Raw genomic sequence first — 72,089 nt, forward strand, 5'->3', positions numbered from 1 at the left:
GTTGTCAATAGTTGTGAAAAAGAATGCATAAAACAGTGACGTCACTAATATTTATACATTAACTAATGACGTTATCTGCCGTGTTTAGAATAAAAAGAAATGAACTATTTCATTCAAATATTATTTAGATCTACGTACGCTATAACATTTTTACAATACAATTTTCCTCGGGCTAAACTTAAAAAAAAAAATTCTATTAGGATTTTAGATCTAGATATTCTAGATCTACGGAAAAACTACACTTACACAGATGTAGACCCTACCTAGATCTAGAATCTATTCAAATAATACATTTCTATACTAAAGTATTTCAGGCTTTAATTACTTTATTGAAATCTTTGTTTATCTATGCAATTTGCTAATCTCTATAATATATATAGCAAAGTTGTCGGGTGCCTTTCCCGGCGCCGCAGGCGCTTCAAATTTGGCAGGATCTTGCCTTGGGGCGACAGAACACGGGGGCCGGTTGGCCGAAAAGTCTGCGATGAGGGGGTCAAAACTGACCTAGACTGACCGGCGCCTTATATGAGCTATAAATCGAAAAAAAAATGTCCACGTAGGAACCTCTTCATAACTCCTGAGGTCGTAGACGGACCCTCGGGCGAATTAATGTTTTCGATAGCCTAAGCGAAGCTGGGCAGCATGCCTAGTCTTGTACATATTTCACAATGGTTGCGAGTTTGTGGCTAATCTATATCACTCATCTAGTCACTGCTTGTCAAAATTTCTCGTCTTTAAAATACAAAGTTAAAATATTTAAAAAATTCATCGACATCTGTCGCACAGTAGATCTAGTTTTTTTACTAAGTTAAGACTCAGTATGATTATTTAGCGAAAAATAAAACATTTTTGATGAGCATGATATTTCATAATGTTTTACATTATTTTTATTTGTTTTGTCCGATTTTTAAATTATTTGGCAAAACAGCTGACGCCAAATAACGCAAAATAAATAAGCAAATAAATAAATATCGTAATAAAATTTCTGATGTAAGCAGCAATTAAAAGAATGAAATATAAGCAAAAATTTAAAACATGTGGTTGTGTTTGGAAAGGGGGGGGGGGGCTTAAAGTGGAAAATAATTACATTAGTGATCTTGTGTTTTATTTGTTTTTACATTAAAATGAATGTAATAAAAACGCTATTTTAAATTCTAAAATTCGATGCGTAGCAGTAATACAAATGTAAAATGTATGAATATATATATATATATATATATATATATATATATATATATATATATATATATATATATATATATATAGGCCTATATATATATATATATGTATATGTATAATTATATACATAGGCCTATATATATATATATATACATATATATATATAGGCCTATATATATATATGAAGAGTTTATTTTCAAAATGCGATAAGCGCCTTTTTTGAAAAAAATGAGATAACTTGCCCATATTGCAAAGCTACTCAATTACTATTAGGAAAACTTAATTTTAATCTTCACGACGCAAAATGTTCATTTTATTTCTATTTTTGAAAAACAGTTTTAGCATATTGTACAATGGCTTTGTGTAGGAGAGAAGTGCGATTTTCTCAAAACCCAAATTTTGGATATATTGCATTTTGAAAATAAACTCTTCATATATATATATATATATATATATATATATATATATATATATATATATATATATATATATATATATATATATATATATATACATATATATATATATATATATATATATATATATATATATATATGTATATATACATAGGCCTATATATATATATATATGTATATGTATAATTATATACACAGGCCTATATATATATATATACATATATATATATAGGCCTATATATATATATATATATATATATATATACATATATATATATATATATATATATATATGTATATATATATATATATATATATATATATATATATATATATATATATATATATATATATATATATATATATATATATATATATATATATATATATATATATATATATATATATATACATATATATATATATATATATATATATATATATATATATATATATATATATATATATATATATGTATATATATAGGACAATTTTTTCATATGTTTGAAATTTTGTTTTTAAATCACCCCCACCACCATGATATAATCCTCCCTACCACTTCCAATTTTTTTGCACTATAAAAGTGTATTGACACAATAGCCTGACGTATTAGGCGACATTCGCTCAGATCGAAAGTGTTCACCAAACACTATGGTGGGCGTGAGTCAGTGGGTTAGCCAGGTGCGGATTAGCCGTGAGTGACGCGATCATCCGTCTGGTATAGAGCTGATTATGTATAACGCGTTTCGCAACGATGAGCTATGATGCGCAAGTGGGCTCAACTTTTTTGGTGACGTCAGTGATGACCACTCACACAAAATGTATATAAGGGTGGTCCGATGTGAGTTTCTATTCGTGCTACAGTCGGCCCAAGAGTAACAGCTCACTACACGTCAGGACAGGTTCTGTATATTCTCAAGTGTTATAGCAAATAGTATTATTATGTTATATATTTTAGCATTAATTTATTGTAGAGTATATTAAATATTTTAACAATTTAAAAAAAAATAGTAGAAAAGAAAATACTTATAAAAAGTATATTATCAATTATTTAAAAATATTTGAAATTTTACGATGTTGCAAATGCAATAGACATATATAATTTAATATTTTTTTCAAGTATTTTAAAACAATTTTGATTTTTCTTTACATTATTGTTTTAAAGAGCGAAAGATGGAATACTTAGAATGTACTAAACTTATTTTAAAAGGCGTTTTCATACAGTTTATATCAACATTATTACAAATAAACATTACATTTACTTACCAATCAGGAAAATGAATATGTCAAGTTTCCAATAAATTAATCTTAATTTGTTAAAAGTTTTTACGCAACATTATATTATTTTTTTACGCATCATTCATACACATTTATATTTAAAAAAAAACATAAAGCTATACCAAAAATAGCTTTCATTACCAATTAAATACAAAAATACCAAATAGTTTCTTAAAGTTTGACAGCAATTAGGTCTATAAGTTATTTATTTAGTTAATTTCAATGAAACAAATATTCATTTTCTTTTTCTTCAAATAATTAACATTTAAAAAAGTTCTTGATATAATCAGCAACCGAAATGGACACACACGACTTCAAAAGACGGGGCAGCCAGGTGATGGACTTTATCGCAGACTACATAGGCAACATCCGGTCCAGGAGAGTTCTCCCAGATGTCAAGAAAGGCTATTTAAGGAAACTGCTGCCTGACGCCGCCCCTGAAAATGGAGAGAAATGGGAATCCATCATGGCCGACTTTGAGAAGTCCATTATGCCAGGGGTCGGTACTTTTTTATAGTTAAATTTTGTTTTCATTTTTGAGTTTTCTTTATTCGATACATTTGTGGATTAAAATTTCGTTATATCACTATTGGATTTCAATTAAAAAAATATATATTCTTTTTAATAATACTTTTAATAAAAAGCGATATTTTGATTTCACCCACATGTTAAAATGTAAAATTCAACTTTTTAATATTGAAATGCGCTATTTAAATGAAATCAGGGGAAAATAATAGTTACTTAGAATCAATCTGAGTTAGTAAAAACGCAATAGCATTTGGTAATTCGAAAAAAAATTTGAAAGTGTATTTTTAATTAGTTTTAAAAAATCCAACTTTTAATTCAATTGAATAGCAAATAAATGTTTAAAAAAGTGTATACAACTTTTTACAAACCTATAAAATTGCGTTTACTACAAAACAAAAATCTGTCCTAAACGTATAGTCTAGATCTATACTAGTTGGGATAACTTTACGGCGTATGATTTGTATATATAGTGCTTGACAGTGCAATAAAAAAAGTAAATTTTTAGGTTATGACAAAAACAGTTGATTATTAAAGTTAGTTAAGGGCTAAGGGCTAAATTGTAATTAGGATAAATTCGCTTCTTGACGAGTCGAAAAGAGAATGAGGCAATAGACAAGATAATGACGTAGCGGTTGATTGAAAAGAAAGTGTTGAATTCAGTGGCGTAGCCAGGATCGTCTCAAGAGGGGGGATTCCAATTTTTACCCGGGGACAAACTTTCGATTTGCACCCCCCCTCAAACTTTCGATTAGCACCCCCCCCCCCTCAAACTTTCAATTTGCACCCCCCCTCATACTTTTAAAATATATACCGAGGGGTCTATGGGGGGGGTTATGACCCCCTAACCCCCCTGCCTACGCCACTGGTTGAATTGAGATTCGACGATAAAAAAATTATGAACATTTTAAATTTAACAAAGTGTAACTGCGTGTCTAATCTTCACTTTAAATTGAACTATGGAAAACAAGGTAATTTGTCTAAATGGTCACCGTCTTCCTTCACATGATGGTGTAAGTAAAATACAGGAGAGTGGTATACATTGCACTCAACAAGCATGCGCATCTCTAGATTTACTAGCTAACACTAAATTAGCCTGCAAGATTTTGTTTGAACATTTTTTTCCTTACTTCAGATTGTACACTGGCAGCACCCAAACTTCCACGCTTATCTGCCCCTGGGTTACTCTTTTACTTCTGTCTTAGCGGACACCTTGGCAGATGGTCTAGGCGTAGTGGCTTTCTCTTGGGTAAGGTGTAGTGTTTCTTTCAGACTTTTTTCTCAGGGAAAGGGGGCGGACACACTAGCAGATGGTCTAGATTGTGTGGCTTTCTCTTGGGTAAGGTGTAGTGTTTCTTTCAGACTTTTTTCTCCGGGGGGTAGGGGCACCCTGGCAGATGGTCTAGGCGTAGTGGCTTTCTCTTGGGTAAGGTGTAGTGTTTCTTTCAGACTTTTTTTCTCCGAGGGGGGCAGATGGTCTAGGCGTAGTGGCTTTCTCTTGGGTAAGGTGTAGTGTTTCTTTCAGACTTTTTTTCTCCGAGGGGGGGGGTGTAGATGGTCTAGGCGTAGTGGCTTTCTCTTGGGTAAGATGTAGTGTTTCTTTCAGACTTTTTTTCTCCGAGGGGGGGGTGCAGATGGTCTAGGCGTAGTGGCTTTCTCTTGGGTAAGGTGTAGTGTTTCTTTCAGACTTTTTTTCTCCGAGGGGGGCAGACGGTCTAGGCGTAGTGGCTTTCTCTTGGGTAAGGTGTAGTGTTTCTTTCAGACTTTTTTCTCAGGGGGGGGGGGGCAGATGGTCTAGGCGTAGTGGCTTTCTCTTGATTAAGGTGCAGTGTTTCTTTCAGACTTTTTTCTCAGGGGAAGGGGGCGGACACACTAGCAGATGGTCTAGATTGTGTGGCTTTCTCTTGGGTAAGGTGTAGTGTTTCTTTCAGACTTTTTTCTCCGGTGGGTGGGGGGGGGGAGTTGTGGCGGACACGCAGATGGTCTAGGCGTAGTGGCTTTCATTGGGTAAGGTGTAGTGTTTCTTTCAGACTTTTTTCTCCGTGGGGTAGGGGCATCCTGGTAGATGGTCTAGGCGTAGTGGCTTTCTCTTGGGTAATGTGGGAAAGCTGGAGGGTAAAAGTGATAATAATAGGTGTGTTGTGGGGGAGTAAGAGGGTTATGGGTGGGAATATTGGAGGGGTAGGGTGATAAAGTAGGAGGGTAATAGGGTAATAATAGGAGGGTGAGGATGATAAAATATATTGGTTGTAGTGTAGAAATATGCGGTAGTGAATGAAAATAGGAGGGTGATAATGTGGAAATAGGTGGGTGATTGTGGATAATTATGGAAAAAAATAATATAATCAAAAATACGTTTGAGTATTTTATTGTCTTCATAGTTCTTTTATGAAAAAAAAATTAATGTTTGAACATCACCATAGATATACTTTGTTAATTGTTCGTTTTATTGATCCTTTAGGCATCAAGTCCCGCCGCCGTTGAGTTGGAATTGTTATTAATGGATTGGGTCGGTAAGGAACCAATAGATTCACATGCTACATAATTTCTTGTATTACTTATTTGTATAGGTAAAATTATAAAGAAATAAATACAAGTATAATTAAACAAGCAGGTAAAATTAAAAATAAATAGGTAAAATTATTAAAAAATAAGTGAAAGTAGAAATATAAATAAAAACGAGTAAATAGTTTTAAATTGTTTGTACGATTCGAATAGGAAAAATGATTGGACTACCAGACCATTTTATGAATTCAAGCGGTCAAGGCGGTGGGTGTATACAGGTAATGTCTATTTTTTACATAAATTTTCATAGCTCGTCTTTAAAGAATACCAGCCTATAAATACAACGCGCTTCTACGGATGCCGCATCTCTATAAACATAATTATTTTACATAAATGTAGACTATTTGATACCTCTCCTATATAAATCTAACACCATTTATATATACTTTTTAGTATTACGCTTATATGCATATATCTTAAAGGTCCTTTTGAACAACTATTCATGGCCGTGGTGAAGTAGAGTTCATATGTTTCAGTGACCTCCAGATATGAGGTCAGCATTATGCCTTAACCTGAGTTAGGTACCCATCAAAGGTTGTTGAACTTAGCCTTGCTCTACGTACTTGAACCTGCTATTTGAACTCGAGACTTTCGGGTTAGCAGCTGTATCTTCAACCATCCGACTACCCGGTAACTTCAAATTTGTCTCAACATGTTTAACCAGTAATAAATACAAAACACTACCATTGTCCCCCCCCCTCCCCAGGGGTCGGCCAGTGAATGTGTGCTGGTCGCCCTACTGTCGGCCCGACACAGGACCATCCAGGGGCTCAAGTCAACCCACCCCCACATGGAGGACGGGGAGCTGTTGACTAAGTTGGTCGCCTACAGCTCTAAGCTGGTGAGTACTTGGTTTTTTGATAGATCTGGTGTAACAGTAGCTTGTTGTATGAATTACAAAACAGCTGGTGAGTACTTGGATTTTTAATAGATCTGGTGTAACAGTAGTTTGTTGTATTAATTACAACACAGAAAGCTGTTGAGTTGTTGGTTATTTTATAGATCTGATACAACATTATTTTGTGTATGAATTATACAACAGCTAGAGAGTACTTGGATTTTTATAGATATGGTATAACAATATATTGGTGTATAAATTACAATACAGCTGTTAAGTACTGTGTTTTTAATAGATCTGGTATAACACAATCTTGTTGTATGAATTACAAAACAGTTGTGAGTTGTTGGTTTTTTTATGGATGTGGTATAACAATATCTTGTTGTATGAATTACACAACCGAAAACTGTTTAGTACTTGGTTTACTTGGTGAGTGCTGGTATAGCAGTATGTCATAGTGGGAATTTCAATAAAATAACATAAGTAAGAGCAATTTATCAATTCTATGGAAAAGTTTTCATAACATAACATATAAGAATACGTTTAATACACAACTAGTAAGCATGGTTTTGAATTTTTGTAAAATTTATATTTTTATCTGAAATAAAAGAATTCGCGGTGATTGAAATTGATCTATTTTGGGTTATATAAAGTAAACACAGAGAATGAAACTTATGATGAAAATACGAAGCTTGTAGCGTTATGTTTTCCTATTCGTGCCAAATGCAAACGGGCTTTAATGAAGTAGAGTTCGTTCTTGATTTGAAAGAGGCTATGGAAGCAAATCCAAAAAGAAAAGCAGGCTGAAATCGGAACCAATCGCCTATATTGCGCATAACTAGTTGACACGAATTACTTAATTGTGTTGGAGGGAATCCTTTCCAACACTTGAATTAAGTACGAAGAATAGAGGTAGATTGCATCTGTTTCAACGACCTCAGCATGCAAGGGGATAGTATAGTCCGCATTATGCCTATAGTTTCCTTAACATGATTCAGGTACCCATGATAACTAGGTGGACTCAAAACTGTCTTAGAGACTTGAGCCCGGGATCCGAACTCAGAACTTTTCAGTTAATATTCTTGAGTTCTATCATCTAACCACGCCATCACATGACTAGTTTACACCGGAAACTTTTATTGTTTTAGGCTCACTCAAGCGTGGAGAAGGCGGGGCTAATCGGGCTGGTCAAGCTGAGACAACTGGAGCATGACGAAAACTACTCACTGCGTGGTGACGTGTTGGAGGAAGCCATGCAGGTCGGTATAAACAAAATCTTAATTTAGGTCCCACCAAAGTTCAATATCGGCTTGAATTAAAGATTATTTACCTTATTAATGAACTTTTATTATATTGTTTCCTTTGTAACAGTTGTTTACATCTTTAACCAACCTTTATTTCATTTCATGCGTAAACAGAGTTTACATTACAAACCAACCTTTATTATATACTTTCCTGTGCGAAAGTTCTTTACATTAATAACCATCCCTTATTATATAATTTCATGTATGGTGTTAGTAAGCCATTGGCCATGCCCTTCTAAAGTTTTATTTCAGCTTGAATTAAAACCAGATTACAATATTAACAAGCCTTCCCATTCACCGATCAGACTAACATGTGAAAACATTTCTTAACGAACCTGACGGGCCGTGACGCAAGTGAAGTAGAGTTCACATATTCCTGTGACGTAGGCATATGAAGAGATAGTGTGGTCAGCACTATCTCAAGCCGCCTTTACTTTATTAACCTAACGTGAGTTAGGTACCCATCAGAGTTGGGTGGACGCTCTACTGATTTAAACCCGGATTCGAACTAGAAACTTTCAGGTTAGCTGTCTTGCGCTCTCCTGCTCGGCCACGCAGTCCAATAGACTTACATGTACACTTATTTTATTCTTAGAATTCAGTGTATGTCCAATAAAAAAAACTATATTTCTAAAATATGTTCACTAAAGCTCTAAATTAATATATATATATATATTTTTTTTTTTAAATTTGTATAGGAAGATATAAAACGTGGGCTGGTGCCATTTTTTGTAAGTTTTTTTTTTTACAACACCATTTTATTTTTAATTACAACTTTGTCTACTCTTAGAAATTTTTATGTACTTAAGAAAAATTAGCATAAACACGATGAATGCAATATTGTCGAACATGGTAAGGGAGATAAGCAGTTTATTTTGTTGCTATGATAAAGAACATGAAAGTTAAGGCATGTTCTCATCCCGGATTTGTTGCAGGTCTGCGCCTCACTGGGGACAACAACCTGCTGCTCGTTCGACAACCTGCAGGAGGTGGGGGAGGTGTGCACCAGACGGGGCGTATACCTGCACGTAGACGCGGCGTACGCAGGGGGAGCTTTTGTTTGTCCGGAGTTCCAGCACTTTCTGAATGGGGTGGAGGTGAGACCATCGTTGTGCGAGTTTACTAGATGTAATACTTGTTGTGTTGAGTAATGGTGACACATTTGTTGTGTTTATTTGTCGTGACATAGAAATAGATTTGGGGGTGATGACACAGTATCTAAGTTTAGTGGTGGTGACACAGAAAATGGGTTTAGTTGTGGTGATACAGAAAATGGGTTAAGTAGTGGTGATACAGAAAATGGGTTTAGTGGTGGTGACACAGAAAATGGGTTTAGTGATTGTGACATAAAAATGGGTTTACAGGTGGTGACACAGATAATGGGTTTAGTGGTGGTGACACAGACCTAGTGTTGATAGATGGATTGTCTCACGTGTTTACCTACGCTGTTCTATTTTTAATTTTTAAAGAATGTCGACTCGTTCAGTATGAATCCATACAAGCTACTTCAGGTCAATGTGGACGGCTCTATGATGTGGTAAGGTCATGTAGCTAGCTAACGTTTATGTATTAGTTTCATACTACCATCGTGAAAATATTATTTTTTTATGATTTGCTTAGAAGTAATAAGTATAACTATTTTGTTGGGTTAAAATATTGTTTTTCATGACTTGCCTAGTCAATATTTATTACGCGTTTTTTTTCCTAATCTGAAAGTAAAACATTATATTTTCAAATTTAACAGTTTTTGTTATGAGAAAAAAATTAAAAATTTATCATGGTAAAGAACGTTAAGAACTAATATTCTAATTGAACAGTTTTTGTTATAAAAAAGTTTTACAGTCCTTCGGGGTAAATAATGCTAAAACACTATATTTTCTGATTTAAAAATGTGTTTGTTATGAGAATTTAAAAAAAAAAATCCTACAGGGTAAAGAATGCTAAGACACTCACCAGCTCGTTGACCGTTGACCCCTTGTACCTGAGAACCAAGCATGAAGACGAGGATCTGGACATCAGGGTAAGACAATTGTTCATGTGCCAACAGAAAACTGATCTATTAACAAATTGTTTTCACACATTGATGGTCTATGGCAGGGGTCTCCAAACTACGGCCCGCGATGTCCTCCAGAGTTTCTTCCAGGCATCTCTTCGGGGGGGCGAAGCCCCCCCGAAAATTTTTTACCGCCCCCCCGAACGAAATGAAATTTATATAATTTATATAGAAAATATATACTTTTAACAGTGTCCGCCCCCCCGAAGAAAGTTTACCGCCCCCCCGAAGATTTCAAGTGCCCCCCCGGAGAAAAAAGTCTGGAAGAAACACTGATGTCCTCTCAACCGGCCCGCGGAGATCTTTTTGTTAACGGAAAAAAAACGTTTGTTGGTGATGGCTGAGAAACTTTGCCCAGAAAAATCATAGACATGCCAGGAAGAAACTGGCCCCCGAACTGAAATTTGATAGTTAATGCGGCCCTCGGACTGAAAAGTTTGGAGACCCCTGGTCTATGGTAATTGTTTGTGTCATGAGCCTCTAATGTGAAAGAATGAATGATATGTCGAATTGAAACGAGAAACGTTATCATAGTATAGACTGAGTGTCTGGCTATAGAGAGACTGTTGGTTTGATGAGTCGATTAAAATTCGGCAGTTTTAAAAAAAATCTTTGATAAAATGTTTCTCTCACTTAGCACTGGGGGATCCCGTTGTCGCGGAGATTTCGAGCACTGAAGGTTTGGTTTGTTATAAGGACGTACGGGTTAAAGGGTCTACAGGCCAGGATTAGAGAGGTATGTAGTGAGGAGCTTCATTGGTGTGGACGTTATTGATTATTTAAACAATCTTGGTGGTCTGTATGTTATGAGAGATGTCTGTATGCCTTTTTTTTATAGTTTTTATGGGGGAATTGAAGACATGGATAGGGGGTTAAGTTGGTACATATTAGACTGCTAATTGTTTTATGCCATTAGAATCTATCTTGATAATGAACTGGCTAGGATTAGATAATTGAACTCAGGCGTTATTGATAGTAAAAACAAAGTCATGGTTATCTGTATGAGATGGCTGTATGCCTATGTGGTTTTAATGGGGGAATTTAAGTCATGGATATGGGGTTAACCAAGTACCTAACATTAGAGTGATAATTGCTGTGCCGTATTATAATCTATCTTAATAATGAACTTGCAACGATTAGATAATTGAACATAGCTAATGTTGCGTTCGACAGACAACGGAAGTGGTTGTGAATTAAATACAGAGGTTTTCGAACAAGTCTTTGAGATGTAAACATTAATGTAGAAAAATGTGGTGTGTTAGATTTATGGGTTCGGGATATGCATGAAATTTTCACACAATTTATAAAAGGCGATGATTAATGAAGATGTTTATATTTTAAATAAAGTGTTAGCAAGTAAAAGATAGGCAAAGATTTAGCGATATGAAGCTAAATCATCCCACGTATAATATATCACATCATGACTGTATTGTCCCTCTATTTCCAGCACGTACGTCTGGGGAAATTCTTTGAAAGTAAAGTACTAGCAGACGACAGGTTTGAAGTTGTTGCCCAGGTGACGCTCGGTCTTGTTTGCTTCCGTCTTCGGGTGAGTACATCCGCTAAACCACTCTTGTCACATACATGTGATGTATTCTATTTAAAATATTAATAAAGCTTTACATTAAAAGGTTAATATAAGTTATTTAAAAGATGTAAAATTATGTATTAAATGAAGGGACGGCGTGGCCTAGCGGTAGCGAGCTAGACCTCTAAACTACTCTTTAAAATACATGTGTGTATTATATTTAAACTATTTTAAAGCCTTATTTAAAATATTTAAGACTATTATATTTTGGGACGGCGTGGCTCAGCGATAAACCGATAAACCGAAGGTCTCGAGTTCAAATCCGGGGTAGGGTCAATAGAATTCCTTGCGACAATCCAGCTGTAATAGGTACCTAAATTACTTTAGGGTAAAACAAAGGCGGTTGGGGCAAAGTACTGACCACCCCCAAGAGGCGTAACGACCCTTCCCGGCGCCCGGGGACAAGCTTTCATTTTGGCGCCCTCTTTGGAAGTAAATTTTGAATTTGCACCCCCCCCCCCACCTCAAACTTTCGATTTGCACCCCCACTCAAACTATTTATAATGCAAAAATGAAGCTAAAATGACATTTTAATTTGTTTTTATAACCCATTTTGGTGCCCCCTAAGGTCGGCGCCCGGGGACATATGTGCCCCCCTGCCCCATGTGTCCTTAGCGCGCACGGGAAAAAGATGATGATGATGATTTATTAAATAATAAAGAGTCTAGTTTTTAAAAAAGTCACTTTATATTGATGTGTGGTTAATTTATTGCCTCTGTTCACCAGAACACCAACGAACTAAACGAGAGACTGATGGAGAGGGTCAACAAAAGTGGGATGGTGCACATGGTGCCTGGTATGCTCAACGACAAGTACATTCTACGGTAACTCAGCTCAGTTACTTACATAGCTCTTACATTGTAATCACATCAACGGTTACATTACCTCAACTTACATAGCTCTTACATTGTAATCATCTCAACTGTTACATTACCTCAACTTACATAACTCTTACATTGTAATCACATCAACTGTTACATTACCTCAACTTACATAGCTCTTGCATTGTAATCACATCAACTGTTACTTAATCTCAAGCTCATATGAATTTAATTTAATATCTTCTTCCACAAGCAAGCCATTCTTTATATGATCTTATTTTTTCAATTACTACTTTACATACTTTCTATAATTTCCCGATGCCCTATAGACCTACTCTTATCGAGAGCTTATAGGAACACATCCTGCGTATCCCAAAACGTTACTGTTTAAAGTCAAACATTTTCTTTAAACTAAGCTTAAGTAGGGATGGTGTGGCATAGCCGATGAGCACTAGACTGCTAACAAAAATGTCTCGAGTTCGAATCCGGGTTCAATTTAGTAGGACGCCCCTGAATCCATTCATTTCGAATGGTTACCTAGCTCACTTTAGGAAAAGTAAAGGCGGCTGTGTGTAGTGCTGACCACACTATCTCTTAAAATGCCCAAAGAAAAAATAAGACGAGCAATACCTCAATTATCCTATTGTGCGTTACATTAAAAATTGGAACTACATACTAATACGTACAAATTGGAAAATGAAAATACAAATAAATTAACGGACACTGTCCAGACTTGCCGTGTATACACCTCGTACAAACTACATACTACTACCATAACTAACTTAACATTTGAACATTTTCCAGACTTTCGGTATGTATACCCCGTACAAACTACATACTATTGCGATAACTTAACAATTGAACACTGTCCAGACTTGCCGTGTGTACACCCCGTACAAACTACATACTACTGCGATAACTAACTCAACAATTGAACAATGTCCAGACTTGCCGTGTGTACACCCCGTACAACAGAAGACGACATCTCGTTTGCCTGGGATGTGATCCGGTCAACAGCTGGGGAACTTTTGAAGAAGAGACCACGACTGGACAGCACTCAACGTAGCGGCTCATTGCTGGAAACTGTTTCTGTTTATGGTATAACGCTTTAATTATATTACGATTACTTACATCACGATTATAACGCTACCATAGGACTTGAATTAGTTCTGTTTACTCCCTGTGGAGAACAGTATGGTTCTGTGAAAGCGAAATATAATAATATATTGTTGTATATTGTGAAAATGAAATATTGTGTATTATCTAGATCGGTAGTTTTAATTTTTTTTTCCCCTCTTGTTCAATTCAACGATGACGTCATCAGCGCTGTAAATGGACGAGACAACACAAAAACGAGCCAACTATACGTAAAATAACAAGAAATTGGAAAAAAAATTCCTAAGTACCAGAGGAAGAACTGACTTACGATCAAAACAGAGGTATTGAGATCGAATCGATCAAGCACAGTAACAAATAACTTTACATCAGACGGATTAATTTAAAAATATTTTTTATTAATCATGCGTAGATCAAATACAAAATTATTTATGCCAAAGATGTTTTCGATTATATATTATTTCCTAGCTCTTTATTTCCCATTGCTTTTATTAAAAAAAAGAGGATATACATTTTTAAAAAAAAAAATTCTTAGTGAATTTTAAAGTATGCTGTTCTAAAATAATGTTTTCAATATTTGTGATATTTTCTGATTCTGTATGCACTAAACTTTTACAAACTAATTCGTTTCAACACATGTGATTATGAATATATATATATATATATATATATATATATATATATATATATATATATATATATATATATATATATATATATATATATATATATATGGTTTCAACATGTTTTAGTTAGTTATATCTAATATCAGTGTCTCTAACTTAGTTGGCATTGTCTTTTAAAATTTGTAATAAAGTTTTAAGAAAAAAAATCGTCTTATTTTTATCGGTTGTTTGAAAATATCATTTACTCGAATTTGGATACATTTTAAGTTTGAGAATCCTGCTATTACGACACAGAAGTATTAGAAAACAATACACAATAGCTGTAGCAATAGCACACATGTACATTTGTAAGCTGCATTTCCATTACTGCACTCTGATTATATTTTACCCCAAGTGAAAAAAGCGCGACGTATAATAAAATGTTGTTATTAAAGTAATTTTGAACACTTCATTCAATTTAGTTGTATTACATTGCTTAGTTTATATTAATTTACCCAAGTAAATATACTTTCATGTCGCCAGTTATTTACGTTCTTAAATTACACAGGCGTATGTAAGTGATTACACCAATTTTGTTTAAAAAAATAAACAAGTACCTGGTTTAATTATACACATGATAGCACATGCTTGAAAGTATTTTTATTAGAAAAGATTTTCCATAGAAGAATAGTGACAGAAGAAAGTGTGATTTACAAGTCGGAGTATATCATTTTGTATTTACAAGTAGGTGTATATCACATTACACTGAACAAATAAAATATTTTGTAGAATTGGAAAAGGAAAATTATTTTTAAGATGACACATTGAAGTGCGTCACGTAGAAATTTTCCAAATGTAACGCCATCATACTTACGTTTCAACAACATGAGTTTGGACAAGTCTCTCTTTAGTAAAGTCAGGTTTTAAGTTAAAAGATATGATGCACACCATTACGACACCCTACATATAGTGGATTTAGTAAGCTGTTAGTTTAACTTAAAAAAATGGGTTAATGACTTTAAGTTGTGATAATTCCGTCAATACGATTAAAATTTTATGTTAGAAAATGCAAAATATATATATATATATATATATATATATATATATATATATATATATATATATATATATATATATATATATATATATATATATATATATATATATATATATATATATATATATATATATATATTATAAATACAGATAATACAAAGTCACGATTACAATATAAAAAAATAAAGGTTATTCCATTTATTAGAATATAAACTGAAATAAAAATAAAATAATTGTCCTGTTCAATGTATATTAACTACATAATCATAGCTATACAAACGTAATTCATTACATTATGATTTAAAATTTTGCATATGTTAAGCGTATCTAAATTTCATTTCACTGAACGTGGCGGTCGTCCCGTTCCATGAGAAGAAGCTCGATCCCCACACGCCGTTTAGATGAGTGTTGCAGCATTTGTAATACCACCACGCTCCCTGGCAATAGACAGCGCAGTTATCGGAGTACATGTCATTATCCGCGTCAAAAGTTGTAAACTTCATGGTTGTGAATATATCCAGACCGTCCAAAGCATCACCGGTGTAGCCTTCAGCTTGTAGCCTGTAGCCGCCAGCCTCGTTTGATACACTAAATATGGAATACTTAGCGTAGCGATTCACTCCATCTAATATCATATCAACACGGAGTTCCGTTTTGTTTTTTGACGTCATACGGTAAATATTTTCATTCCCCAGGTAAAAATTACCGGAAGCGAAATCACCGAATCCGGTTTTGTATTCCGCCCAGTTGCGGTAAAAATTCACAGTTCCGGAGACTCGTCTCTGGAAAATGATCCACCCTCCACCTTCCGTGACTGTGTCACACATGACCTGAAGTCCAGAGTTCAAGGTCACCAAAGCTCGAGGGGTGATACTGTTGGTCACGTGACAAGAATCTTGACGGCTGGCTGAATTAACCAGAATAAAATATTTTCAATACATTTTCGTGACAAATACCAGAGGCGTAGCGACCCCTCCCTGCGCCCGGGGGCAAACTTTCAATTTGGCACCCCCCCATATTTTTTTAATATTAAAAATTCAAAATAGCAGCTAAAATAAGCTTATTTTGGCACCCTTAGGGTCGGCGCCCGGGGACATATGTGCCCCCTGCCCCCCCCCCCCTCCCTTCGGTCGCTACGCTTCTGACAAATACTCTCCCAGTAAAATCTAAAATACAATTTTTACTTTCTTAAAGTTATTTCAATTAGATGTGTTATTACAATGGTACCATACACGGTATGAATTTTTTTCTAAACGTTCTTAACTGTAATGTGTATATCACAATTAAGTGTTAGGTGTCAACATTTTATACGCCATTTATTCAGTTGACTCGGATTACAGCCTGTTTCATTTTTTTTTGCTGTCTTTACTTTCCTTTATTAAACTTTGTTCAATCTAATCATAGGATGCATTCATTTAGTTAGCTTAATTTCTTTTTATGTTATTTTGATCTATTTTGACGGCACGCCACCCCTCAAACAAAATAGAATTTATAAAGATAATAATTAATTTATCAGTATCCAGCCCCTTCCCCCTGGAAAATTTAGTCCGCCCTCCCCACCCCTCCCTTGAGTTTCAAGTTCCCCCTAACCCACACCCTCCCCCGGAGAAAAAAAATCTAAAAATTACACATAGAAAGATACAATCTTGTAATCAGAGAGAAAAACAAAAGTACATAACATAGATAAAAAATATTATACTCAGTGGCGTAGCTAGGTCGGGTGTCACCCGTTGCGGCCAGCACCCCCAACCCCGCCACGCGACGCCCATGATTATACTGAATATATCACCTGTACAAAACATTAGGTCAGTCTCAGAGATGGAACCATCAGACAGTACCGTGATGCTTCTGTTTGAGTTACAGAACTTCCCGCTGGAGAAAATCTTTCCCTGAACTTTTTGTTGCGCATTATTCTTCGAGACTAACCAGGAACCTAGTACACGAAAGTTGAAATAGTGAGTGCATAGTTTTTTTACTTTTGTAGAGAAGGTATTGTAATCGTGCAAACAATCGAAATTTTCACAAATCTCTACGTTTCACACCTAAGTCAAAAATACTTAGTTTTGCAATTTTATCTGTGTGTCTGTGTGTGTTTGTGAACACTATAACTTGAGAACCGTTTCAGTTATGTTGACAATATTTCATATTTAAGTATTATAAAATATGTCTAAATTAGATATGTAAGTAGCTTTTTACATATTAATCAAAGTTTCCTTAATAAAGCATCACTTATACGCTCTTTTATACACAAATAGTTTATGTTTATTAGCTTTTAAATTACTTTTTTACTTTCTCGTATATATGAAGTATATAGAAAGTCTTGTAATCGTGCACAAAAACCAAATAGAGATTTTTACAAATCTCGACGTTTTACACCTCACTGATACGGAAAAACATAATTTTGCAATATTGTCCGTATTTCTGTGTGTCTCTGTGTGTGTGTGTATGTCTGTGTGTAAACACGATAACTTGAGTACCGTTACAGCTAGGTTGATGAAATTTCATATATAAGTATCTTATCAAAATCGGAGATCCGTATCAACTTTTGAGCGATTTCCTTTTTTTTTTTTTTAATTTTTCTACTTTGAATTTTTCAAAAGCCTATAACTTAAGTACTATTTCAGATAGATAAATGAAATTTCATATGTAAGTAAAAGATCTAATTCTCTAACTTGTGTCACATTTTGAGTAATTTCCGTTGACCAGAAGTACTAATTTACGCTATTTACGATTTCTCAAAAAACGCATGTAATTTTATAAAGAACTAATAATGTTGCGCACTGTTATGCACATCTTTATTTGGCGTTCACTTGGTGTGCATTTCTTTTTTCTACGAGATTTTATTCTATTTTAAAAAGTTTAAGTATTTAAAATGGGTTAAAAATCATGTCTATATCCCGAGTTGCCATCCCCCGTAGTGTTATATTAGAATATCCGAGAAAGTTTAGGGGAGATCACTCCCGGTTTATTTTCTACGCGATTCTATTATATTAAAACAAATTTAATACCACAGTACATTTAGGGGGGAGCCCTCTCGCTTTATTTATGTAGCGATCTATTTAGATGAAAATGTCACGTGTATTCGATTGATTATAAATTTATTAATAATTTATTAAAAGCAATTGCAATGATATACAAATATATTTTTTACACACTGCAAGCACACACTTGTATTTGAAACTTCTTTCATTTTTTTTTCTTTGCGAAAAATGCAGCGAAATTAGCATTCACAAACTAAAAAAACGGGAACTAACCTAAGCTACAGTGTCTTGTGGTTGTGTTGTAGATGTAGCTGTAGCAAATTTTCTTGGAACTTGAACAACGTGAGGCGCAGGACAAAAGGCTGACTTGTTCAAAATCTATATTTAGGGACAGCGTGGTCACGTTTCCGTTATCAACAGCTTTATACGACGTTTGTTTTACACTTACAGCAAACTGAACTGTTGGAAAAATTAGATATTATTTATAAGGATATATATATATATATATATATATATATATATATATATATATATATATATATATATATATATATATATATATATATATATATATATATATATACAAAAATATATATGCAAAACTTAAGTCTTTAGTCATTGTTGTTTCTTAAACGATTAAAAAAACACATAATACTTATGTATATATACGTCGAAATTTAAGGTATTATATATGCGATGTATGTAATTTTATATATATATATATATATATATATATATATATATATATATATATATATATATATATATATATATATATATATACATACATATATATATATATATATATATATATATATATATATATATATATATATATATATATATATATATATATATATATATATATATATATATATATATATATTATCATACAATTAAATTTTGTAATGCAAACCAGGATAATTATGGCACCTCTAACATTAGGTAATGACAACCCGATTAATTATAACACATCTAACCTTGGGTGATGAACCACAGTGTAGTTATAACACATCTGGCCGACATAGTGAAGTAGAAATGTGACGTCAGACGGTATCTATTCAGACGTCAATATTGCACATACTCTTGTTTTAGTTGCAAACAAATTGTTTAAAAATATGTATCTTTATTGAAAATAGATTTTAATTGAAACATTTATTAATTACGCAGAAACTAAAATAAAACTTTGATAAATATATTTTCACTTTTTAAAAAAAAAAGATTATTTGATGATATATTATATTATAAGAGGTATTTAGTAATAACATGAAAATAATTTTTAAACAAGCATTAATTTATTTTTATTAAAAAATCAACATTGGATGTAAAACATCTAAGATTAGATACATATTCATCGATCGAATTTATCTTGAGAGATGCAATTTCTGACAATGTCGATTTGACACTAAGGTTAACACGCATTGAAAAATACACATCCATTGAATTCCTTATTATAAGATTTCAAATAAGCCTCATTAAGTTTCGAAATGATATGTATGATTTAAGTAATTAAGTTGCAGTTAAAAGTAAATTAATATAGATTTTTTCATTATCATTTGTAACCGTAAACCACAACAAATCTCATCAGCATAATTTGAGTCCAAATTTATGAGTTGGTAAATGATATTAAAATTTGGCTATGTTCCTAAATGTGCACGAATCATGTTTTAGAGAATAATTCAAAATAAACAATTATTAGAACTTTTATTGAAAAATTGCTGTTTACAAAACGATATTTAATATTAAATTTCTTAGTCGATTTTACATTGCTCATACTTTAAGCTACACTTTGAAGTTTAAGATAAATGTTTTTTTATTGTACGTTTAACAGTATATTAATTCATTTCTTAAAATCGCTATTTACAAACTATTCACAAATTTTGAATCAAAAAGCTGTTTTACGTTTAGATATGTAACATTTAACAATTGAGTTTGTTTCCTCTCCTAACCACCAGCTACTAAAGTCCTTGGCGACAACTTCACAAGCTGGCACGGGAAGTGAAGATTCCTGGAGATTTCTCCAGCACTTTAGAGTTTGAAGACCCGCCGCCTTCAACAAACTGATACGAGTGTGTTTTAAGTATTTCTAGTAAGAGTGCACCGATCAGACTTGTAAACATTATAAAAATGTAAATCAATAGTATAGAAAAACTGGCATCTTTTCAAGATTATAGTACCTTTTTACATATTCCAATAATATCCTGTTTGATAAAGTGGGACCCGATTAGGGATTATTTCACGTGTAGTGGGACCCGATTAGGGATTATTTCACATGTAGTGGGACCCGATTAGGGATTATTTCACGTGTAGTGGGACCCGATTAGGGATTATTTCACGTGTAGTGGGACCCGATTAGGAATTATTTCACGTGTAGTGGGACCCGATTAGGGATTATTTCGCGTGTAGTGGGACCCAATTAGGGATTATTTCAGGTGTAGGGGGTCCCGAGTAGAGGGGGTCCTAGATCACGAGGGTCACGAGTTCAAACCAAGTCAGGAAGAGCCTGCGAAGAGAATATAACCGATTATTATAAAGATTATTTCCAGGTGGAAGATAAAAAAAGTAAAGTTCCCTTTTCAAACCTGACGATCTACGGGGCAAGTGAAGTAGAGTTCAGTTGTTTCCGTGACCTCGGAATATGAAGAGATAGTGTGGTCATCACTATGCTCAGCCACCTTTACTTTCCCTAACTTGAGTTAGGTACCCATCAGAGTTGGGTGGACTCAGGGACGGTCTACTGACTTGAACCCGGATTCGAACTCGAGACTTACCGCTAGACCACTCCGTCCCATAGTACACAGCCATAATTGACAACCATAATACACATGTATATCACTCATCCCTAATACACAGACATAATGCACAACCATTTTAGGCTACACAGCGACAACACAAATCCATAATACACAACCATAGTACACAGCCATAATACAGTTATTAGGTGGAAGATCCTAAGTGGAAATTATCCTACATTTAGAGGGTCGCGAAAAGAGATTATTCCAAATCAGGAGAGTAACGAGATTAATTCTAGTCAGGAGGATCCTGCGTGAGATTATTACAAATTAAGATAATAACGAGTAGAGATTATTTCCTTGTAGGATGACGCTGTGTGAGGTTATTCCAGATTAAGAGATTAATGAGTAGAGATTATCCCCAGTCAGGTAAGCAACGTGAAGAGAATATCGCTTGGCGTGTTAAAGTCGAGATTACACCAGATTATCTGGTCTCTGCTTAGGTTATCCCAGATCAATTTAGGCGATGTGTTGATCAAAGTGATCATTGTAACCCAGTTCAGATAGGCATTAGACTAATTGAAAATTTAAAAATATTTTTTTTTGTATTCGATATAAAACAATTTAAAATCAGTAATCTGTAAAATGTAGAGCATTATCCCCATCCTAACTACCACTGATAATAAAAAAATGCAATTTTGTGTTATCGTAAATAGTATGCTTAAAAATATTTCATGTTAAATATGTTATTGTATATATAATATGAATAAAAATATCGAAATAAACCTAGCACAGAAAAAAACGTGTATATTCTAATAATATGTAGTAATATGAATAATTAGGAACGTTCATCTTAGGAACTAAATACACATGCAACATAAAATTAATATATTAAAATATGATATCTGTTAAATTATGTCACTTTGTTATATCACTTAGCTATTTTACATGTTGTTACTTTGTTATATGACTGATTTCTGTTACATTATATCACTTTGTTATATAACTAAGTTCTGTTACATTTTGTCACATTGTTATATGAATTAGTTCTGTTACTTGATGTACATTATGTCATTTGATACATGACTTAGCTCTGTTACATTATGCCACTTTGTTATATGACTTAGCTCTGTTAGATTTTGTCGAATTGTTATATGACTTAGTTTTGTTACATTTTGCCACTTTGTTATATGACTTAGTTCTGTTACATTATGCCACTTTGTTATATGACTTAGTTTTGTTACATTTTGCCACTTTGTTATATGACTTAGCACTGTTACATTTTGTCAATTTGTTATATGACTTAGCTCTGTTACATTTTGTCCTTTGTTATATGACTTAGCTCTGTAACATTTTGTCCTTTGTTGTATGACTTAGTTCTGTTACATTTTGTCCTTTGTTATATGAATTAGCACTGTTACATTTTATCACATTGCTTTGACACACATAATGTCTTTTTTTTTCTTTCGGCAAGTAAACACATTTTTTACCTGTACATGTTAAATGTTTTTTCCATTCATAATTCAAAATGTTTTCTTAGGCCATGTCTAAGCCGAACTTAGTTCGATCAACGGATCAATAAACCAGCCAGATGGGATCAACTCACTGAGTCAGTTTTGGGAAGTGCAAGTGACAATGGATGCCAGCACTTTGGCGTGGTCGAGTCGGTAAACCTCATGGTTGCTAAACCGAAAAGTCTCGAGTTCGAACCCTCGGGCAGATGAGGCTCGTTAGCTGGGGTCAGCCACTCTTCTAGGAGAGACAACTCCAAAATCAAACAACTGCTGCCTTGTAGCTTGTTCTTGGTTGGACAAAGGCTATGGAAGCAAATTCAAAAAGAAAAGCAGGCTGAAATCGGAGTCAATGGCCTCAATGGCGCATAAGAACCAGTTGACACGTAACGCTTAATTGTGTTGGAGGCGTGGTAGAGTCGGCAAAAAGATCACGGTTGATAAATTCGAAAAAAATGTCTCGAGTTCAAACCCACTGACAGATAAATCTCGATTCCCTTCAACACTTAAGAACGAAGAAGAAGAAGAAGAGATAACTAAAAGTTTACATAAGGGTAACGTAGAAATTGTTTTGAATTGTAAGGGTGACAGGTGATCCCAAGATAAATGATTTCAGATTCAAAGACACATGAACCCAAAGATAAAATAATAATGACAAAGGACAGAAATATTAACAACAAATGAACCCAAGGACAAATATATTAAAGACAAATAAACTCAAGAACAACCATATTAATGAAAAATAAACACAAGGACAAAAATATTAATGACATATGAACCCAAGGATAAATATATTAAAGTCAAAATAACGCAAGGACGAAACATATTAAGGACAAATCAACTCAAGAACAAAATATACCAGGACAAATAAACTCAAAGACACATGACCTCAATGACATAATATCTCATAATAAAATATTTAAGTCAAAGGAACTCAAAGACAAATACCTTAAACACAAACGTACAACATAATAAAAGTTTGCCATCTATTTTCATGAAAAGATCAAGATGGTTATGATGACCTACCTTTAGTCTTGGTGGTTTTATCTCCATATCTGAAAAAGTGCCAAATTTATCTTATTAAAACCAAACAAATATTTCTAGATGATGTTGAATAGTACGTAACATAAAAGTGCAAACATTTTATTTAAAAAAAAACAAAGCATTAAAATAAAACCTTTTGTACAAAAAAAAGAAAGACAACATTTAGTGATACCCTTCCCTTATTATATCTTTTTTTGTCTGAGTCTCGTTATTATTGAAAGGAACGAAAAGACAAACATGTTTTGTCCATTATTGTTTGTTTTCTAAACTTCAACATTAGTAAAGAAAAACCACATCATGTGTCACAAAGTGCCAAACAAATACACAATTTGCAGAACAGGAAGATCTTGATAAGCTTTAGAAGCGCTTATGTAAGATACGCAAGTTTGATGTGAATTAGTTATGGAGTTTTGAAAGATTTTGTCGTGCATCTTTTGTTAAACGATGTTAAGTGGTCTTGTTATGATATAATCTTGTGCTCTTTTCTGCTTTTCCCTTCATGTGGTTTCAATATTTTAGTGTTGTATGTCTGTGTGCGATCATGCGTTGACTAGGTCTGATCTGGACTAGTGTCCGCAACAAGCTATTGCACAGAAACTACGCAGCGGAACATGAAATGTGTTTTACACGTCCAGAAAGTAAAATCTATATTTTGTTCTGGGAAAAAAAATAAGTACACATTGTATCTGTGATGGAGTAAATGTTGTTATGTATCCGCCTTAAACTTTTTACTTTCTCGTACACTAAGTAAAGAGGAAATATTGTAATCGTACAAAAAATCGACATCGATATTTTCACAAATCTCGGCGTTTTACACCTCCCTGAGTCGGAAAAACATAGTTTTGAAATGTTACCCGTATGTCTATGTGTGTGTGTGTATGTGTGTGTGTATGTGTATGTGTGTGTGTGTGAACACGACAACTTGAGTACCGTTAAAGCTAGGTTGATGAACTTTTTAGTAATTTCCGATGACCGGAAATGGAACTTATTCTACTAAAAGTTTTTTAAAAGCCTATAACTTGAGTACTGTTTCAGATAGATGAACGAAATTTCACATATAAGTAAAAGATCAATTCTTCTGTCTTTTATCAAATTATGAGTAATTTCTGTTGACCGGAAGTAGTTATTTACGCTGTTTCCAATTTCTCAAAAAACTCATTTGAATTTATAAAGTACTAATAATATTCCGCACTATTATACACATGTTGTCTGCCGGTCATTTGGTGCGCAATTCTTTTTTTCTAAGAGAATCTATTCTTTTTAAAAAGTTCAAGTAATTAAAAATGGATTAAAAAACATGTCTATATCCTGAGTTACCATTCCTTTTAATGTTATATAAGAATATTCGAGAAAGTTTAGGGGAGATCACTCCCGGTTTATTAAATATACATTCGAAACAGCGAAGTATAGAAGGCATTGAGGTTATTGACGTTGTTAGGCAGCCACGGATTGGTTGCTTGGGAGCTGCCTTTGTCGAGCGTTGGTTGATACGGCTGGCTGAAATAATTGTGGAGTTGCGGTTTTAGGATATGCCAACTTTACTTTTACAAGGAAACTTTCAACTAACATTTTAACAGCTTAAATGTCATTTTAAGACTTACTTTAGGTAAAACTTTCAACTTTTAAAGATTCGGTGTTGGATTAATTTAAATACTTTTTTTTATTGTAAATAAACTTTTAATATTTGATGTGAGTTAGTTTTTATCATTTTAGCATTTATTTTAGGTTCACTTTCAAATGTTAACATTTATTGTGGGTTAAATTATAACATTTAACACTTAATTAGGCAAAGGTTAGTTGTTTTATCATCGTAACAAGGTAAATGGTTGTTTTTGTTTTAATGTTAAAAATGTTTTTTATTATTATTAAACATCAACCTTATAATTATTGAGATTTAATTAAAATCAATTATATATTTTAGTCACCATAGAAAGTAAAGGTCCAATTTAATCTTCTATTCTTTTTAAACTAAAACTGAATGCAGAATATATGTTTATGTGGGTGACAACAAATCGTATCACATACTAGTGACAGGCAGGCATATGTGCTGTGTATGTAAGCTAAGAGTATTCATTTTGTTTTGTTGCAAGTTCTTTTTTTCTTCTAAGCTTATAAAAAATGTTTTTCCGTTGTTAAGTGTTTACTAAGATTTTCTCTGAGATGAACATCTTTTGTACATTTGGTTGAATTACACGGAAGAGAGCCCAGTTTGTTAAGAAATGTATTTAAAAAACAGTTTTCAATAGGAGGGAATGGATTATTAGTACATTTTCTTTTTTTCAAATTGTTTTTCTGGGGTGGACGTAATCCGCGCAGAGGGGTGAGGGGTGGGGAAGATACCGGAAAGAAATTCTATTTTTAACGATATGTACCACAGTACGATGCATAGCTACAAAATGATTGCTTTGCATGAAAAAAAATTCCTTCCAGAAACGAAGGCCAACATTCTGCTCAAATAATAGTATTCCTGTTGAAATAACTACACAAATCAAAGCCAGACCTAATATAGTGGTTGAAAATGATAAAGACCATCAAGGTAATTAAGTTTTACTGATTTGATTAAAAGGCCGATACATAATTATTAACGTGTAAATAATTATATTCGTTAATTTAAAAGACTGAATCTAAATTGTTCAATACCTACTCTAACATAAATATATATCTATTCAAACAAGGTTTCGCCAGATTTCTCACCCAATGGAGGCAAATACGAAGCAGAATCTGATGACCACTTCGATGAGGAGATGACGTCATTCAGCCATGGTATCAGGGGAGTGTTCTCAAAGTATGCCGAGACCGCCTCCATGAATGGCGTCAACATGATCAATGCTGCCAGCAGTTTGACGGTTAAACTTGTTTGGGGTCTGTTGCTAGCTGCGACCTTTGGCGTCATGACCTTTCACCTTTATATGTAAGTCTGTTCTAAACAATTAAAAAGGTTATAGAGATTTATATGTAGCTTTGATAATTTACCGATATAAGTCCGTTGTTTACTTGTTTAATTGTATCCATTTATTTGAGTGTATGTCTATTATATAGATAATGTTTTTTACCAGGCTTATCGACAAGTATTACTTATATAAGACCAATACAAAGGTGGAGCTTGGCTTCAGTGAGCTGCCGTTTCCTGCAGTCACAATCTGTAATGTCAACATCATGAGACTCTCACAGGTAGGTTTATAATGATATCATGAGACTCTCACAGGTAGGTTTATAATGTCATCATGAGGCTCTCACAGGTAGGTTTATACTAAAATTCTGAGGTAGGTTTATAATGACATCATGAGGCTCTCACAGGTAGGTTTATAATGACACCATGAGGCTCTCACAGGTAGGTTTATAATGACACCATGAGGCTCTCACAGGTAGGTTTATAATGACACCATGAGACTCTCGCAGGTAGGTTTATAATAACATCATGAGGCTTGCACAGGTAGGTTTATAATAACATCATGAGGCTCTCACAGGTAGGTTTATAATTACATCATGAGGCTCTCACAGGTAGGTTTATAATGACATCATAAGGCTCTCACAGGTAGGTTTATAATGACATCATGAGGCTCTCACAGGTAGGTTTATAACAACATCATAAGGCTCTCACAGGTAGGTTTATAACAACATCATAAGGCTCTCACAGGTAGGTTTATAATGACATCATGAGGCTCTCACAGGTAGGTTTATAATGACATCATGAGGCTCTCACAGGTAGGTTTATAATGACATCATGAGGCTCTCACAGGTAGGTTTATAATGACATCATAAGGCTCTCACAGGTAGGTTTATAATGACATCATGAGGCTCTCACAGGTAGGTTTATAACAACATCATAAGGCTCTCACAGGTAGGTTTATAACAACATCATAAGGCTCTCACAGGTAGGTTTATAATGACATCATGAGGCTCTCACAGGTAGGTTTATAATGACATCATGAGGCTTTCACAGGTAGGTTTATAATGACATCATGAGGCTCTCACAGGTAGGTTTATAATGACATCATGAGGCTCTCACAGGTAGGTTTATAATGACATCATGAGGCTCTCACAGGTAGGTTTATAATAACATCATGAGGCTCTCACAGTTAGGTTTATAATGACATAATGAGGCTCTCACAGGTAGTTTATAATGACATCATGAGGCTCTCACAGGTAGGTTTATAATGACATCATGAGGCTCTCACAGGTAGGTTTATAATAACATCATGAGGCTCTCACAGGTAGGTTTATAATAACATCATGAGGCTCTCACAGTTAGGTTTATTATGACATCATGAGGCTCTCACAGGTAGGTTTATAATAACATCATGAGGCTCTCACAGGTAGGTTTATAATCACATCATGAGGCTCTAATAGATATGTTTAGAATAACGCACCACGACGATCCTCATTATAATATCCGTTTATTACAATTGGTGTTAATTGAAAAAGTCAAATAAAGGTGTTTGTATACTCTACATATTGATATTAATCTCATGTTCGCCAGCAAAAGTTCGCCAACCAGAAGATTCGAGATATAATTGGCAACGCGTCGTTTGACCAATTGCTGGCGAAAGAAAATGCCAAGCTGGCGAGTAAAGATGGAGGCGGTAACGGAGGCTCGACTGATGGGTGAGGTCTATACCGTACAGAAAAGCAACGAAACGAAATATTAAGATTCAAGTCTTAAATTTTATACCACCTGCAAAGCATACCTTTAAAACACACAGACACAGGGACACGCACACAGACAACTGACACACAGACTTACAAATACACACATACACTCACATACACAAGTACACACACTCACAAACACCACACACACCACACATATTCTCGCTCGCACACGCTCACAAAAATATACATATATATATATATATATATATATATATATATATATATATATATATATATATATATATATATATATATATATATATATATATATATATAAATATATATATATATATAATTTTTTTTATTTTGGGTACAGATTGGGAACTAATACGGCTTATACAGGCTCTGAATATGACGAGTATGATACGGTAAACCTTTTAAAATGTAGCTCTTAAACTTCACTATATAGCAACAAGTAACACGTTTACAAAATCAGGTGTAACAGAAATATCGATAATCAATGCTCATAATATTTGACTAATATGCAAACATTTTAGTTTATTTAATTTGCACACCAGCCAGTTTTTTCGGTACAACTGTTTTTTGTTATATGTTTAATATTAGATTATATCAGTAGCAATGTTTTGTTTTTGCTCGAAGAGTTAGCACTAGATTTTAGCGGGACTTCTTCTTCTTCTTCATTCTTAATGGGGCTATGTTTTCTTGTTCAAAATTTAAGCATAGTTAGTTCTTATTAAAAAAAATGTTCCAAATTTAAATAATAGATCATATGAGTACCAATGTTTCTTTGTTCAATTTGTTTACTCTTCAAAATTTAAGCACAGGTAGATTAAAAAAAATAATTTTCTAACGTCAAGTACTAGATTACAGCGGTACTACTGTTTTTGGCATAGGTAAAATAACAATATGTCTCCAGTGTTTCTTCCAGACTTTTTTCTCCGGGGGGGGGGGGGGGAGGGGGGGGGCACTCGATATTTTCGGGGGTGGGGGTGGGCGGTCCACATTTTTCGGAGGGGGGCTGGACACTAGTAAAAGTATACGTTTTCTATATTATATATATATATATCGTTCGGGGGTGGAGGGGGCGGTAGACATTTTTCGAGGGAGGGGGGGGGGTGTGCAGAGCAACCACCCCCACCCCCCTCCCACCCCCGAAGAGATGCCTGGAAGAAACTCTGGATGTATCCATACATTTGTGTAAAATCAAGTACTATGTTTTAGTGGTATAAGTTTTTTTGAATTAACATCTTCAAATTTTCCGTTGTAAATTAAACTATTCTATCATTAATTTATTTATTTTAAAAAAATAGGACTAGATTAATGTTATTTAGTTTATATTTTGACATTTCTAATTATTGCGTAAGAGTAGTCAATATAAAGTAAAACAAACAGTGATTGTTATTTTTTTTAACACGTATTTCTTAACTCAGCTTCGCGTTTGTGGATGGATTTGTTTGTTGTTAAAATTGACATCGAAAATTAGCCCACTTCTGATTGCTCTACAGATCTGAAATTTGGCATGCAGGCTACTTTCGCCTAACAATTTCAGATGCAATCATAAAAACTAGCAATTAGAGACCGTAATTAGCTTAATTTAATTACGCCCTAAGGACCATAAAATTGAGGACATGATTTCTAAAGATACCGACAAGACTGAAGGCCTATTGACACAGTTACTTCGGCCCCAATCGATGTGAGCGCGCTGGCCGTGATCGTATAGTGGTTAGTACTTCGCGTTGTGGCCGCGATAACCCAGGTTCGAATCCTGGTCGCTCAAGATTTTTAGTCCGTGTATTTATAAACACTTAGTCAAGTCATACTTAATCAAGTCATTGGATAAAGTAGAAAATAAACTATATAAAAAACTTTTTTTAAAAAAACCACGTTTTTCATGTGTAGCAACGGACTAAAAAGGAGAAAATAAAATACTTAAAAAAAACTTTTTAAAAAACCACGTTTTTCTTGTGGACTAAAAAGTAGAAAATAACTATTTACATACATTTGATAAAAAAAACGTGGGTCGGGCAGATGGGTCGGGAAATTTGATGGTGAACGTACCCACGTTTTTTGTCATCAAATGTATGTAAATAGTTATTTTCTACTTTTTAGTCCACAAGAAAAACGTGGTTTTTTTAAGTTTTTTAAAGTATTTTATTACTTGTTGAGTTATAATTATGAAAATTTGTAAATATTACTTGTTTTCAATCGAAGGCGGAGTTTAATGGCACATGGGAAGCCATTGCAAATCCTACAGAAACATCAGCGAATGTTGAAAGTTTCATTACTGAGCTCAGCTATTTAAACAGGTTAGTGATAACATTCAAACCGTAGATTAGAGAAACTAAACAGTTTATTGATATCAACGTAACCGTCTTTTAGAGAAAATAAACTGGTTAGAAATATCAGCCAAATAATGATTTAAAGTAACCTGAATAGGCTAGTTTTATCAGTTAAACTAAGTTTTACAGTCGGCTGTTACTATTTCACAATATATAACAAGTTAGCCAGTTCAAAGGTAAGAATTCAAAATCATGTTTTTACTTTCTCGTATATATATATATATATATATATATATATATATATATATATATATATATATATATATATATACGAAGTATAGAGAAAGTCTTGTAATCTTTTATTATCCAGGTATGTCACTACAGAAAGGGGTTATGGAGAATTGAAACTTCTAGGGGAGATAAACAGCTTTTAAAATAATTACTAGACTACCCGTTATCTAGTTAGCTAACTGTGGGTTTCGGGGGTCATCCATAAATGACATCACGTCTGTCACCAATCATCACAAAATAACCAGACCCCACATTCAAAAAGACTTTTTTTATCCTTTAAAAACACACTATCCCTTGATATACTGACGTCACAGGTGACCTTTAAAAAGTTCTATTTAATTTTAATGACACCGACTTCAAAATTTAGCCTTTATTCTCCAAAGCAAATTTTAAAATGCTTTTCTGGCATATCTGGCCCTGGACACCTATAGCATGTTTATATAACGTCGAAAACCCGCCATGTTACTCGTGGTAAACATGGCTTAAAAATAGTCGGAAGTCAAGCATCCGGTCCGGACGCCATTGTTGTTAGCAACCGACCACGCCTCCAATAAAGTCTAGATTTCATAACATGTTCTCCCTTCGATAGCTGATCTGTAGATCTAGAGAAATTTATCGTAAACCTAAATGACAAAGACAGTTGAAAATTGATATAAATGTTGAAACGTAATAAATACAGCAAACGGACGTATTGTTAAAGTTATAGCCGACAGAAAATTAGCTTGAGAACGCGTTAAACATTGGAATGGGAACATAATCTTCTTCGATAGTCGCCGCCATTTTATTGTACTAAAAAGTAAACAAAAAAATGTGACGTTACTGTTCCGTCAAGTTTTTCTAATCTTTTAAAATTAATGTGGTTAATCTATCTATGAATAAATCAATAAATTAATTAACGTCTTTAAATAAATTTGTGAATAACAGTCTGTCTGAAAAGAAAATTGTTTTCTACCTACATACTATTTTACAGCTCTCCACATAGCGCCGTTTCTCTCCAGTATTCAATCAGACAAACAAAAAAACAAACAAAAAAGTAATAATATTCAAATATGTAAACAAACTTCAGTTTTCGTAGTATATAGATAGATGTACACAATGTAATATTAATTTTCCTTTTTCGTCACGTAAGGGAGGGATGGGGGGGGGGTGGGGGGGGGGGAGGGTGGGGGTGGGGATGGGGGGGGGGGTGGTGGGGGGGGGGGGGGTTGGTGGTATTAACGTGCATTGAGGGGGGGGGGGGAATCGGGGAATCAGTGGCAAACTGATTGAGACAGCTCCGCCCTAATGAGTTGTCTCAAAAAAAATAAAATAAATAAAACAGAAATCTATACATATTTGTTATATTTAACGTCCAATTCGACCAATCAAATTGTCAGTTTTAAACCACTTATGTCCTGCTTGACCACAGATCAACACGGACACAGCTGGGGCATCAGATCGACACGTTTTTGTTGGAGTGTTCTTTTAATGTGAGAACCTGTGAGCGCAAGTAGGTTGTCGGTTGGTGGGTAGTGGTGTGTGGTAGGGGAATGTAGCTGTCGGTTAGTAGTTGTGTGTGGATGTTGATGTAGCTATTTGTTGGTAGTTGTGTGTGGATGTTGATTGAGCTGTTAGTTGGTAATTGTGTGTGGATGTTGATGTAGCTACTGTTTGGTAGTTGTGTGGGGAAGAAGGACGTAGCTGTTTGTGGGTAGTTGTATGAGAATGTTGATGTACCTATTGGTTGTCATATGGTGGTTGTGTGTTCATGTAGATGTAGCTCTTGTTTTGTTAGTTGTGTGGGGATGTTGATGTAGCTGTTGATTAGTTGTGCTTTATGGATGTTGATATAACTATTGGATGGTAGTTGTGCGGGGAGGGTAATGTAGCTAATTGTGGGTAGTTGTGTGTGGATGATGGTGTTGTCATATATATTACAGGGACTGTAATGAGTTATTCTGCATTAAGATTTTATCCAACAGACACCTCGTGTAATTAAGCTTATATGAAACAAATGATGTACAATAAAAAAAATCCTTTACAACAATGAAAATTGACTTGTAATTTTTTCCAGAAATGTTACACAGTTCTACTCTGAAAGTTTCGGCAACTGTTACACCATACAGAGTGACCTGTTTGTATATAAGTTGACTGGGCCAGGGGGAGGTAAGCTGCTAGAGTTTCCTGTTGTTTACGACAAATGTACTTACAGTTTGTATCTGTGTTTGTAGATCGGTGCCAAAGCTACAACTGCATTTAAATTTTAGCAAAAGTTTTTATTTTTGTTCAATCTAAATTAAAAAAGACTTAATTAATCTGTAATAAGTCAACGGATCGTAAACAGGCTAGGTTCAAATATTTAATTAAGTTGCACACTTCTAAGCTGATTTAGCTGTGTATGGTTGGAACTGGTTTTATTTTTATTGTTGTGATGTTATTATATTTTGTGAGCTATGTTATTTATTGTGTGTAGAATTGCTGATGTTTTATTAAATGGGGTGTTGGGAATGGTATAATATTGTGTGGTATTTCTTTTTTTTTTGGTGCAGATTTGCTGATGTTTTATTAAATCATGTGTTGGGGATGGTTGTGTGGTATTTCTTTTTTATTTTCTCGTATATACGAAGTATAGAGAAAGTATTGTAATCGTGCACAAAAATCGCTTGAAATTTTAACAATTTTCACCGTATTACATCTCAGTCCTTCATCACATCCGAAGTATAGAGGACTTATTTTAATCGGGCAAAAATTATCAATCCAGATTTATCAAAATTAAGAGGTTTTATGCGTAATCCAGTCTGAAAAACTGGGCTTTGCAATTCTGTCCGTATGTCTGTGTGTCTGTCTGTGTGTGTGTGTGTGTGTCCGTGTGTAAACACGATAACTTGAGTACCGTTACAGCTAGGTTGATGAAATTTCATATAAAAGTATTTTATCAAAATCGTAGATCCGTATTAACTTTTGAGCGATTTCCGTTAACCGGAAGTGGTACATTTTCTACTTTGAATTTTTCAAAAGCCTATAACGAGTACTATTTCAGATAGATAAATGAAATTTCACTTGTAAGTATAAGATCTGTTAAATTTTGAGTAATTTCCGTTGACCGGAAGTAGTAATTTACGCTACTTCCGATTTACTTTAAAACTAATGTAAATTTTTAAAGTACTAATAATATTGCGCACTATTATGCACTTTTTTAATTTGGCGTTCACTTGGTGTGCAATTCTTTTGTCTACGAGATTTTATTCTATTTTTAAAACTTTAAGTATTTAAAATGGATAAAAAATCATGTCTATAGCCCGAGTTCCCATTCCCTGTTGTTTTATATAAGAAAATTCTAGAAAGTTTAGGGGAGATCACTCCCGGTTTATTTTGTGTAGGTTTGGTGATGTTTATTAAATGATATGTTGGGGATGGTTGTGTGGTATTTCTTTTTTTGTAGGTTTGCTGATGTTTTATTAAATTATATGTTGGGAATGGTTTGATTTTATGTGGTATTTCTTTTTACTTTCTCGAATATACGAAGTATAGAGAAAGTCTTGTAATCGTGCAAAAAAAAAAAATCGAGATTTTTGCAAATCTCGACGTTTTACATCTCACTGATACGGAAAAACATAATTTTGCAATCTTGTCCGTATGTCTGTGTGTCTGTGTGTGTGTATGTGTGTGTGTGTGTGTCCGTGTGTAAACACGATAACTTGAGTACCGTTACAGCTAGGTTGATGAAATTTCATATATAAGTATCTTATCAAAATCGTAGATCCGTATCAACTTTTGAGCGATTTCCTATAACCGGAAGTGGTACTTTTTCTACTTTGAATTTTTCAAAAGCCTATAACTTGAGTACTATTTCAGATAGATAAATGAAATTTGATACGTAAGTAAAAGATCTAATTCTCTACCTTCTTTCAAATTTTCAGTAATTTCGTTGACCGGAAGTACTTATTTACGCTATTTCCGATTTCTCAAAAAAAAAACGCTTGTAAATTTATAAAGTACTAATAATAATATTGCGCACTATTATGCACATCTTTTTTTAGCGTTCACTTGGTGTGCATTTCTTTTTTCTACGAGATTATATTCTATTTTTAAAAAATTGAGTAATTAAAATGGATTAAAAATCATGTCTAGAAGTCTATATCCCGAGTTGCCATCCCCCGTAGTGTTATATTAGAATATTCGAGAAAGTTTAGGGGAGATCACTCCCGGTTTATTTTGTGTAAGTTTGGTGATGTTTTATTAAATCTTGTGTTGGGAATGGTTGTGTGGTATTTCTTTTTTTGTGTAGGTTTGGTGATATTTTATTAAATGATATGTTGGGGATGGTTGTGTGGTATTTCTTTTTTTTTTGTAGGTTTGCTGATGTTTTATTAAATTATGTGTTGGGGATGGTTTGATTTTGTGTGGTATTTCTTTTTTTTTGTGTGTAGGTTTGGTGATGTTTTATTAAATCTTGTGTTGGGAATGGTTGTGTGGTATTTCTTTTTTTTGTGTAGGTTTGGTGATGTTTTATTAAATTATGTGTTGGGGATGGTTTGATTTTGTGTGGTATTTCTTCTTTTTGTGTGTAGGTTTGGTGATGTTTTATTAAATCTTGCGTAGGGTTGGAGCTGGTTCTATTTCTAGAGACAGACGATTACATACCAGGTATCACCAGTGGTGAGGGAGCGCAGGTGGTGATACACGAACAGGACACAGTCCCCTTTCCTTATGAAGCAGGTATAGCCGTCGGATCAGGGGAGCAAACGCTAATTGCACTACAACAGGTAGTCTACACTAGTTACATCGGTAACAAGTTCACGTTACTATAGGTTAATACATATGTTAGATATGCTAATTTTAAAGCCCTGAGTTCGAACTGATGAGAATCGTCAGATAGGAACAGCAACCCATCTAGGAGAGAAAACTCGGAAATAAAAAAAAGTTGAGCCCCTTAGGCGATATGATTACTAACTCTGGTTTTCTTTCGGCATCTCCGAGATGTGCTGATTCCAAGTTATACAGGTAACGTCCTGTCTCTTGGGTCCATCAGCTCTGTGAGAGAGCGGGCCTGATATATGAGCAACATCTGTAAGAGAGGGGGCCTGATATATAAGCAACATCTGGCTGTCTGAGAGAGGGGGCCTGATATTTGAGCAACATCTGTCTCCGTGAGAGAGGGGGCCTGATATATGAGCAACATCTGGCTGTCTGAGAGAGGGGGCCTGATATATGAGCAACATCTGGCTCTGTGAGAGAGCGGGCCTGATATATGAGCAACATCTGTAAGAGAGGGGGCCTGATATATGAGCAACATCTGGCTGTCTGAGAGAGGGGGCCTGATATATGAGCAACATCTGGCTGTCTGAGAGAGGGGGCCTGATATATGAGCAACATCTGGCTGTCTGAGAGAGGGGGCCTGATATTTGAGCAACATCTGTCTCCGTGAGAGAGGGGGCCTGATATATGAGCAACATCTGGGGCACAAGGATTCTGCTTGATTTTCCAATGCGAAATCACCTATATGGAGCCATATTATTACATTGTTAACAAACGGACAAACTATTAATCATGAAACTTTCCGGGAAGAGACGTCACGCCTTTTTTGACGATTTTTTTCTAAAATTCGATTTCTAACATTGCTTTTTCATAATGTAAAATGTGAAGTCGCACCATCTGAACCCCCCCCCCCCCCTCCCCCTCATCACACACCGTCACAAAATTACGGACCCCCTCCCCCCTACGAGTGTGACGTCATTTATGGACGACCCCTTAGATGACCTCGGTTTTTAAGGGAGGGGGATCTGACCCCCGGAGATATGTTTCTTAAAATGTAACGCTTTTGATATCAAATGTAGTTACTAAACATTCTACTGATCTTCTTCATCTACAGGTGTCTATTGAACGTCTTGGCCTACCTTATAGTAAATGCAATCAAGATACTGAGTTTAAGGAAAAATACAACGTCAAATATACTAGAAATGTAAGGGAACTCAATATTCGTGTTATAATGTCATGGTTATACAATGATTAAAAAAGTATGAATTATAAAATACATTCACATAGAAAAAAATCTGGAGAATCATTTGTTTTACGTGATCCTGATTAATATTGCAGAAACTTTGTTTTATTCTAGTAAAGGGAGATATCTCTACATTTACTTAACAATTATAAAATTATGAAAATAATCTTTTTTTAGCGCAGAAAAAAAAATTAGCTGGCGACTGAATACTATGTCAATAGGTAATTAATTTGTGAATAGAAAAGCAAATCCCTTATGGAATAACAAGGATTATATAAGATAGATAAGCCAACATGCGGCTAAAAATAGATTCCTTTTTGTTCTAGTTGTGCCAGAAGATCTGCCTGGAGAACAAGGTCAGGGACTTTTGTAAATGCTACGTCAGTACCAACATACAGGTGAACGAAATCATGCAGGTTCCAGCTCACCTGACTCCATGCTCAAATACAACAGGTAAGGTCGATTATGATGGTGCCACATATATCACACACTCACCAATACAACAGGTAAGGTCGATTATGATGGTGCCACTTATATCACACACTCACCAATACAACAGGTAAGGTCGATTATGATGGGGCTTCATATATCGCTCACTCACAATACAACAGGTAAGGTCGATTATGATGGGGCTTCATATATCACACACTCACCAATACAACAGGTAAGGTCGATTATGATGGGGCTTCATATATCACACACTCACCAATACAACAGGTAAGGTCGATTATGATGGGGCTTCATATATCACTCACTCACCAATACAACAGGTAAGGTCGATTATGATGGGGCTTCATATATCACACACTCACCAATACAACAGGTAAGGTCGATTATGATGGGGCTTCATATATCACTCACTCACCAATACAACAGGTAAGGTCGATTATGATGGGGCTTCATATATCACACACTCACCAATACAACAGGTAAGGTCGATTATGATGGTGCTTCATATATCACTCACTCACCAATACAACAGGTAAGGTCGATTATGATGGTGCTTCATATATCACTCACTCACCAATACAACAGGTAAGGTCGATTATGATGGTGCTTCATATATCACACACTCACCAATACAACAGGTAAGGTCGATTATGATGGGGCTTCATATATCACTCACTCACCAATACAACAGGTAAGGTCGATTATGATGGGGCTTCATATATCACACACTCACCAATACAACAGGTAAGGTCGATTATGATGGTGCTTCATATATCACTCACTCACCAATACAACAGGTAAGGTCGATTATGATGGTGCTTCATATATCACTCACTCACCAATACAACAGGTAATGTCGATTATGATAGGGCTTCATATATCACTCACTCACCAATACAACAGGTAAGGTCGATTATGATGGTGCTTCATATATCACTCACTCACCAATGCAACAGGTAAGGTCGATTATGATGGTGCCACATATATCACTCACTCACCAATACGACATGTAGAGTTAACTACTTGATGCGGTTTTGATGCATCTGTATGTAAGAATGTAAACTCTACAAACAGAGCAAAAATTATACCCTATTAATCCATAGAAATCATTAACGTTTTAGTCTTAGTTTGTGACAATCAAAGGTATCATGACGTTTGTCACAACTAGATGAATTATTAATGATCTTTTCGTATACGCAGTACAGAGGAAATATTGTAATCATGTAAAACACTCGAAATCGAAATTTTCACAAATCTCTACGTATTCAACCTCGCTGAGTAGCAAAAACAGTTTTGCTATTTTGTCCGTATGTCTCTGTGTATCTATGTATGTATGTATGTGTGTAAGTCTGTGAACACGTTAACTCGAGCAGGATACCGTTCCAGTTAGGTTGATGAAATCGTATATAAATGTGTTATATAAAATTTGTAGTTTTGTCTCAAAATTTCAGCGATTTCCAAAAACGGAAGTGGAACTTATTGACTTTTTTGTTTTTCAAAAGCCTAGAACTTGAGTACTATTTCAGATAAATAAAAGAAATTTCAGATATAAGTAAAATATTTAATTCTCTGCGTCGTTTCGAATTTTGAGTAATTTCCGTTGACAGGAATTAGTTATTAACGCTTTTTAATATTTCTCAATAAACAAATATGAATTTATAAAGTACTAATAATATTCCACACTGTAATACATATAATTTTACCGTTCACTTGGTGCGCAATTCTTTTTTCTAAGAGATTCTATTCTATTTAAAAAGTTTCAGTAATTAAAAATTGATTTAAAATCATATCTATATCCCGAGTTGCCATCCATTTATTATTCAGAGTTGGTGTGTGTTGCAAAACTGAACTCAGAAATTTCAAATGACGTCACCGCCTGTGACTGCCCAAGTCCCTGTAGGTGAGATACTTTCTTTGCCTTAAAATTTACTTTGTTGAAATTCAGAGTAAATCACACTTAACCACTTTGCACTTGTTAAGTTTCAGGATAAATCACACTTAACTACACTGCACTTATTAAATTTCAGGATAAATCACACTTAACTACAAAACACTTGTTAAGTTTCAGGATAAATCATACTTAACTACATTGCACTTTACGTTTTTAGTTTATTTTATTTAAGTAATAACATTTTGTTTTCATTTAAAGTGAAAAGGACTACAAGAAAAGCTTGTCATCTAGGTTTTGGCCGAATATGGACACCACAGTAAGTTTACACCTTTCATATTTGATTATTCCCCCCCCCCCCCGGGGACATTTGGAGGGACTAGCCAAGGACAGAGACGCATGGAAAGCTCTTGTCAGCGGCCTATATCTCAAAAGGAACGACAGGCAAACCTAACCTAACCTATTGTCCCATTGGCACAATTAAGCCACCGCAATGAGATTACATATTTCGTTATTGTTAATTTTAAAAGTGAATGTTAAGATTGTAAATACAATTTCTAGTAACACACAATATTATTCATTTCAATATTTCACAATGAATGTTACATTTTTAAGACAATAAATGATTCCGCAGAATTGATTTCATGCACGTTAAGACAATCCTAGTGTGTGATTTATCATTTCAGGAATTCTTGATCGACTCGCTGTGTACTAGGAATTATTATTCCGGTTGTTCATCGCTAAAGAGGCCCAACGAGTCACTAAACCAGTACGCAACAAAAGTATTTTTTACACTCTATTTTCACTTTGCTGTTCACATAATGGATATTGAATCATTGCATTTAAATTTTTCATAATCGTCGAATTTAAAAATGGTATTACTTTTTTTGTTACATAGACAAAAAAGTTTGCCTTAAGTTAAGTTTGATCAGTTATAAAAAGCGAACATTTTAAAAACATTGGCCGTGTAATCAGTGTGTTAATAAGTTAGCAATATGTGGAACTAAAAAACATGAGAGTCAGTAATTCTGTCTACTTGAGTGTTGGATATGTTCATGAGTGGACTGGACCGCAGGTCTACTGGGAAAAATACCAGTGGGCCCCCATAAAAAAAAAACACTTTGTGGGACAAAATATAAATGGGCAATGAAAAAATTCAATCTGGGATGAGTGGGGTCCCTGGGTTGGGTGGGGTCCCTGTGTTGGGTGGGGGTCTCTTGGTTGAGTGGGGTCCCTGTGTTTGGTGGGTTTCCGATGTTAGGTGGTGTCCCTGGGTTGGGTGGGGTCCCTGGGTTGTGTGGGGGTCCCTGGGTTGGGTGGGGTCCCTGGGTTGTGTGGGGGTCCCTGGGTTGGGTGGGGTCCCTGGGTTGTGTGGGGGTCCCTGGGTTGGGTGGGGTCCCTGGGTTGGGTGGGGGTCCCTGGGTTGGGTGGGGTCCCTGGGTTGGGTGGGGTCCCTGGGTTGGGTGGGGTCCCTGGGTTGGGTGGGGTCCCTGGGTTGGGTGGGGTCCCTGGGTCGTGTAGAGTTCTTTGGGTTGGGTGGGGTCCCTGTGTCTTGTGAAGTCCCTGTGTTGTGTAGAAGTCTTTGGTTTGGGTGGAGTCCCTTGGGTGGGTGGGGATCCCTTTAAAAATATCCCTGCCTCTTCAACACAGCCTCCCCCTGGGTTAGTTGACATTGTGAGATATATTAACAAGATAGACTGAATAGTCTGAGTAAAGTCACAACCTTCGAGATATATTTTTTAATGTTTTCTACACACAACGCGCAGGTATGATTTCCTGAAGCTCAACATCTACTTTGAAGATTTGAATTACCAGACAATATCTGAAGAACCTGACTACGAGGTAATAATTCTCTTATGATTTATGGTCAGTGTTAGTGTTAAAATAGAGTAATACATTGAAGAAAAAAAAATTAATACATTTATTGCACTTAATATCGGTTGTCTAGCTAGAGTAGTTGATAATAAATTCATTATAGCAAAAAGACAATACATGTATGTTATTTAAACGTATCATGGAGTCGGGGAATTCGGGTCGGTAAAGCTCAAAGCTGCTTAAGTCTCGAGTTCGAACTTCCGCGAAGATGAGACTCCAAAATCAAAAAACTGCTGCATTGTAAGCAGAATTAGATAGGATATCTTACAAGGGCACTCTATATAAACACATTACAATCTTTTTATTTTGTCTACACTTTAAAAAATTAGCTTTTCACTACTTACTTTTATTTAAAGACTAATTGAAGAAATCAATTAGTTTATTTATAATGTAATTATAATTACATTAATTTTATTTTTTTAAATAATACGTTTGAATACAATTGTCAGTATTGCATCATGAATAAAGTTCTTATAAACTTGTTTCAATATCAGGTGATCCAGCTTTTGTCTGATGTTGGGGGCACCATCGGCCTGTGGATCGGGTTGTCTCTCCTGAGCTTGTGTGAGATAGCACATCTCATCATTGATATCTGCGTGTTCCTGATCACCTACGTGTCCAGAAAAAAGTAGATATCTCAAGGGATGCAGTTTAAAGTTTGAAATGATGAAACTTTAAAAACGAACCATTATTTTTAAAGACTTATTTTAATGTTATTTACTTATAGCACTATGGGGGGGGGGGGTAACAGTTACACATGTATTCTTTACTATATGTACTATTTCTTTAAGCAAAAATATATTATGATCAGTGGCCTAGCTAAGGTAGGTCGGGCGGGGCGGCCGCCTCGAGCGCCAACCCTGATGGCACAAAAATGGGGTAGAAAAGAAACAATTAAACCTTTAAGCTGAGGTATTGAATTATAAACAGTCAAAGTGTGGCACCAAAGCAAAATCTAGCGACTATTTAAAAGCGCCACAAACCTTTTCAACTGGAGGGAGGTTTTTTTAAACTCTTATGAATAAATATAATGTAAATGGGAGGGGGCACATAATTAAAAGTTCGTCCCGGGCGCCGGAATGGGTTGCTGTGCCTATGATTTTGATAAACCAATAAACACAAACAAAGCGAGCTAACATTCACTGTTAGACTTGATATAATAAACCCAACTTTTCTTTACAACTGAGATATGTATGAAGTTGTTAATAGGGGTTTTATTGCATGAAAAAATCAAGAGTAAAATATTTTTAAAAATGGCATATTGTGAATACGATCAGTAGTTGCAAACAATGCATGGAATATTGCTGATATTTTATGTCACTGTATTTCGATACTATGTTGTAGTTAAATATATTACATAAATATAGGAACTATTAGAATTTATTCCTTAAAGTCGAAAGTGAATCTAATCAATATATATAGGCTATGCATTATCTATAACAAAGGTATTTTTTGTACGTTAACTAGGTTTTCACCTTTGATTTTACAGTAAAACATTAAGAATGGGATTCGGAATAAAATATAATTATCCCGAAAGTATTTATGATATCAGGAAAGTATAAATTATTCGCATTTTTTAAAGTAAGAATTAGGGAAAGCTTGAAAGATTAGTTGCTTGTTTTTTAAATTAAAAAAAAAGTTGGTTCTTTATTGAACAAAGGCTATGGAAGCAAATCCAAAAAGAAAAGTAGGCTTAAAACGGAGTCAACGGTTTATACGGTGTATAGCAAGTTGGTACGTAATACTTAATTGTGTTGGAGGGAATACCTTCCAACACTAGCATTAAGAACGAAGAAAAATATTTTTTAATATAAGTAATAATCTAATATTGCTTATCAAATAATTATACGACATGAGCCTGCATTAACGAATGGTCATATTTATAATTTTTATTGCTATTAATCGCTTAAACAGGTTATTATTTATTTTTATTATTGGGAACCAATACCATTTTTTTTTAAAGAAACTTTCTTAATAATTGTGCATAAAAATCACATACTTTTCTGAATTTCTTTAAATTTAATTTATAAAGTGATGTATTTTCCAATTTTTATCACGTGATTAAAAAGTATTTGAGATATTTCAAGTTGTAACAAATAAAGTGAATAAAATAAACAAAGCTGTCCCGTAATATTTATTCAAATTTTTGGTACCTAATCTGGGTTCGATCGAACCTCATGGGCTCGGTGAATCCGTCTTAGGGGTTTTGCGGAGGTCAAGATACACATCCTACTCATGATTTACGATAGGCTTTTGTCAGTGCGGCGAAACTATTAAGAAGGTTTCGGTGAATGCACATTAGGATGGTGGGGTTCGGTACATTCAAAAAGTTAAGAACCACTGATTTAGATCTAACCCTGTGCTAATGCGAATGGACCACATGCGTCAACTATGAAAAACGTTTTACCAGGCTATCACTACATAAATAAAATTGGTTTCTTTGGTCGCCAACTAAGAATAAAAATGTGGTCCCCTATACCATCGATGAAAGGGACGGCGTAGTTGACTGATAACCAACTTTGGATCCGGTGCTTAAGTCTTTAGGACGTCCTTGAGTCCGCCCAGCTCTGATGGGTACCTGAGTCACGTCACTGAAGGCAAGGCGGTTAGGCATACGATTGATTACACTATGCTTTCTTATGCTGAAGCCTCCAAACCATGTGAACTCTACTTCAACTTCGTTTAATAATGAATAAAAGATCCAGGAGCACCATTCATAGTGTTGACATCACTGTAATATTCATGATGATAATAATCTCACGGTGGTGACACCATTCGTGATGCTGACATAATGAATGGTGTTTACACCAGAACGACATGTTTTAAAAAAAATACATGGCACTACAAAGGACGATCGTTCAACTACATTATTCAACAGAGCGTGAAGTCAAGTTTACTTAACAATAGCATTTTTTTTAGTTATGTCTTGGCAACCAGACAACAACTTCGTTTGTTTATTCTATAGTTAATGTGTTATCTTAACGGGATCTACATTGGGCTTGCAAACAGAAACAAATGTGAGTCAGGTATTGGACGTTCTACGGACTTAAACCTGGATTCGAATTCGAGACTTACGGGTTTAACAGTAGTTTGCGCTACTATTCATCCACACCATCACTTATTTTTCAGGCTATATATACTTGTCTTTTTATTATATTAACGTTCATGATACATGCAGGCGCTTCATAAAATCCATTAAACTAAATTTTGAGTTTTGTGATAAACGTTTTACTTCTACATCCAATTTGTAATATTAAAAAGCTGTTGAAAAGCATTTTACAAAGAAAAATAATACGTTTTACAATATGTTGCTTGTTACTTATTATTTAATGGACACTTTCCATAGAAGCAAATTTAGAGTATAAATCAGATTGAAATCAAATTCAGATGAGGTAAAACTTCAGAATTATACAAATACTGACTTGTTACTTGTTATCTGATGACCACTTGTTATGGAAGAATATTTAGAATAAAAAGCAGCTTGAAATCGATTTCAACAAGCTATTGCGCAAAACATGTTTAGTCGTAAAATTCTATTGGAAAAACATCCCATCTATTAAGAACGAAGAAAAAGAGGCATACCGTATCAAGGCGTATCAATAAACAAATGTTATGTAATTTGGTCCAAATTTTAAAATTTAAAATTTTTCTATAGTTTTTACTAGGGATAAATTAAGCTACTTACGGCAACGAAGTTTCAAGTCAACGTTTTACAAATAAATATACAGGATTAGATTATTGAAAACAGCACACAAAAAACCTATGATATTTATTTTAAACAGTTATTCTCGTTATAAAAGGGAAGTTATCTAAATACTACTAAAACTCAAGTTTGTTTATATGTTTGAATATTTATTTGTTTTTTTTTTTTTTTTTTTTTATTGTTTTTTGTTTGTTTGATTGGCTAATGGAGAGAATCTGCTCTATGTGTAGAGCTGTAAAATAGTATGTAGGTAGAGAACAATTTTTGTTTTCAGACAGACTGTTAATCACAAATTTATTTAAAGACGTTAATTAATTATTTGATTTATTGGTAGATTAACCACAATAATTATAAAAGTTTCAAACAGTGGCTTTACTTTGACTGAATAGTGACGTCACATGATTTGTTTGTTTTTTACATAAACAATGGCGGCTTCTATCGAAGAAGATTGTGTTCTTATTCCAATGTTTAACGCGTTCTAAAGCTACTTTTCTGTCGGCTATAACTTTAACAATACGTCCGTATGCTGTATTTATTACGTTCCAACACTTATATCAATTTCAAACTCTTTTTCATTTAGTTTTTTCAATAAATTTCTCTAGATCTACAGATCAGCTGTCAAAGGAAGAAAACGTTATGAATCTAGATGTAGATCTAGATCAAGATCAAGGTCACTAGACTTAACGTAAATTCTAGATCTAGACTTAATGTAAATTCTACATCTAGAATCTATTTTAGAACCTGATTATTTTATATAAATCTTTGTTTGTTTAGCTATACAATTTGCTATATTAAGATAAAATTTAATTTGAAAGTTACTAGACTAAGATCTAGATCTAGATAGGGCCTATGCGCGTAAATCAAGGAGACTCATAGTATACCACAAAAAAACATCATTGACGTCACGAGTCTAGACAGCTAAGTTGTTAGTGTAATAGGCTTTCGTGCGGGTGGCACGGGTTATAGACATATCACGTCAATGTTAAAAAAAAAATCAATTTTTTTTAGATGTAAATGATAAATTGGCTATCTGAACTTGGCGGGATACAGGGCGGATGAAGTAGAGTTCATCTGTTTCTTTGTCCTAAGCATATGAAGGGATAGTGTGGTCAGAGACATGCTCGGCCGGAATCGTTTTTTAAACGATAAAAACATGCTGTCTGAGATTTGGCGGGACATTGGGCAGGTAAAGTAGAGTTGAGTAGGTCACCTGTGACGTCATATATGAAGGGATAGTGTGGTCAGACCTATGCTCAGCCGAAATCAGCATTTTTTAAAAGATAAAAACGTCTTTTTGAACGTGGGGTCTGGTTATTTTGTGATGATAAGTGACAGACGTGATGTCATTTATGGTTGACCCCCGAAACCCACAGTTATCCAAGGGATGACCGGTTAAGTCTAGTAAGATATCAACTCCCATTTAATTAATTTTTATGGTTGCTTTTCCTTATTTCATCTGTTTAAAAAATTTTTATATAGCAAATATTTTAAGAATTACAATTTACAGGGTCATTCGGAGTTTTCACAAAGTTGAAACAAAGCCAGCGATCACAAGAACGCACACGTAGAAACTCAGACGCGCATACCCGAATACATATGTCAACATTGACATATACACACTCAATTGCACGAATGCACCGCCATAAAGAACAATCCTTGGCTTCAATTTACTATCTAAGCAATTACTATATTTTGAACAGTATGCTGCTGAGTTATCTATTTAAATATTAATACGGGTTTTGCTTTTTGGTGGCAAGTTTTCATTTCTTTTTCAACCATGACAGTTGGGCTTACGAGAGCCAGCAATTTCGAGACATTGGTTAATGGCCGTGTAATAATATATTCATCAACATATTATTATCAACTGTCTTTATGTTACAGTTGTTCGTTATTGCGAAAAGATTTTATAGAATAGATAATAAGGAAGTGATTAGCATGGATCTTTTACCTAGTAGCACTACACGATGGGTGTAATGTGAGGTGACACAATACATGATGGTGACACCATTCATGGTGGTAATCTACGTATTGTTGTGACACCATTGGTGGTGATAAAAAATTGATAAAGGTGATACCTTATCATCATTAGTAATGGGAGTGGTTTTTGTGGTGAGACATCAGGAGTAATATTCCCACCAGAACGAAAGGTTAAAATACTAACATCAAGCATCATCGATAATGTTCGTTTCAGCAATAATGTTCTATGTCTAGTTTACTTAACAATAGTCACTTATGTTTTTTCAACCATATAGCTCCTGTTTAATAAAATATTCATCTGTTATCAATAACAGAATGTGCTTTGAAATTACAAATAGAGACATAGCAACATACACAACAGACGGTGTATTTCAATAAGGTTTCATGTTCAAAAGACGAAGGAAGTTGAGTGTATTTATAAGCACAAATTATAATATCAAAAACATTGTCGCCCTAGAAATAGATATAAAAATTAATGTTTATATCTTTTTTGTAAGTTTTAATTTAGTTTGTCATGTCAGGCTCTTTGTCTATCTGTATTAAGGTTTGTAGAAAATATTGTAACTCAATTTAAACCATGCTCTAAAGCGGCTATTTCGTTCAACCTTTTCAGATACAGTAGTCTCCACAACGTATGAACAATGAAAAAAATGCAATGTTTATATACAAAAATACGGCTTCTATTCAGATCTAACGGCCCTACCTCTTTTTCCCGACGGGCGGAACGTTTTTTTATATTAAACTAGGTGTTGGTCTACGACTCGTTCGTCGAGCCAAATTTTGTTTTTTATATAGAGTTCATATGAGGAGTATTTCACTCGCGGTCATGTTTTAGCCCTCGGTGAGGGTGAAGACCCTAACAGACAGTTTTCCCTAACGGCTTAACCATTTATCTATGAGCATAGACACAATTAGCTAGATTTTATTATACCCACATTATTACTTACAGTTGTTTTGTTAACTTTAATAACTCTTTTATGAGAACACTGTTAACCAATGTTTGACTTTTAAAACTCCACTGTATCCCCACACCCCGGGATAGCTACACGCCTACCCACCCCTAACCTGTCGGTACTAAACATTCAAATAAACATAAACACCGACTTGAACATACCAAACTTTCACCCTCCCACTAAATCGCTCACACAACAATCTGTTCGTCAAACCCTCCCCCCCCCTAAACACACACACACACTATAAATAGTAACACAGCAGCTAGATCATACAGCACATATCTTGACGCTTGGCTTGCCTTAAACACACACAGACACTCTCTCCATGGCTCGTCAGACACTTTACCGCCCCCCCCTGTGCCCACATCACCCTCAGATATGATAACCCCACTTCCCTTTTAACTGTTCCAACGACCCTACCACCCACCAAAACATCAGTTTCGAATATTTATTCATTTACTTATTTATCTATTTTTGTAATTCACTATTGTACAAATGTAAATAAAGTTTGTGTAAAAAAAAACAAATTTATTTGTGTGTATGTGACTACTCTACTGGTTATTCATTTTTCTTTGATGTTTACTATGTTTATTTTACGGAATGGGATGAAATCCATGCAAACTAGATTTGTTTTCGACTATTCTTCCATACGTGATACTTTTCCACCACTTTTGTTGGCAAACATTTTACAAACCAGCCTCTTTTCAATTTTCGAAACAACAAGCTTTAAATTCAATGTATCGTTTATATTCAATTACATATTTCGCTATTTATTTACTATACTCTGTACACCAATATAACTGTTTTGTCTTCTTCTTCTTCTTCTTCGTTCTTAATTATTAGTATTGAATGTGATCGAGATTTATCTGCCAGTGGGTTTAAACTCGAGACTTTGTTCGAATTTATCAACCATGAGCTTTTTGCCGACTCGACCACGCCTCCAACACAATTAAGCGTTACGTGTCAACTGGTTATGCGCCATTGAGGCCATTGACTCCGATTTCAGCCTGCTTTTCTTTTTGGATTTGCTTCCATAGCCTTTGTCCAACCAAGAACAAACTACAAGGCAGCAGTTGTTTAATTTTGGAGTTGTCTCTCCTAGAAGAGTGGCTGTCCCCAGATAACGAGCCTCATCTGCCCGAGGGTTCGAACTCGAGACTTTTCGGTTTAGCAACCATGAGCTTTACCGACTCGACCACGCCGACCCCACTGTTTTGTAAATATCCACCCAAACGGCGTGGAATGTTACTGTATTTGTTTAAAATTGGAAAATAAAAGTATAAAAAAAAAAATTGAACTTTATATATTATATATGCATATATATATATATATATATATATATATATATATATATATATATATATATATATATATATATATATATATATATATATATGTAACTAGGGGAAGTTACCAGAAGACATAACGTATTACAGTCTGACGTCACAGTGCAGGTGTTGGCTGATAACGATCAGAAAGCCAAGGCGTAGTATCTTGGGAAGCAATACGGTCTGTCAACCTTGATGTGACAGGATGCAGATGGCTTATTAAATCGGACTGTACGACAGAAGCGGCGTAATTAACATTCTGATGTAACGATTAGAATCGAGTACGATGATAGAACCGAATACGAGTACGAATACGAAGGGGATATATAGGAAGTCGCAGAGTCGCAGTCTCTCTCTCTCTCTCTCTCTCTCTCTCTCTCGATCAGTCAGTCTGTGTGGCAGTGGTTACTGAACGGGTTAGCCGTATTGTGTTAAGAAGGACGATAGACATGTGCATTCAGTTATATGAAGACTAGTGAGGACTGTTGGGAGTCAGTTGATTCAAACTATTATTGTGAAGCATTCCTTTTGATTCAGTATATTATTGTGAAGCATTTCTTTGATTCATGTAATAAAAGGATCAATAGCGAACCTGCATCTTCGAGTATCTATACTGTGGTCGATGTTGTGTAGAATGAGTGGTTAGACTCGGTAACATTTGGCGTTGTCGAGCAGAACTCGTTAACATTTGGCACTACAGGCAAATAGTCTCGTTACATTTGGCGCTGCGGACAGGGTCACATTTGGCGCTGCGAGTAGCCTAGGTCACATTTGGCGTCGTCGGACAGGATGAATTCAACTAGACTTGCCGCTTTAGGCACCCATAGTCAACCTTGTTCATAACTGTGTTTCGTGTGTGTGTGAATTCGAACATTCAGGAACAGTGAAAATTGAGGAACGAGGAAAATTTTTCATACACACACGGTAAGAAAGAACTCTTTTTTTTTTACTCAAGGAATAAAATGTCTACTCTGGACGAGAAGCAGACCCATATTGTGGTCCTGCCCAGAGAGTCCCACATTAACAAATTTTACGGGGACGGTGATCCAGCTTTAACCAACAGGTTCAGTGAAGAGGTCAAAGCGGCCTGGGCCTCGAGACACATGTCACCAGAGGAAAGTTTAAGACTGCTGATGGGCAGTATAGGAGAGACGGTTAGGGCAGAGGTCAAATGCCACGATAAAACCATCCAATCAGATCCAGATAAGGTGCTGGATCTAATTATGGAGACCTTTGGGGAGAGACGGTCGGGATCGCAACTGCTAACGGTGTTAGTAGGCTTGAAGCAGAGAATGGCGGAGAGTGTGATGGAGTATTCACACCGAATGAACAGGGCCTTTGATTTGGTAAAGGGCAAAACACCTGACATTGATGTACGCCTACTGAGGGACCATTTCATCGAGGGGCTAGCAACCCCGATCTTAAGGAGAGAGTTGAAAGAGGAGGTCCACAAAGACCCGCAGTTGACCTTCCTTCAGGTCAGGAACTCAGCGATCCGCAGGTCCGAGGATGAGGACCAATCGAACTGTTCGGTGGACAAAGTCTCTGTGCCGGAACAGAAACAATCCCCACCCACAGGGACCGGCACGGTGGAAACCATGATGGCTCAGCTGTTGGCTCACCTGGATAAGGTTGACCAACGATTGGAGAGGTTAGAGAGCAGGTCAACAGCTGAGAATCAGGAAAAGAACGGGCCAAAACAGAGACAGGTTGGACGGCCGCGACCCGCCGGTCCATCGCTCCGGTGGACGGCCGACGGTCGACCAATTTGCTTGTCCTGTTCACAACCCGGACACATGGCACGGTACTGCCAGGGAAACGGTCGTCCTCTGTAAGGCAGGGTCAGGCTACAGAGGGGCGAGGTTATGGCCCAAGAAACAAAATGATGGGAGTCTGTCCCGAAATGGTGATTACGATTGGGGACATCGCGGTGAAGGCAATTGTGGATACAGGCTCCCAGGTGACGACAATTACGGAAAATTTTTACACCAAATGGATGAAAGGAAAAGACCATAGGTTGAGGTCTGACACATGCATGCGCCTGACGGCAGCTAATGGACTAACCATTCCATACTGTGGTTATTTTCTGGCGGATGTCGTGGTGGCGGGACATAGGTTGAAGCAGGTTGGGGTGTTCGTTACGAAACACAACCTAGAGACAAATGTGTCAAATATACCTTGCCTGTTGGGCATGAATATTCTTGGCCAGTTGCCAGAATTTCTTACAAATATTGTCGGATCGACCACACCAGGTCGGGGATCCAAGTTGGCCAGGTTTGCCAAGACCAGAGGAAGGATATCAGTCCCGGCAAACACGGTCAAGGCAATCACATTACAAATTGGTGATAAAAGCGTGAATGGTGATGTGATGATAGAACCATGTGGCGCCGCACTGAGGGCAGGCGTCGTGTTACTGCGGACATACACATCAGCGGAGAAGGGACTAGTTCAAGGATTAGTGGCAAATGTTTTGGATGAGGAAATTTTTATACCGCCTAACACTCTGGTAGGAGTACCACAGAACGTCGAGGTACAAAGGTCGGCACAGTGCATCGAACTGAGCAATACCAGCAGTAATGAAGTAACAATTAGGTCGGTCAATGTGACGGCCGAGGTGAAGAAAGAGGATGGCCGATCATATACATTCCCGGAAACTGAGGACCCAAAACTAAATAAATTGCTGAATAAGTACAGGGATATATTTGCCTCGTACGAGGGTGATTTGGGTTACACGGAAGTAATAAAACACCAGATACCCTTACTACAAGACAAGCCGGTGGCGCAACCTTATCGAAGATTACCACCAAGTCACTACTCTGCGGTGAAAGCACACCTGAACGATCTACTAAAAAAGGGAATTATTACAACCAGCACTAGCCCGTATGCGGCACCGATAGTAGTGGTAAAAAAGAAGTCGGGGGAGATAAGACTGTGTTGTGATTACCGGAAATTGAACAATATCACAAGAAGGGATGCATTCCCCTTGCCTCGTATTGATGAATGTCTTGATGCGTTGGGGGGAGCAAGATTTTTTTCTACCTTGGATTTGGCTAGCGGCTACCACCAAGTGGCCATGCACCCCAACGATCAACATAAGACTGCATTTATTTCTCCACTGGGACTGTACGAGTGGACCCGTATGCCGTTTGGTCTAACTAATGCGCCTGCTACATTCCAGCGAGTAATGCAGAGTGCTATGAGTGACTTTCTATTTCAAATAATGTTGGTGTACTTGGATGATATACTAGTTTACTCAAAAACTTGGGAGGACCATCTAAAAAGATTAGAACAAGTGTTTCTCCGTCTTAGGGAGATAGGAGTAAGGCTGAACCCAGACAAATGCTGCTTCGGTTTGAAATCGGTACATTTTTTGGGTTATGTGATTTCGGCGGATGGCATCGCCACTGACCCAGATAAAATTGCAGCTGTTAAAGAATGAAAACAGCCAACAACTACAGTAGAGGTCAGATCATTCTTGGGCTTTGCTTCCTATTATAGAAAATTTGTGCCTGGTTTTGCAAAAATTGCCGCACCATTGCATGACTTGGTAAACAAAATGACAAAGAAACACAGTAAGGAGAAAAAGAAAGGCAAAACACAACTGATAGGTGAATTATGGACTGATGAATGCCTGAACTCGTTTAAGCTACTGAAAAAGGCTTTGACAGAGACGCCGATATTAGGATACGCAGACTTTGACAAACCATTTCGGCTAGAAATTGACGCCAGCTCTAAAGGTCTGGGAGATGTGCTATCACAACAACAAAAGCAAGGTTTCAGGGTTATTGCGTATGCCAGTCGAGCTCTGAAGGAATCAGAGAAGAACATGACAAATTACAGCGCCATGAAACTAGAACTTTTGACATTAAAATGGGCTGTGACTGAAAAATTCAGGGACTATCTATTAGGTGCTAAATGTGTGGTATACACTGACAATAACCCCTTGAGTCACCTAAAGACAGCAAAGTTGGGATCCATCGAACAGCGATGGGCAGCAGAATTGGCACTCTTTGACCTAGAGATAAAATATCGCCCGGGGCGGTCCAATGGCAATGCGGACGCTTTATCAAGGAATCCTTACGAGAGACCGGGCGATGAGGAAGAAACGCTGACAGGAATATGTGAGGTCAGAGCGTCAACAGATATCCCTCACGGGGTGCAAGTGATGCAAAACGGACAGACCGGGGTGGAGCACATATCCACAGAGCCCGGACATATGGACATTAGTGATTTTAGTTGCCTTAATAATAAAGAGATACGAAATGCCCAGAGAACGGATAGTGGCTTACAGCCGCTGTTGAAACACGTCCAGGAACAAAAATTCCCAAGAAGAAGGGAAAGAGAACAATTTGGTCGAGAAACAAAGAAAATACTGAGTCAGTGGGACCGTCTCAGTATAAAGGATGGTGTTCTCATGCGGAGAATTCATGACCAAATTGATGGGACAATACACCAGGTGGTGGTGCCTGGACAATTACGAGAAGAAGTGCTAAGGTTGGCACATGACAGGGCAGGACACCAGGGTCAGGACAGGACGCACAAAATATTACGACAGAGGTGTTACTGGCCCAATATGGAAATGGAGGTCAAACGCCATTGTGAGGCTTGTGTGAGGTGTCAGCATGCGAAAATGCCAGTTGTCAAAATGAGACAGCCATCAGGACACCTACTAGCGACAAAACCACTAGAGATTGTGGCTATGGACTTAACGTCGTTGGAGCAATCATCGGATGGGACGGAACATGTGTTGGTAATGACTGATGTATTCACCAAATGGACTGTGGCGGTGCCCACACGAGATCAGACTGCCAAAACAGTGGCAAAGGTCTTAATAGAACATTGGTTCATCAAATATGGCATACCAAGACAATTACACTCTGACCAAGGAAGGGCCTTTGAGTCAGAAGTAATTAACCAACTGTGCAGCCACTACGGGATCAACAAATCTAGAACAACTACATTTAATCCGAAAGGAAACGGACAGTGCGAGCGGTTCAACCGCAGCATGCATGATTTGTTGCGTACTCTAGAACCTGAACAGAAAAAACGTTGGCCTGATTTTCTCCCAGAGTTGGTATATCTATACAACTGCACCCCCCATGCCACAACCGGCTTTTCGCCACACATGTTGCTGTTTGGACGGGAGGCTCGACTCCCTCTTGACTTGTTCCTAGGAAAAAAGGAGAGTATGACTGGCTCATACACTGCACTGGAATATGTGAATGAACATATGAGACGAATTAGAGAAATGTACAGGGTAGTACAGGAAAGACTAGAACATGAAGCACGGCGAAGGGAACCGCCGGTACAGACAAAGGACCCGCCACTCAAACTGAACGACAGGGTATTACTGCGTAGCCACCCGTTAGGCAGAAACAAAATCCACGATCTCTGGGGACAGGAGATATGGCAAGTCGTGGAGATGCCTAAAGTAGCAGGTGGCCCCTTTAAGATAAGACCCATCGATCACGCCAAACCGGATCGGTGGGCGAATATTGCTCAATTAAAGAAATATTGTCATAGTCAAGAAGAGCAGTTACACACAAGGAAACCCAAGACAATTAGGGAACCGGAAACTATAACGGAAATTCACATACCCATCCCGGAACCATGTCACCATCAACAGAACAACAGCGAGACACAAGTGGAGGATAACGGCAACGAAGAGGATCCCGTTCCTCCCAGAAGCAGAGAGACAGTAGACCATCAGATAAGTGGTCCGCGGAGAAGTTTGAGAAACAGAAAGAATACGAAATTTTTTGTCAGCAACCATCAATTCTTTCATGGTCGCGCTGGTATGAGAACAGATTGTTCAAAAAGTCATAAAAGTGAACTGGTGAAGGCACCAAACGAGAAAAGGTGGATGTGAATTCTAGAACTGTTTTGTGTCTGAGGAAGATGATGTAGACACATTTCATATGTGAAATAGGGATAACTGTCAATCTTATACGAATGTGACGACATTGACAGTGAGTGGAACAATACATTGTTTTTTTACGGTGGTGCGATTGACTGTGAAGGACTGCACCTGCCAAGCGTTGTTTGTGGTTGATAACACACAAAAAAAGGCAGGGGTGGATGTAACTAGGGGAAGTTACCAGAAGACATAACGTATTACAGTCTGACGTCACAGTGCAGGTGTTGGCTGATAACGATCAGAAAGCCAAGGCGTAGTATCTTGGGAAGCAATACGGTCTGTCAACCTTGATGTGACAGGATGCAGATGGCTTATTAAATCGGACTGTACGACAGAAGCGGCGTAATTAACATTCTGATGTAACGATTAGAATCGAGTACGATGATAGAACCGAATACGAGTACGAATACGAAGGGGATATATAGGAAGTCGCAGAGTCGCAGTCTCTCTCTCTCTCTCTCTCTCTCTCTCTCGATCAGTCAGTCTGTGTGGCAGTGGTTACTGAACGGGTTAGCCGTATTGTGTTAAGAAGGACGATAGACATGTGCATTCAGTTATATGAAGACTAGTGAGGACTGTTGGGAGTCAGTTGATTCAAACTATTATTGTGAAGCATTCCTTTTGATTCAGTATATTATTGTGAAGCATTTCTTTGATTCATGTAATAAAAGGATCAATAGCGAACCTGCATCTTCGAGTATCTATACTGTGGTCGATGTTGTGTAGAATGAGTGGTTAGACTCGGTAACATTTGGCGTTGTCGAGCAGAACTCGTTAACATTTGGCACTACAGGCAAATAGTCTCGTTACATTTGGCGCTGCGGACAGGGTCACATTTGGCGCTGCGAGTAGCCTAGGTCATATATATATATATATATATATATATATATATATATATGTATATATATATATGTATATATATATATGTATATATATATATAATATGGAGAAAAATGTCTAAAAGTAACCTTGCATAGAACAAAAATTCGAATATTTAAATTATATTTAGTAATATAAATAGCTTGGAACGTTTATCTTATGAACTAAATCTTAGGAACTAAATAAACAAGAAACATAAATTTAATGTATTACAAATATGACTTCTGTTACATTATGTCACTTTGTTATATGACTTATTTCTTTTACATTTTGTCACTTTGTTATATGACTTAGTTATGTTACATTTTGTCACATTGTTTTGACACACACAATGTCTCAAAGTTTTTTTATAACGGCAATTAAACAAATTTTTTACCTGTACATGTTAAATGTTTTTTCCATTCATAATTCAAAACGTTTTCTTACGCTAGGGTATGAACCGAACCTAGTTCGATCAATGGATCAATAATCCAGCCCGAAGGGATCAATTCACTCAGTGAGTTTTTGGGTGTGCTAGTGACAATTGATGCTACCACATTTTGTAACTAAAAGAGTGGCAGGTTAAATGGTTCCACAACAATTGATCCCAAGATAAATGATTTTAAATTCAAAGACACATGAACCCAAGGACAAAAATATTAATGACAAATGAACTCAAGGACATAAATGTTAACGACAAAAGAATTCAAGGACAAATATATTAAGCACAAATCAACTAAACAACGAAATATCTCAGTGCAAATAACTCAAGGACACATGAATTCAAAGACATAATATCTCATAATAAAATATTTACGTCAAAGGAACTCAAAGACAAAAGACCTTAAAGGAAATGAACAACAATTAAATATTTCAGGGCAAATTATCTCTGATCAGATAATCTCAAGACAAAGGAGCTTAAGTATACATGTCATCACTGGCAAATCATCTCAAGGACAAAATATATCATGGAAAAATACCACAGACGTCATGTCTTAGACAAGTTTGCCTTCGATTTTGTAGAAAAGATCAATATGGTTTTGCTGACCTACATATACTCTTGAAAATTTGAGCTCCAATTCTAAAAAAAATTGCCAAATTTCTCTTAATTAAAACAATTATTTCTCGATGTTGTTGAATAGTACCGAAAAATGATACTACAAATATGTTATTAAAAAAAAGAAAGAATTAAAATAAACACTTTTGAACCAAAAAAAAAACAACCCAACATTTAGTGATACCCTCCCCTTATTATATCTTTTTTTCGACCTTGTCAGAGCCTCGTTATTATTGAAAGTAAAGAAAAAAAACACGTTTTGTCCATTATTGTTTGTTTCAACGCTAGTAAAGAAAAACCATATCATGTGTCACAAAGTGCCAAGCTAATACACAATTAGCAGAACAGGGAAATCTTGATCAGTTTTAGAAGCGTTTATGTGAATTAGTTATGGAGTTTTGAAAGATTTTGTCATGCATCTTTTGTTAAACGATGCTAAGTGCTCTTGTTATGATATAATCTTGTGCTCTTTTAAGCTTTCCCCATCATGTGGTTTAAATATTTTTGTGTTGTATGTCTGTGTGCGGTCATGCGTTGCCTAGGTCTGACCTGGACGATGTGTCTGTGAACACGATAACTTGAGTACCTTTCCAGCTAGGTTGATGACATTTTATAAATGAGTATTATATCGAATTTGTAGTTCTGTATCAACTTTTCCGATAAACGTAAATGGAACTTATTCTACTTTCAATTTTTCAAAAAGCCCGTAACGCGAGTACCTTTTCAGATAGATAAACGAAATCTCACATATAAGTGAAAGATCTATGTTTCTGCCTTCTATCGAATTTTGAGCAATTTCCGTTGAACGGAAGTAGTAATTTACGCTATTTCTGATTTCTCAAAATCACTTGTAAATTTATAAAGTACCAGTAATATTCCGCACTATTATATACATGTTATCTGCTGTTCACTTGGTGCGCGATTCTTATTTTTTTTTTACGAGATTCTATTCTTTATTCAAAAGTTGAAGTAATTTAAAATGGATTAAAAACATGTTTATTTCCTGAGTTACCATTTTCCATAGAGTTATATAAGAAAATTCGAGAATGTTTATTTGAGATCACTCCCAGTTTATTAAATAAACATCCGTAACACAAGTGTATAGAAGGCATTGAAGTTATTGACGTTGTTAGGCAGCCACGGATTGGTTGCTTGGGAGTTGCCTTTGTCGAGCGTTGTTTGATAAGGCTGGCTGGAAGTGTCGAGTTGCTGTTTGAGGAGATGCCAACGTTACTTTTACAAGGAAACTTTTAACTAACATTTCTACATTTGATGTGTGTCAAATGTTAACATTTGAAGACTTACTTTACGTAAGTCTTTTCATAATAATAATATAATAATATATAATAATAATATAATACTTTTCAAGATTTGGGGTTGGTTTAGTTTAAATATAAAAATATTTACTTTAGGTAAACTTTTAATATTTGAGGTGGGTTAATTTTTAAAATGTTAACATTTTTAAGATAAACTTTAAACTTTTAAAATTTGTTGAGGGTTAAATTAACAGATGTTAACACTTATTTTGGCAAAAGTTAATTATTTTAACCTTACAACTATTGAAATTTAATTCAAATCATTTATATTTTTTTTTTGTCACCATAGCAAGTAAAAGTTCAATTTAACTTCTATTCTTTTAAAACTAAAACTGAATCCAGAACATATGTTTATGTGTGTGACAACGAATTTTATCTCATAGCAATCACATGTATACAGGCTGTGTATGTAAGTTAAGAGTATTCATTTTGTGCGTGTCAAAATTTCGTTGTTTTTTTGTTTTTTTCTTGGTGCACAAGCGCCTAAACTTATAAATAAATGTATTTTTTCCGAGGTTCGGTATTCATTTCCGCTGAAATTTATTTTCGAGACTTTAAATTAAAGAAGTTGTCAAGTGTTTACTAAGATTTTCTCGGAGATAACATCTTCAGTACATTTGGTTGAATCACACAGAAGAGAGCTTAGTTTATTAAGCAGCGTTTCTATTAGACAGCTTTCTCCGGGGAGGGGTTGGATGCACTTGAAACTTTGTCGATGAGCTTAATTTACATGGTTTAAGAGTACGAAAACTGGCACATATTTTTCAAATACATTTTTTTGTTTAAATTATTTTCCTTGAGTGGATTGAGTGGTGGACGTGAACCGGGCAGAGGGCCGAGGGGTGGGGAAGATGTTTGAAATAAATTCTATTTTTAACGATAAGTACCATAGCACGATGCATACCTTCAAAATGGTAGAACAAGCGATTAGAATCTATAAATATATAATTCTCTTCTTGGAGACGATAGAAAACACCAAGCTGTAAGCGCGCTCATGTAGTTTAAAAGGATTTTAAACTTAGGGGAGGTAACTAAGAGGAGTTTGCTCTTAGTTGGCGAGGAGTTTGCTCTTAGGGGTTGGGGGAAAGGAGGGGGTATCGTCCTTAACGACGATCTCATTAAGTTTTAAAACAAATATTTTCAGTGGCAGCATTGGTACTGTAGAATTCACAAATTATAAATTACTGAAAAGTAGAAAATAAAACAATAAAATAGCGGTGCATGATACGCCACGGGTCGGCTATTTTTGTTATAAACAAGACACTCACTCTAATAGACAAAACAATTAATAGCTTCTATAATCATGATTGTTTTTCATGAGAAGAAATCTCTTCCAGAAACAAAGGCGAAATTTCTGCTCAAATAATACTATTCTTGTTGAAATAACTACACAAATCAAAGCCAGTTCCTATAGAGGTTGGAAATGGTAAAGACCATCAAAGTAGCTAACTTTTACTGATTTCATTAAGAGGCCGTGACATAATTATCATCCTGTAAATAAACTTCATTCGTAAATTTAAAATCAAAATTGTTTAATACCTACTCTAATATAAATATGCATTTGACCCCTGAAGGTTTCGCCAGCTTTCTCGACCGATGGAGGCAAATACAAAGCCGAATCTGATGTCGACGGCACTGAGGAGATGACGTCATTTAGCGAAGGTATCAGGGGAGTGTTCTCAAAATATGCCGAGACCGCCTCCATGAATGGCGTCAACACGATCAATGCTGCCAGCAGTTTGACGGTTAAACTTGTCTGGGGTCTGTTGGTGGCTGCGACCTTTGGCGTCATGACCTTCCACCTTTATATGTAAGTCTGCACTAAATAATCAAAAATGTTATAGAGATTTATATGTAGCTTTGATAATTACGCCTGGATTTTTTATCATTTAAAATTATTACGTAAAAAATCGATATATATCCAAAACTTAATATACTAAAGTTTATTTTGGAGAACAGTGTTTGTTAAAGATTTAAGACTTAAACTAGGGCCATTTAAATAATTTAATTGTTAATTCGCGTGTGTTGCGTTTCTTCTGATCCGTATTCACAACAATGCTTAATTTTTTTACATAATAGTTCACTATTAAGGACTTAGTTAAATTAAAGTATTGTGTAATAATAGTGAAATACGTTGCCATGATTATTTTAATTTTTCCATGATTCCTTGGTATATTTAGAACAAAGAAATTGAGTTAAAACTGTATGGATTGAGAGAAGCGATGTGTATTTGTGTAAGAAGTTAAATGTAGATCACCGTTTACCGATATAAGCCAATTGTTTACTTCGTCACCCGTTAACCGAAATAAGCACTTACCTCTAAAACTGTAGCCATCTATGTGAGTGTATATCTTTCGAAATAGATACTGTATTTTCCCAGGATTGTCGACAAGTACTACTTATATAAGACCAAAACAAAGGTGGAGCTTGGCTTCAGTGAGCTGCCGTTTCCTGCAGTCACAATCTGTAATGTCAACATCATGAGACTCTCACAGGTAGGTTTATACTAAAATTCTGAGGTAGGTTTATAATGACATCATGAGGCTCTCACAGGTAGGTTTATAATGACATCATGAGGCTCTCACAGGTAGCTTTATAATGTCATCATGAGGCTCTCACAGGTAGGTTTATAACAACATCATGAGGCTCTCCCAGGTCGGTTTATAATGACATCATGAGGCTCTCACAGGTAGGTTTATAATGACATCATGAGGCTCTCACAGGTAGGTTTATAACAACATCATGAGGCTCTCCCAGGTAGGTTTATAATGACATCATGAGGCTCTCACAGGTAGGTTTAAAATGACATCATGAGGCTCTCACAGGTAGGTTTAAAATGACATCATGAGGCTCTCACAGGTAGGTTTATAATAATATCATGAGGATCTCACAGGTAGGTTTATAATAAAATTATGAGGCAATCACAGGTACGTTTATAATAACATCATGAGGCTCTCACAGGTAGGTTTATACCAAAACTCTGAGGCAAACAAAAGGTAGGTTTATACTAAAATTCTGAGGCTCTCACATGTAGGTTTATCACACAATTCTGCGGTACGAACAGATAGGTTTATGATACAATTCTAAGGCAATAAAAAGTAGGTTTTACAAAACATGTGGTAGGTTTACAAAAACATCATGAGGCTCTCACAGTAAGTGAGGTAACCACAGGTAGGTTTTATAAAACATCACGAGGCTCTCACAGGTAGGTTTTATAATACAATTCTGTGGCAATTACAGTTAGGTATACAATAACTTTCTGAGTCTCTCACAGTTAGGTTTAAAAAAATATCATGAGGCAATCACAGGTTGGTTTAAAATGAAATACTGAGGTACCCAAAAAGTAGGTTTTATCGAGGTTTAGTAAAACATGCTGTAGGTTTAAAATAACATCATGAGGCTGTCACATGTAGGTTTATAATACAATTCTGAAGCAACCACAGGTATATAATAACATAATGAGGCTCCACAATGATCCTCATTATAATATCCGTTTATTACAATTGGCGTTGATTTAAAAAAGTAAAATAAAAGTGGTTTGTATACACTACAAATTGATACATAATTTAATGTTCTCCAGCAAAAGTTCGCCAACCAGAAGATTCGCGATATCATTGACAACGCGTCGTTTGACCAATTGTTGGCAAAAGAAAATGCCAAGCTGGCGAGTAAAGATGGAGGCGCTAACGGAGGCTCGACTGATGGGTGAGGTCTATACAGATTGGGAACCGATACGGCTAATACAGGCTCTGAATATGATGAGTATGATACGGTAAACCTTCTAAAATATATCTTTTAAACTTCACTGCATAGCATAAAGTAACACGTCTACAAAAACAGGTTTAACAGAAATATCGATTATCAATGCTCATATTTTTTGCCTAATCTGCAATCATTTTAATCTATTTAATTTGCACACCAGCTAGGCTTTTTCGGCACAATTGTTTATTGTTATATGTTTAATATTAGATTATATCAGTAGCAATGTTTTGTTTTGCTCGAAGTTTCAGCACTAGATTTCGGGACACTTTCTTTCTTGTTCACAATTTAAGCACATTTAGTTGTTTTTATACAAAAAATGTTCTAAGGTTAAATACTAGATAATATGAGTACTTGTGTTTTTTGTTCAATTTCTTTATTGTTTAAAATTTAAGCACAGGTAATTAAAAAAGTATTTTCTAAGGTCAAGGACTAGATTAGAGCGGTACTGATGTTTTTGGTAAAAAAAAATAAAAAGCTGTCTCCCGTGTTTATTCCAGACTTTTTTCTCCGAGGGGGGGGGGGGGTCGGGGGGCATTTGATAATTTCGGGGAAGGGCGGTCCAAATTTTTCGTGGGGGGGGGGGGGCGGGGCGTACACTAGTAAAACTATAAATTTTCTATATAAATTCCATCTCGCCGGGGGGGGGGGGGGGGCGGGTGGGGCCGATAGAATTTCTTCGAAGAGATTCCTGGAAGAAACTCTAGATGTATCCATACATTTGTATAAAATCAAGTACTATGTTTTAGTGTTATAAGTTTTTTTTTTATTTAACATCTACTCCAAATTTTCCGCAGTAAATTAAACTATTTTATTATTAATTTATTTATTTAAAAATTAAAAAATCGGCCTAGATTAATGTGATTTATTTTATATTTTGACATTTCTAATTATCGCTTAAGAGTAGTCAATATAAAGTAAAACAAACCGTAATTGTTATTTATTTTTGTACTTGTTGAGGTATAATTATGAAAATTTGTAAATATTACTTGTTTTCAATCGAAGGCGGAGTTTAATGGCACATGGGAAGCCATTGCAAATCCTACAGAAACATCAATAGAGAGGTTGCACACACGTGACCAAAACCACGTGATGTTTCATCCGCCGCCATGTTGACCGCCATGTTGATGCCCTATCGCCGGCCTTAACAACCGGCTAGGCAGTGGAGTCTTCAGTACAGTTTTGTGTTAGACTAGTTCCAGAATGTGTTCAGCTTATGTTAAAAGCCTCGCACCTACCGAGCAAGAACAATACATTAAAAAAATTGAACTTTTATGCATTGAAGATCCGTATCTTCTTAGTGATCAGCGTCAACTTGTAGATGATTTCTGTATTTGGCCAAAAATTGAAAACATGGACATAGTGAACTATTTAGTGTTTTCGACCAACAAAGTGACACAGGAACAGATGAGAAACTATAAAAGCCTGAAGTCCTATGTATACTTTACGGATGGGCTTGTGTCCCAAATAAAATGCAGAGAATTTGGAAGCAAAGTCGTCGTTGTTGCCAAAGTAAGTCAATTCTATTCTATACTGAATCTATAGATTCTATACTAATACTATATAGTCTAGATCTAAATCTAATAGACTAAATATTATGTCTTATGATGTTTACCTAAATATTTAAATGACTTAGGGGTAAGCAGGGTATAAGTATAATTTAGTATAAGGCAGGTATCCCACTTTTTAAGACCTGTCCATTTTTCTGGATTTTACTAATCCAATATTAATAATATTGATGATTGTTCTAAACCATTCTCACATAAAATAAACACTAATTTTACATTAAATTTGGTGACTTGTTCTGCTCAGTGGTAGTTGATGGCAACATTTGGTATGGGTTTACCATGCTTAAAACCATGATGGTAAACCCATGATGAGCCCATTCATAAAATAAAAAAATCAAATAGAAAATTAGTACCACTATAAGGTACCAAACTTTTTAGGACCTGTACATTTTTGTTGATTCTAATAATCCAATGTTTTCTAGCTTGAATTATTTTTCCTTTTAATCAGCTGCAACAGTTTGATTTGTGTTTATGTTATAGCCTCAATTTGTTAATTAATACTTGTCTTATTTTGCAGGTCAAGCATTCACTGCTGTGGACAAGGTGTGGTTGAGATAAAGTGTCCTTCATGCACTAAGGAGAAAATGTTGAGTGACATATCCAATAAGGAGGCCAAAAACCTTGGTCTGGGACCAAATAAACAATTAAGTAGCACACACCGCTACTACTATCAAATCCAGACCCAAATGGCAGCTACCAAGTCTTCATATGCTGATTTTGTCACATGGACAACAAAAGATGTTCACATAGAAAGAATTTGTTTTGACAGTAATTTGTGGTCAAGCATCTCTGTTCATGTCATGTTTGCCTGTCGTCCCTACTGGGACATAGGCCGCTGACAAGAGCTTTCCAGACGTCTCTGTCCAGGGCTAGTCTCTCCAACTGTCCCCAGGTGTATCCAATCTTCTTGGTGTCTTCTTCCAGGTCACGTCTCCAGGTCTTTCTTGGTCTGCCTCTCTTCCTCCTGCCTTGTGGATTCCAGGTGAGGGCCTGTCTTGTTATGCTGGATACAGGCTTCCTGAGTGTGTGGCCAATCCATTTCCATTTTCTCTGGAGGATCTCTACTTCCACTGGCAGTTGATTTGTCCGTTGCCATAGAACATCATTTCTGATGGTTTTAGGCCAGCGAATTCGCAGGATCTTTCTGAGACATCTCTGTTAAGGCAGCAGAATTTTTTCAGAAAATTATATTGCCTGGACTCTTGGCATGCTATTATACCAATAAAAAGGCATCTGGCATTACTAAAGCTGTTGGCTTACCACTGACAAAAAGAAATAAGCCTACTCTGAATAAGTTAAAATAAAAATGAAATATGAAATGTGTTTTTATTTTTTATTAAATATTAAAATACAACCTGGTAACAATAAATTGTGCTGACAACAATAAATGGCATTTTTAAATACTCAAATTAATCAAAAGGCACAATAGCTGGACAAAGATTAATCAATGCACAACAAGTGATCACTATATCATCTATTAAAGGATTGCCCTTTTCATTTAAATAATCCAGTGGTAAAGTGTCACTTAGAATTTTGTATTTTTGTCTAACTGACCCAATAACCCTTTCTACATGAATCCGAACATTTGCAATCTTTCTTGTCTCAGCCACTTCCAAAGCTGATAGTTGTTTTTTTCCCTTTGTAAAAGCAGGAATAGCAAGCTTTGCACAATAAAGCCCAACACTATCTGCTATTGTAAATCCCCTATCAGCCAAAACTAAATCTCCAGTTGAAAGTTTATTTAAAATGCCACAATTTTCTGTTAAATATTTATCACTAACCCTACCACCCCAAGCCTTAGATATAAAAGATATAGTACATTGTGGAGTGATGCCTATAAGAAATTTAATGGTATTGTTGTGTTTATATTGTGACCAGGTGATTGCTCTAGCAGCTAGACTTGATGGTCTGTCAATAAAAATTTCAAAACAATCAATAATAACTGCTGTGTTTGCACCAAAGGAACGCTTGAAACAATTAGGCATAGTTTTTTGTATGTCCTCCCTTTCAGGCCACACTATAAATTGTCTAAGGTTGTGAGCCATATGGCGAACCCATTTCTCAAAAATTCTGCTGGCTGTTGACAGTGAAATTTTAAATCTATATGACAGATCTCGCAGTGGCAGACTAAGCCTTAATTTCATCAATGTTAGCACAAATTCCTGAAACTTGGTGAGACAATTATTGTGGTTATGATTTATAGTGCCACTACTGCTATTGAAAATAAGCATCAGTACACCATAAGAATGAATACCTGTGTAGAATTTGACTTTATCATCGTCATTAATGAAAGACTCTGGGGTAAGCTCAAAGCATAATACTTTTTCACGAAGCAAATAATTCTCACACCTTAACTGTTGCATCTCAAAAAAAAGAGAATCTATATTGACACCAATGCTGCTAGTGATAGTTTTTGTGCTATCCTTTGCATATTGATGACTAATAGCCAATTGGGAAGTGTTGATTGTCTGAATATTTGCGATATCTTTACCCATATCCACTGGGGAAGTGTGGTTTGTTTGATTATTGAAGCACTGAATATTTGAACTACCTTCACCCATATCCACTGGGGAAGTAATGGTTGAATTACCTTCACCCATATCCACTGGGGAAGTAATGGTTGAATTACCTTCACCCATATCCACTGGGGAAGTATTGGCTGTTTGATTATTGAAGCACTGGATATTTGTTGAATTGCCCAATGGTAGTACCAAAAGGGCCTCTGCAGCTTCATAAGCATGTTTCTTTGCTTGTCTCTCTAATGTAGGTGTGTGTCTTTCGACTGATAACTTCACTTTTGCCATAGAAATATTATCATGTCCAAGGAACAGAGTGGGAGCCCAGTCAACATTTGTTTCATCTCTGAAGTTTGCTGGTCTACCTGGATAAATAGAATATTTTTTTAAAAAGACTACACGTGAATAGAAGGCCTGCTTTTAAAAAGCTTATCCAAATATGAGAAATATGACTAACTATAATATATATAATATGTTATTAATAATTACTAGACTCAATATGATATACAGTTTAAAAAATAAAGTTATATTTAAGTCTACTAGATCTATTACTAACTATTCTTTATTTAATCTGATAAAATATTTAGAATCTAGTGTAAATTTTGTAAAGTTAATTTAAGTAATAATTGGTTAATCCTAGAGTTCTATGTCTGCCTAACCTAGATCTAGAACTAGTGTAACCTGTGACCCAATAAAATTATTTATGCCGTAATAGTAAAGTGATTAGGCTTAATATATTTTATTAGTGTTTATGAGACTATAATTAGTTAAATAATAATTAGACCCTAGTTTATACGTTTCAGTACTAGATCTAGTAGTAGTTGTAGATAGAGTTTAACTAGATCTAGCTACCCAGCTAGGCCTTACTCTAGACACTAGAGTCTAGACTCAGTCTAGATTTCTAGACTCAATCGTCAATATGAGTATGGTAAAATACTAAAATAATATATAATATATATATCGAATATATTGACTATATATATTCACGAGACTAGACTCTAATACTAATTACGTTTTATAACTTTCGATATATTTGTATTTGCGATGACCTAACATTTTATTATAGGTAAATCATTTAACTCTTTACCTGAAACAAAGTGTCGAGAACAGATCCGCATGTTGTTTGCAGCTGCTTCACTCACACCGCTTCGGTAAATATTGGCCAAAAATGTATGACGTCTGCGTTCTGTTAACTGCCGATCTGTTTCACCTTGGTGTAATATAACGTTGGGCAGTCGAAATAAAGAAACGCCTTTACAATTTCCATAGCGAGAACTAAAACCTTTCACAGCGCAGACCACCATTTTGAATGTAGACCCAAAATGGCGGACGTTTACATGGTTACAAATCCATGACATCACGTGCAACCTCTCTATGAATGTTGAAAGTTTCATTACCGAGCTCAGCTATCTAAACAGGTTAGTGATTTCATTCAAACCGTAGATTAGAGATACTAAACAGTTTATTGATATCAACGTAACCATCTTTTAGAGAAAATAAACTGGTTAGAAATATCAGCCAAATAATGATTTAAAGTAACCTGAATAGGCTAGTTTTATAAGTTAAACTTAGTTTTTACAGTCGGCTATTGGTAATTCACAGTATATAACAAGTTAGCCAGTTCACAGGTAAGAATTCAAAATCATGTTTTTACTTTCTCGTATATACGAGGTATAGAGAAAGTATTGTAATCGTGCAAAAAAAAAATCGAGTTTTTTTTTTACAAATCTCGACGTTTTATAAAGAGCCATGAGTCGGAAAAACATAGTTATGCAATCTTGCCAGTATGTCTGTGTATGTGTGTGAATATGTGTGTGGATGTGTGTGTGTAAACACGATAACTTGAGTACAGTTAGAGCTTGGTTAATGAAATTTCATATCTATGTATTATATCGAAATTGTAGATCCGTATCAATTTTTGAGCGATTTCCGATAACCGGAAATGGAACTTTTTCTAGTTTCAATTTTTCATAAGCCAATAACTTAAGTACTATTTCAGATAGATAAATGAAATTTCACATGTTAGTAAAATATCTAATTATCTGCCTTCTATTAAATTTTGAGTAATTTCTGTTGACCGGAAGTAGTAATGTTTTGTTATTTCGCTATTTCCGATTTCTCAAAAAACGCTTGTGAACTTATAAAGAAAGTACTAATAATATTCCGCACTATTATGCACATTTTATGTGGCGTTCACTTGGTGTGCAATTATTTTTTTCTACTATATTTTATTTTATTTTATTTTATAAAGTTTAAGTATTTAAAATGGATTAAAAATCATGTCTATATCCCAAGTTGCCATCCCTTGTTGTTTCATATAAGAATATTCGAGAAAGTTTAGGGGAGATTACTCCCGGTGTATTTATCCAGGTATTTCACTCTAGAAAGGCGTTATGAATTATTACAACTTCTAGGGGAGAGGAACAACTTATTAAATAATTATGTACACAATTTAGTACTAATTTACCTTTTTCGTCTGTTGAGGGGGGGGGGGGATTTGGGTGTTAATGTGCTCTGGGAGTAGGGTGATGGTGTTAGTGTGCTCTGAGGGTAGGGGGGATGGTTGTGTTAGTGTGCTCTAAGGGTAGGGGGGATGGTGGTGTTAGTGTGCTCTAAGAATAGGCCGGTGGGTGTGTTAACGTGCTCTAAGGGTAGGGGGTGGAGGTGTTAGTGTGCTCTGAGGGTAAGGGGGTGGAGGTGTTAATGTTCTCTGAGGGTAGGGGGGAAAGCAGTAACAAACTTATTGAGACAGCTCAACCCTAATGAGTTGCCTAAGAAAACCGCAAATCTAAACATATGTGTTTAAAGTCGAATTCGACCAATCAAATTGTCCGTTTTAAACCACTTATGTCCTGCTTGACCACAGATCAACACGGACACTGCTGGGACATCAGATCGACACGTTTTTGTTGGAGTGTTCTTTTAATGAGAGAACCTGTGAGCGCAAGTAGGTTGTCGGTTGGTGGGTAGTTGTGTGGGGGAGGGGAATGTAGCTATATGTTGGTAGTTGTGTGTGGATGTTGATGTAGCTATGGTTGGTAGTTGTGGTGTGGATGTTGATGTAGCTACTGTTTGGTAGTTGTGTGTGGATGTTGATGTAGCTATGGTTGGTAGTTGTGTGTGGATGTGAATGTAGCTCCTGTTTGGTAGTTGTGTGTGAATGTTGATGTAGCTATTGGTTGGTAGTTGTGTGCACATGTTGATGTAGCTATCAGTTAGTAGTTAAGTGTTGATATTGATGTAGCAGTTTGTTGGAAGCTGTATGAGGATGTTGATGTACCTATTGGTTGTCATATGATCGTTTTATGTTGATGTATATGTAGCTGTTGGTTTGTTAGCTATGTTGGGATGTTGATGTTTCTGTTGATTGTTTGTTCTGTATGGATGTTGATATAACTATTGGATGGTAGTTGTGCGGGGAGGGTAATGTAGCTGTTTGTGGGTAGTTGTGTGGTGATGATGGTGTTGTCATTTGGTAGCTGTGTGTTGATGTAGATGTAGCTGTTGGTTTATATTTGTATGGGGAGGGTTATATTACAGGGACTGTAATGAGTTATTCTGCATTAAGATTTTATCCAAAAGACACCTCGTGTAGTTAAGCCTATATGAAAACATAAGATGTACAATAAAACAAATCCTTTACAACAATGAAAATTGACTTGTAATTTTTCCAGAAATGTTACACAGTTCTACTCTGAAAGTTTTGGCAACTGTTACACCATACAGAGTGACCTGTTTGTGTCTAGGTGGACCGGACCAAAGGGAGGTAAGTTCAATAGAGCTGCTAGAGTTGCCTGTTGTTTAAGACCATATGTACTTACAGTTTGTATGTGTGTTTGTTTGTAGATCGGTGCCAAAGCTACAACCAACTGCATTTAAATTTTAGCAAAAGTTTTGACCATTTTTAATCTAAATGAAACAAAAATACTTAATTAATCTGTAATAAGACAATGGATCATAGGCTAGATTCAAGTAGTTTATTAAGTTGCACACATTTAGCTGTGTATGGTTGGAACTGGGTTTATTTTTTATTTTTGTGATGTTATTATATTTTGTGAGCTACGTTATTTGTTGTATGGTTTGATTGTGTGTGGTTTTTCTTTTTACTTTCTCGTATATACGAAGTATAGATAAAGTCTTGTAATCGTGCAAAAACAAATCGAGATATTTACAAATCTCGACGTTTTAAACCTCACTGATACGGAAAACCATAATTTTGCAATCTTGTCCGTATGTCTGTGTGTCTGTGTGTGTGTCTGTGTGTGTAAACACGATAACTTGAAAACCGTTACAGCTACGTTGATGACATTTCATATGTAACTATTTTAACAAAATCGTAGATCCGTATCAATTTTTGAGCGATTTCCGATAACCGGAAGTGGTACTTTTTCTACTTTGAATATTTCAAAAGCCTATACTTGAGTACTATTTCAGATAGATAAAAATGAAATTTTACATGGAAGTAAAATATTTAATTCTCTACCTTTTCTCAAATTTTGAGTAATTTACGTTGACCGGAAGTACTAATTAACGCTATTTCCGATTTCTCAAAAAAGTATGTAAATTTATAAAGTACTAATGATATTGCGAACTATTATGCACATTTCATTTGGCGTTCACTTGGTATGTAATTCTTTTTTCTACGATATTTAATTCTATTTTAAAAACTTTAAGTATTTAAAATGGAGTTCCCATCCCCTGTTGTTTTATATAAGAATATTCGAGAAAGTTTAGTGGAGATAACTCCCGGTTTATTTAGTGTAGGTTTTGTGATGTTTTATTAAATATGTTGGGGATGGTTGTGTGGTATTTCTTTTTTTTGTGTAGGTTTGGTGATGTTTTATTAAATCTTGTGTAGGGTTGGAGCTGGTTCTATTTCTAGAGACAGACGAGTACATACCAGGTATTACCAGTGGTGAGGGAGCGCAGGTGGTGATACACGAACAGGACACAGTCCCCTTTCCTTATGAAGCAGGTATAGCCGTCGGATCAGGGGAGCAAACGCTAATTGCACTACAACAGGTAGTCTACACTAGTTACATCGGTAACAAGTTCACGTTACTAGATCTATAGGTTAATGCATATGTTAGATTTTCCTGAGTTCAAACCCACGGCAGATGAGGCTCGCCAGATAGGAATAGCAACCCATCTAGGAGAGAAAACTTGGAAATCAAACGAAAGTTGAGCCCCTTTGGCGATATGATTACTAACTCAGGTTTTTCTTTCGGCATCTTCTGAGAGAGTGCTAATTCCAAGTTATACAGGTAACGTCCTGACTCTTGGGTAAATCAGCAGTGTGGGGAGAGGGGGCCTGATATATGAGCAACATCTGGCTCTGTACGAGAGGGGCCCTGATATATGGGCAACATCTGGATCTGTGAGAGAGGGGGCCTGATATATGAGCAACATCTGGGGCACAAGAATTGTGCTTGATTTTCCAATGCGCAATCATCTATGTAAAGCCATATTATTACATTGCTAACAAACATACAATCATCTATGTGGAGCCACATTATTACATTGTTAACAAACGTACAACCATCTATGTGGAGCCATATTATTACATTGTTAACAAAAGTACAATCATCTATGTGGAGCCATATTATTACATTGTTAACAAACGTACAATCATCTATCAAGAGTCATATTATTACCTTGTTAACAAACGTACAACCATCTATGTGGAGCCATATTATTACATTGTTAACAAAAGTACAATCATCTATGTGGAGCACTATTACTACACTGTTAACAAACGTACAATCATCTATATGGAGCCATATTATTACATTGTTAACAAACGTACAATCATCTATATGGAGCCATATTATTACATTGTTAACAAACGTACAATCATCTATATGGAGCCATATTATTACATTGTTAACAAACGTACAAACTATTAAACTTGAAACTTTCGGGGAAGAGATGTTTGGGGTCATCCATAAATGATTTTAATCAATTCCTATTACAATTTATAAAAACAGTGTTCAAAAACGCGAAATACCGTCTAAAATTCGTTTTCTAACATTGCTTTTTTATAATGTAAAAGTGTGACGTCGCAACATCTGAACCCACCCCTCCCCCTCATCACACACCGTCACAAAATTACGGACCCCCTCCCCCCTACGAGTGTGACGTCATTTAT

The 72,089-nt window shown here is 35.6% G+C and overlaps 3 protein-coding genes across 3 annotated transcripts; 2 read left to right on the forward strand and 1 right to left on the reverse strand.

Moving 5' to 3' along the window:
* Positions 1 to 2,464: 2,464 nt before the first annotated feature.
* Positions 2,465 to 28,221, forward strand: LOC131949430 (aromatic-L-amino-acid decarboxylase-like). The gene is made up of 19 exons (XM_059311336.1): positions 2,465 to 2,497; positions 3,164 to 3,372; positions 4,534 to 4,647; positions 5,860 to 5,911; positions 6,117 to 6,181; positions 6,670 to 6,804; positions 7,950 to 8,060; positions 8,804 to 8,836; positions 9,041 to 9,202; positions 9,575 to 9,642; positions 10,035 to 10,125; positions 10,796 to 10,894; positions 11,606 to 11,707; positions 12,473 to 12,570; positions 13,514 to 13,658; positions 26,043 to 26,148; positions 26,298 to 26,523; positions 26,669 to 26,783; positions 28,093 to 28,221. The coding sequence occupies exons 2-19, from the start codon at positions 3,172 to 3,174 to the stop codon at positions 28,219 to 28,221; spliced, it is 2,052 nt and encodes a 683-aa protein (XP_059167319.1). The 5' UTR covers positions 2,465 to 2,497; positions 3,164 to 3,171.
* Positions 28,222 to 62,973: 34,752 nt separating this feature from the next.
* On the forward strand, positions 62,974 to 64,190 carry LOC131949428 (uncharacterized). The gene is made up of 2 exons (XM_059311334.1): positions 62,974 to 63,369; positions 63,943 to 64,190. The coding sequence occupies exons 1-2, from the start codon at positions 63,061 to 63,063 to the stop codon at positions 63,976 to 63,978; spliced, it is 345 nt and encodes a 114-aa protein (XP_059167317.1). The 5' UTR covers positions 62,974 to 63,060; the 3' UTR covers positions 63,979 to 64,190.
* Positions 64,191 to 64,834: 644 nt separating this feature from the next.
* LOC131949431 (uncharacterized) lies at positions 64,835 to 67,249 on the reverse strand. Its single transcript, XM_059311337.1, has 2 exons — positions 67,029 to 67,249; positions 64,835 to 66,306 (listed from the first exon to the last, which is right to left on the reverse strand). The coding sequence occupies exons 1-2, from the start codon at positions 67,243 to 67,245 to the stop codon at positions 64,835 to 64,837; spliced, it is 1,689 nt and encodes a 562-aa protein (XP_059167320.1). The 5' UTR covers positions 67,246 to 67,249.
* Positions 67,250 to 72,089: the final 4,840 nt, after the last annotated feature.

This window comes from Physella acuta, unplaced genomic scaffold (genome assembly GCF_028476545.2).
Source record: "Physella acuta isolate Inbredline_101_S28 unplaced genomic scaffold, ASM2847654v3 ptg000696l, whole genome shotgun sequence".
NCBI lineage: Eukaryota > Metazoa > Mollusca > Gastropoda > Physidae > Physella > Physella acuta.

Coding starts and splice junctions, on each gene's coding strand:
- LOC131949428 (XM_059311334.1), top strand. CDS start 63,061: ATGTGTTCAGCTTATGTTAAAAGCCTCGCACCTACCGAGCAAGAACAA. Junction 63,370..63,942: donor AAGTCGTCGTTGTTGCCAAA/GTAAGTCAATTC, acceptor CTTATTTTGCAG/GTCAAGCATTCACTGCTGTG.
- LOC131949431 (XM_059311337.1), bottom strand. CDS start 67,245: ATGGTGGTCTGCGCTGTGAAAGGTTTTAGTTCTCGCTATGGAAATTGT. Junction 66,307..67,028: donor TTCTCGACACTTTGTTTCAG/GTAAAGAGTTAA, acceptor CTATTTATCCAG/GTAGACCAGCAAACTTCAGA.
- LOC131949430 (XM_059311336.1), top strand. CDS start 3,172: ATGGACACACACGACTTCAAAAGACGGGGCAGCCAGGTGATGGACTTT. Junction 6,182..6,669: donor AAGGCGGTGGGTGTATACAG/GTAATGTCTATT, acceptor CCCCCTCCCCAG/GGGTCGGCCAGTGAATGTGT. Junction 9,643..10,034: donor GTGGACGGCTCTATGATGTG/GTAAGGTCATGT, acceptor AAAATCCTACAG/GGTAAAGAATGCTAAGACAC.